Source organism: Schistocerca nitens, chromosome 7 (genome assembly GCF_023898315.1).
Source record: "Schistocerca nitens isolate TAMUIC-IGC-003100 chromosome 7, iqSchNite1.1, whole genome shotgun sequence".
NCBI lineage: Eukaryota > Metazoa > Arthropoda > Insecta > Orthoptera > Acrididae > Schistocerca > Schistocerca nitens.
The window spans coordinates 594,679,945-594,752,033 of NC_064620.1; the positions used below are offsets into that span (position 1 = coordinate 594,679,945).

Consider the following 72,089-nt stretch of genomic DNA (forward strand, 5'->3'; position numbering starts at 1 on the left):
CTACTTCTTTAGAGCGACAAGTCAAATAATCTGATGGTGTGTGTACCGAAGGTCTTACAGTACGCACACCACAGAACCCTAATCAAGTTTCCCCAGATCGTTAATAATTATTTCTTTTAATATTACACTTTCCGATGGATCTGCGCTGTCATCATCGAATCCGATGATGACAATGTAGATCTGTCGAGATAGGCAATTGTTATGAGAAGAATTACTAGCGACCATCGCACACTAGATTCTTCAAGAATAATAGAGCCTATGATGAAAGCGTAGATGTGACCAAAGCGTTAACAGCAATGAAAAGAATTACTAGAGGTCTTGGTAAACTTCATTCTTCAAGAATAAAATAACCTTCAGGTAGTCCACAGCGACTGACTCGGTGTCAAACATATATTACTCATAATACACTGTCTGAACCAAAGTATCCTCGATATCTACTAGTGCTTATTAATATGGAGTATGTACACTCTTCGCCATTTTGACGGCTTGGTTTCTGCTCGGGACATTTTCAGTGAGATATCGGAATGTTCGCTGAGGAACGGCAGGCCATTCTTTCTCCTGAGCCGAAACCAGAGCAGGATAGACGGTGGGAAGTGGAGCATGCTCTAACTGATCCCAAAGATATTCCTTTAGGTTCAGGTCCAGAATTCTTGTTGGAGAGTCCATTTCAGGAGTGTTATTGTACACAACAGGTTGCCTCGCAGATACTGCCTTGTGTCAGACTGCGTTGTCTTGCTGATACTGTCATCGCCTCCGATCTGTTTCTGTACATAATGCTGTAAAATGTGTTCATACCCCTAATAGCCGGCCGCTGTGGCCTAGTGCTTCCAGGCGCTTCAGTCTGGAACCACGACACCGCTACGGTCGCAGGTTCGAATCCTGCCTCATGCTTGGATGTATGTGATGCCCTTAGGTTAGTTAGGTTTAAGTAGTTGTAACTTCTAGGGGACTAATGACCTCAGATGTTAAGTCCCATATTGCTCAGAGCCATTTGAACCATACCCTTCCGAATTTAGCATATCCTGCAGCGCAATAACGAAGGCCAAACCCCAACTACGAAAAGCAATACGATACCCCAAACCACAGCTATTCTGTACTTCACTGTTGGCACTACGCATGATGGAAGGCAATATTCTCCAGGCAATCGCCACATACAAAGACTTTCATCATCATAGGTTAGTGATCCATCGCTCCAAATTACTCATTTACAGTTTTACGGTTATGCATTGTGGCGTTGCTCATTACACCAATGCGAGCGCCAGTTAGCAAGGGTTACATACTGAAAGGTGGCTACACTGAGCCACAGCGCCAGAGATCGCTGGAGAGCATTGTTCCGCCGCCTCCACTGGCAGTGATTATTGAGATGTCGTAGTGGGCAGTGCTTGTCCAGGACTCGTAGTAGTCAGTTCGTGTTCAGATGTGCTAGTAAGGAGTGCTTGCTGAGATGTGATACTGAAAAGTTCTTGTTGAGATGTGGTAATAGCGAGTCGGTGTGGAGATATATTGTAATTATGACAGTGATTTTGGTCAATATATGAAGGTAACGAAACTTGATTTATTTTTCATTATTTCCGTGTTTTAAATAATGCGTCATTACAGGTTCAGTCAACAAAGCATCTGGCTTGTGTTCTTGGATTAGAGTGTAATTCTGGTTTTCTTGAGTAATTATGGTATTTTTATTTCCTTTAATTAATTCAGTATAAGTGATATTTAAAATTTCTTGTGTTGTTGAAGAAGAACCGTGCCAGATGCGTACGTTGAGTCATACTTCCACACACAGAACAGTTACACTTGTGCTTTGGTTTCGTAGGTTTTATAGTTGCTGGGGACTTAATTAATTAATTGTGTTAATGAAAATTTCCATTTCATTCTTTGTTGTTGTTCTATGCAGTCAGATAGCGTAATAATAACAGTCAGGGCCAACCGTTACGAGACTTCGTAATCGGACAGACAGCTACTAAAGCAAAAAAAAAAAATTAAAATTATTTGCATTCAACATTTTAATTAAGCCCCCATGCACGTGGCGACCACTGCTTCGGATCGTCCCTTGGAATTCTTCTGATTGTAGAAATAGTGGACAGTAGCATTGTTGTAGTAATTTTTAGTTTAGTAATTATAGTCTGTTTTGTATGTGTAGATTTGGTAAGTGTCATTCTTATAATGGTATTTTTTCTCTGAATTTGATTTGTTGTCTTGTATACGCGTTTGACGACTTAGTGCAATTATTTCAATTGTTCGTTAATCGTGTTTGAGGGAAACATTTCGAGTGAATGGTATTGTTGGAGATAAAGAGTCATTGTGTGTAATTTCCGTACAGTGACGAGTTTTGTATGCTTTGTAAATGATTACGCGATCGATGAAAAAGGCAAAAAAGATGAATAGTGAGAATAACGAAATTGTTAACATGGCGAACTCGCCAACAGAGGAAAACAGTATGATGGATAATGAAGTGGAAAACAATGTAATAAGTCGGGAAAATAGTCCGGAACCATTTCAAAATTTTTCTCAATCAGGAAATTCACAGAATACGAGATTAACGATAGAAGATTCGGAAATAGTATCGAACACAGATAGCTTTACAGCTATGACGAAGGAAACTGGTTTTGCGGGAAATGTTAGGGGCGGAAGGAGTTTCGAATCAGTTACTATGGAGCAGTTGATGAGTGCTATATTAAAAATGGGAACACGGTTAGACTCACAAGGATCTGAATTAAAAACAGAGATAGGAACAATCAAAACTGAGATGGGAACAATGGAAACACGGTTAGATTCACGAATAGGGACATGTTTCAAAAACATGAAAGATGAATTAAAGAAAGAAATCAGAGAAGAAGTACAACCGATTTTGAATTCTCACAATAATAGATTAATTGCAGTAGAGATTAGACAAAGGGAACAGGATAGAGAACAGGAAGAAAAAGATCGCGTGATAGTACAAAAATTTTCAGAGTTAAATTTACAACGTGCACACGATAAGGAAGAGGCATTTGAGAGAATCGAGGAATCCGTACCAAATGACAGAATAAATAATCTAACACAACAATATGAACAGTTAACTACCAAATGTGACAACACTGAAACCCGAGTCGCGACACTTACGGAAGACGTAGGTAAACAGAAAGAAAAAATAGGTGACTTATCGGAAAGACTTGAGGAGATTTCAGATAAATTGACAAGTCTTAGTTTACATGGGGATAGAGATTCAGATGATACAGCTCCATTACCATTCGCAGAAACCGAAGAGTACCAGAATATAAATAAGCATGTTGAAAATCAGGGAAAATTTAATGAACGCGTTAAAAGGGAAGTTGAGGCATTACGGAAGCAAGTCAAACAAATTGAAGGGGAAATCGTAGGAAAAGACAGTAGAAGAAATTTAGAATCACAGATAGCAGAGGGCTTTGAAGAAGATAATTTGTTTCATTTACGGGATGCAGCAAGGGAGCGCCAGGCGCGCGAACTTGACAATAATCGACATTCAAACTGGGACAGACGCGGTAGGTCTTTGTCGCCACGAGGCGAAAACTTTGACTATAAACACTTTTTGACTGTTCGGAAATTTAAGATCTTCCGTAATTCTAAGAATGACATACATCCATGTGCATGGTTAGATCAATTTATGTATGCACTCCCACCAAATTGGCCACTAAGTCACAAACTGGAATTTATGTGTGGATATTTAGAAAACGAACCGGCGACGCGGATGCGTGCACTCATTAGAGATTGTAATAATCTGAATGATTTTTATCATGCATTTCTATCGGCATATTGGTCCGAAAACACACAAGACAGAGTCAAACACAGTCTTATTATGCAGCGTAATTTCAAACAGTCTGAGTTCCGCACGCCAGCAGAATATTTTGAAGATATGATTCGAAAGAATCAGTTCCTTTGCAACCCTTATAGCCCGACTGAATTAATTCGCATTTGTTTAACTAAGCTGCCACAATCCATAAGACAAATTGCTTTAGCTGGAAGATGTAAAGACGACATTGAGACTTTTAAGACTTTGTTACAAGAACTTGAGTATGACAACGACGACGGGACTTTTTGTAACTTTTTCAGTAACGGTAATTACGATAGATTTTCAGAGAAAAGGGATAGTGATCGGAACGGGCGTTATATGGGTAATTTTGAGAATGACAGACGTAACAGACAGGACAATAGATACCAGCCTTATGACAATAACAGACGTTCCAACAGAAATTACACAGACAATTATAATAACGGTAATTCTTACCGGAATGATCAATCATACGGAAACAGTAATCGGTATCATCAAGACAGAAATTATTCATACAATAATAGAAACTCTTACTACAGAAATAACCAGGGTAGTAGGTCTAACAATAATTTCAGAAGTGACAGTCGAAATTATACAAGAAGTAGTTATGCAGACAGACAGGAAAACAGAAATTTTAATAACAGACACAACCAAGAATTTGCATCTAACAGACAGGAAGGACCTAATTGGCATCCTCCGCGTGACAGAAATTCAGAGAGACAAGTAGAAATAGTAGAAATTGATCCGCGAAATGTCGGGAATAATCAAAGACGTGACGCAGACAATCGACAATGACTAGCAGCTTCGGCTTCTAGCAGCAATATAGACGGTTCAGAAAGTAATGACACTACGACTTTACACTACGTACGCCTGGAAGACATGAGAGACATTTTGCTAGATGAAAAGGAAAATAATGTAGACGCATTTTTACATCCTGTTATTGAAGTATGTGTGGGTAAGAATAAGTTCACTGCAGTTTTAGATTCTGGGAGCCCATTGAACGTCATTAGTGAATCAGTTTTTCGTATATGTGAAAGAACTATTGCCTGTCCTGTGTTACCTATTTCTAAAACTACAATTCGAGGAGCGATTTCTGGAAAAGGTGTGGAAGTTAGACAACAGACCAACCTAAATTTCATTTGTCAAGGATACGAATTGTCTGCTAATTTTATTATTGTTCCATTACTCAGTACACAGATTATATTAGGTATGGAGTTTCTTAACACACATAAGGCAATTTTGAACTTTAAAGAAGGAAGTGTGAATTTGACTGTTGCCGGAATGCCGAAATGTTTGAAATTTTTCGAGTGTTTAGCAAGATCTGAATCAGATACAAAATGTTTAAGGTTTCTTACTTCTGATGCTTTCGTTGAGCATTATGACGACAGTGTGTTTATTCATGACAATGACAATAGATACAGAGACGCGATGGAGGATATAATTAGTAGCGAAGAATTAATTAATGAAAAGGTTAAAAAAGCTGAAGTGCCAGATGACGTTGCAAGAGAAGAGCTGCACCATATTTTGACTTCACATGCTACAGTGTTTAGTCATCACACAGGAACTATACAAGGCTTACAATATTTATTTAAAGTTAAAGAACACACACCATTTCGAGGAAAACGTACGCTATTCCTTTGGCTTACAGAGACAAGGTTAAGAATGAACTTCAATACATGTTAGATCAGGGCATTATTGAGCCAGCAGTCAGCCCTTATACCAGCCCATTACACGTTGTTCTTAAAAAGGATGGGTCAATTCGTTTGGTTCTGGATTCCAGACAGATAAATAATATTATTATTCCTGAAACTGACCGTCCACAAAATTTAGATGAACTTCTTCAACATTTCCATGGAATTAAAGTTTTATCCACGATTGATATGCGCGCAAGTTTTTGGCAAATAGAACTCCACCCTGATTGTAGAAAATATACTGCTTTTTTAGCCTTTGGTAACTGTTACCAGTTTCGGAAATTACCGTTTGGACTTACTGTATCTTCAGCAGCATTCATTCGTAGTTTAAATGAAATTTTACCTGTTTATCTTCGTGACAATATTACTTCTTATGTTGACGACATTCTTATTGCTAAACGTTCTTGGAGTGAGCACAACAAAATTTTGGATTCATTATTACGTATTTTTGCACGAGTTGGCATGACAGTGAACTTGGAAAAATCAGAATTTGGTCGTTCTCAGGTGAAATTTCTCGGTCACATTATTTCTACAGAAGGTATTCTCCCTGATCCAGAGAAACTAGACGCTATTCGTAATTATGCTGTTCCAACCACAAAACGTGATGTTCGTAGTTTCCTTGGTGTCTGTAATTTTCTTAGACGCTTTGTTAGATTGGACAATTTGGCCACACCTCGTTTATGTGAATTATCTGGAAAAAATTCTAATTGGTGTTGGGATGAGGAAGCTCAATCAGAATTTGAACAACTTCGTGATGCTTTAGTTTCTGCTCCACTTCTTTCACATCCGGATTTATCTAAAGATTTTTGTTTGGCGACGGACGCATCATACAAAGGCCTAGGTGCACATTTATTCCAAGAGATAGAAGAAGACGGCGTTGTAGTACAGAAAACTGTTGCCTTTGGAAGCCGTGTTCTCTCTAAATCAGAGAAGAATTATTCGATTACGGAACTTGAAGCTTTGGCTGTTGTATGGGCTTTCACAAAATTTCGCACATTTTTGTTTGGCAGACATACTAAGGTTTACACCGATCATCGAGCTCTGGAATTTCTTATGTCAACAAAATTAACTCACGGCAGATTGTCACGATGGGCGTTGTACCTACAGGAATTTGATTTTAGTATTGTTTACATACAGGGATCTTCAAATATTGTTACTGATGCTTTATCACGTGCACCTATGGGTTTGAAACAAAGTGCTGAAGAGGACTGCAAAGAAAACCATTATTGTTTGATGTACATTCAAGGTGTTGCGTTTGAGAACTTTATTTCGTCTTCGCTCCAGGACATCGCTAAGGAGCAAAATAAGGATCCAATCTGGAAGGACATTAAGGAGAAGTGGAGGAGAAAGGAAAGCGTAGCGATTAGACAGCATTATTTAGTTCGCAATGACATTCTTTTTAAACGGAAATCGGTCGACAACTCTGTTTGGTTAGTTTGTAATCCTGATGAGTGGGTCAATAAATTGATTTGGTACACACATTTTAGTTATGCGCACTTTGGTCCCAGAAAATGCTTTCATAAATTACGAGAAAATTGCTACTTCAGTAATATGGAAAAACGTATTCGATCTGTTCTTGCCAAATGCAAATTATGTCAAAAGGCTAAGCCGCCAACAGTTTCTCACAGAGCACCGTTGTTTCCTATCATTCCAGCGAAATTAAAGGAGATGGCTGCAGTCGATTTGTTCGGTCCAGTGGTTCGTTCTACTAATGGTTTTGCGTACATTTTCGTAGCAGTGGAACTGACATCAAAATATGTGTGTTTTACACCGTTACGCAAAGCAACAGCTCGTTCAGTATCTAACGCTTTCATCAAACATTTTCTTAAAGAAGTTGGTCATGTTGATAAGGTTATATCAGATAATGGATCACAGTTTCGCTCTAAAATTTGGCTTCGTACTCTACGGCATCGGAAGATTAAACCAATTTTCATTTCACTTTTTCACCCTCAATCTAATGCTTCAGAGAGATGGATGAAGGAAATCAATAAATTGTGCCGTCTTTATTGTCATCAGAATCACAGAACTTGGGATCAGTATCTTCATATTTTTCAAAACATTCTGAATGAACTTCCTAATGACTCAACTTCTTTACCGCCTCTATTGATATTAAAAAATAAAGTACCAACAAATCGCATTTCTGAAATCGTTCCTTTTCCGCCTTCACGGAAACTGCGGCATTCTGAAGTTGTCAACCTGGCTCTACAAAATATTGCATCGGCGGCTGCTAGAAGAGAGAAATCAGCTAAGCGTCCTGGTCGTTTAAAAATCTTGTCAGTTGGCCAGAAGGTGTTAATTAAGTCCCACCGTTTATCTCATAAAGGAAAAGGCTTATGTCGCAAATTTTTTCTGCTTTATAACGGTCCGTATAGAGTTCGCAAAATTATTCATGATAACACTGTTGAAGTAGAAACTCTTAAATCTCGGCGCTCTAAGGGAATACATCATATATCGAACGTAAAAATTTTTGTAGAATGACATACTTTAGAGAAACTAACAGCTACGTAAACATGCGGAGAATGCAAGAGTACCGCGCTGTGTTTTGGCGGCGGCACATACTCAAAGCAACAGTCAGTCTGCGCGCCGCACAAGGCAGTCGTTGACCGCAAACAATCACTTCCTACGTCACGCGCCTACAGCTGATCGAGCGCTCAGTGCGAATGCACTGACAGACGTAAATAAATACACAGTTTAATTTCTCCGAATAAATTCTGTATAAAGCTATAAGGACTTCATAAATTATGTTATTAACGTTCAGTATTTTTCAGGATACGGTTGTATAAGGTATTTAAGACCTTCAGGTAAATTCTGTGCGTGTCCGACGTAAGACGACTTGCTTTGGAGAAAATTTTCAGGAAGAAGGTCATTTCGAAGAAGAAAGTAATAAACAAAAAAAGGTAACGGTTAATTGAGTTTATTTTTCAGGTAACATAATTCCACTTAGGTACGTACTTCAGACGTAATTTGCTGCTTGCGATTACGTGATTCATACTTTGTGCTAATTTCATGTTCTATGAATTTACTAGTGAAGCGACGTGCTTACGCATATTAACTGATTTTGACAATGATTAATTAATGAACAGGGTTGTTATTTGTATATATTATGCATCGCTTGGCTGCTATGCTTTTTCACTGATGTCATATTTTTCTATTATGTGCCTGCTGTGCTTATTTATTAAATTATAATTGTCACCTGATTAATTGTGCTGATGTGGTTAGATATGTAAGTTATACTTTGTGATTTATCTGCTTGCGCCTTCATGTTTACTTATTAAGATTACATATAAACATTTATTTGCTTATGCTGATATGATGCTAATGACCTGTTTATTATGATAGATAACATATTTGCTGCCTTGCTTATGGATTGCATATTTACACATTTCTGTTTTGTTGTCATAACTACTCTTCAATTTAGTATATAGAAATGCTGATATACTGTGTACAAACATAGAGACTAGGTTACACTATGGTATTAATTGTAGATTGTTCGCTTGGCAGAGCCTTGTTATAGGGATTGTGCTGCATCCACTTGTTGACATTCTGTTCTCTACTGGTATATTTACTCGCTATTGCATGTTTTGCTTACGCTCAGTGCCTTATATTTTTAAGATAAGAAAATGAACTGCTATAATTCGACGAACGACATTAGTAAAAGAAAGTCATAGAAGTCACATGAGCTGAGGTTTTATGGAAGCTGTATAAATTTATGCTAATAGGAAGGAAGCTAAGGACATGACAGACCAAAACTAGGTTTAGACCATTGACAGTATTACACTGCATTTTCGTGAGCAATTGAAATAGGAAGTGACAATTGACACAAAAAATAGTCCACATGTTTGCTTCTGCTATGATTCTTGAAGTGGTGTACACACTGTGAAATGTTATGATCATTCACACTCCGTAATCGTACTTAATTACTGAGAGTTATTCGAACTAAGGTCTGTTAGAGGTCATGTATGCATTTCTTTTATTTAATGATGGACAAGGAACCAAAATGTATCTTATAATTTATAACGAGTAGAAAATTTGGGTCAGATGGATTACACAGAGGTTGTGTGTGGACACTGTGTCTTCGGATTGTATGGGATGATGAATTGAAGTTGCACTAGGATTTTGTCTGTACTTGTTCGAGGAGACTGACTAGAGGAAAGAGTTGTTATGGAAGTGAAATGATATTGGTGGTGAGGTTTATATGTATCGACGTATTATTGAGGTATTGAGATTAGGTGAAGTAGATGATTATTGGAGTTTTCGTGGACAAAAGGTAAGATAAATGATATTGATGATCGACGTATTGAAAAGGTATTAGTGAAGTATTGAGATTAAGTTGATGATTATTGGAGTTTTGGTGGATAAGAGGTAAAGTAAATGAGGAGCATATTTTTTTTTTGTTGGTCCATATGGAACAAGGAGGATAAAGATGGCAGACTAGAACACTCAAGTAGAAGGAAGATTGTCTACACACACACTTTGTCAAATCACTAAGCAGTATACACTTTTTTTTGAAGAGAGGAAGTATTTGCATATCTTGGCTCACTGACAGTTGTTCAGCAACAGTACAATTTGATCTGGCTTGGCAAACATTGGTCTAGACATGATGACTATGACGTTGACTAACTATTATTGACTGTTATACATTGCTGCCACTACTACTTGATACACATAATGAACATAAAATTTCGACAGAATTGCATTTACACAGTTAACACTATTCAATTACACAGTAGCACTAATGTGGATGAAAGATGAGTGAGTGTGTTTTGTGTGTTTTCCTTTTATAATCCCAGAGAAGTGATCCCAACCTATCTCCTAAATATTATTTCACTTGTTTGTTGTGGCTTGCACTGACACCCATAAATATTATAGGTTAACTGTTATTGTGTACTGTAATAGTTAATGTGACAATTACCTGATATCATTTGTGTGTTTATTATGATTTGTATGTTTAGTGTAAGAGCATTGATAATAATTTGTTAAAGAAATTGTATGTGCATTCAAACTATTGTTCATGACTGAACTGTCTCAGTAGTTATGGTGAATAGTATGGACTGTTACTTGCACTTTTTCTACATGATTGGTGCCACAAGGACATGTTTAATTTCTGCTGATGAACTGTGTGATCAGTGATTGTAAAAAATTATGGACTGTTACTTGTACCTTTTCTACATGATTGGTGCCACTAGGACATGTTTAATTTCTGCTTATAAACTCTGATGAACAGTGTGATCAGTGACAGTGTATTTTATGGAACTGCTTCTGCTGAGAAATGTGACTTGTTGCTGTGTGTACCTGCTCAACATTGCTGGGTACCACTGATGGACTGCTTCTACTGAAATGGTGTTACTTGTTGATGTCTGCACCTGCTCAACATTGCTGGGTGCCACTGATGGACTGTTTCTACTGAAAAGATGTCACCTGTTGCTGTGTGTACCTGCTCAACATTGCTGGGTGCCACTGATGGACTGCTTCTACTGAAAAGATGTCACCTGTTGATGTCTGCACCTACTCAACATTGCTGGGTGCCACTGATGGATTGCTTCTACTGAAATGGAGTCACCTGTTGCTGTGTGCACCTGATCAACATTACTGGGTGCCACTGATGGACTGCTTCTATTGAAAAAATGTTACTTATTGGTATTTGCACCTGTTGACCATTGCTGGGTGCTACTGCTGGAACTGTCAACTTCTTATTCTTGGGCTATGGAAAGCGTTTATGTGAATATTTGTATAAACTGATTTTTGTGTATTACTGTTTGTGAACAGTTATGAGACTCTTACCTGCACATATTCGTCATTGCTGACGCTATTGATTGAACTGTTTAACCACATAATACTTGTATAAACTGTTATGTAAAGTCACATGTATGAAAGAATTTGTATTGCTTACTGTATTCTATATAATAGGTTATTGAAAGGTCAGTGCAAAGCCAAAATTTTATCTAGTTATATGATATTTACGTATGAATATTATCTTTTATTTTTGTCTGTATTTTTTTGACGAATTTGGTGGTATTTTCACCACCAATGCTGGCAAAAATACCATCAAATTCTAGCCGTGGAGGAAGGGCATATGAAAGGTGGCTACACTGAGCCACAGCGCCAGAGATCGCTGGAGAGCATTGTTCCGCCGCCTCCACTGGCAGTGATTATTGAGATGTCGTAGTGGGCAGTGCTTGTCCAGGACTCGTAGTAGTCAGTTCGTGTTCAGATGTGCTAGTAAGGAGTGCTTGCTGAGATGTGATACTGAAAAGTTCTTGTTGAGATGTGGTAATAGCGAGTCGGTGTGGAGATATATTGTAATTATGACAGTGATTTTGGTCAATATATGAAGGTAACGAAACTTGATTTATTTTTCATTATTTCCGTGTTTTAAATAATGCGTCATTACAGGTTCAGTCAACAAAGCATCTGGCTTGTGTTCTTGGATTAGAGTGTAATTCTGGTTTTCTTGAGTAATTATGGTATTTTTATTTCCTTTAATTAATTCAGTATAAGTGATATTTAAAATTTCTTGTGTTGTTGAAGAAGAACCGTGCCAGATGCGTACGTTGAGTCATACTTCCACACACAGAACAGTTACACTTGTGCTTTGGTTTCGTAGGTTTTATAGTTGCTGGGGACTTAATTAATTAATTGTGTTAATGAAAATTTCCATTTCATTCTTTGTTGTTGTTCTATGCAGTCAGATAGCGTAATAATAACAGTCAGGGCCAACCGTTACGAGACTTCGTAATCGGACAGACAGCTACTAAAGCAAAAAAAATTAAAATTATTTGCATTCAACATTTTAATTAAGCCCCCATGCAATACTCTGAAGAACCAAAGAATTGCTACGCCTGCTTCATATCGTGTAAAGCACACGCGAGCATGCAGAAGTGGCGCAACACGACGTGGCATGGACTCAACTAACGTCTAAAGTAATCCTGGAGGGAACTGACCCTATGAATCCTGCAGGGCTGTCCATAAATTCGTAAGAGCACTAGGGGGCAGAGATCTCTTCTGAGCAGCACGTTGCAAGGCATCCCAGATATGCTGAATAATGTTCACGTCTGGGGAGTTTGGTGGCCAGCGGAAATGATTAAACTTTAAAGAGTGTTCCTGGAGCCACTCTGAAGCAATTCTGGACGTGTTGGGTGTCGCATTGTCATGCTGGAATTTCCCAAGTCCGTCGGAATGCACAATGGATATGAATGGACGCAGGTGATCAGACAGGATGCTAACGTACACGTCACCTAATAGACTCGTATCTAGACGTATCTGGTATCCCCTATCACTCTAACTGCACACGCCGCACACTATTACAGGGCCTCCACCAGCTCGAACAGTCCCTTCTCACATGCAGGTTCCATGGATTCACGAGGTTGTCTCGATACCCGTACACACCCATACACTCGATACAATTTGAAACCGGATTTATCCGATCAAGCAACATGTTTCCCGTCATCGACAGTCCAATCTTGGTGTTGATGGGCCCAGGCGAGGCGTAAAGCCTTATATCGTGTAGTCATCAAGGATACACGAATGCGCCTTCGGCTCCGAAAGTCCATATCGATGATGTTTCGTTGAATGGTTGTCACGCTGACACTTCCTGGTGGCCCAGCATTGAACTCTGCAGCAATTTGCGGAAGAGTAGCTCTTCTGTCATGTTGAACGATTCTCTTCAGTCGTCGTTTGTAGCGTTCTTGCGGTATCTTTCTCGGGCCGCAGCGATGTCGGAGATTTTATGCTTTACCGGAGTCCTGATATTCACGATGCAATCGTGAAATGGTCATACGGGAAAATCCCCACTTCATCAGCGACCTCGGAGGTGCTACGTCCCATCGGTAGTGCGCCGACTGTAGCACCACGTTCAAATTCACTCAAATCCTCATTCCTGCTTTTGTGGCAGCAGTAACCGATCTAACAACTGCGCCAGACAGTTGGTGTGTTATATAGGCGTTGGCGACCTTAGCGCCGTATTCTGTCTTATCTCGGTATTTGAATACGCATTCTTATGCGAGTGTCTTTGGGGTTCAGTGTAAATCAAAGTCTTGTGAGGAGGTGCTCAGTCGTTGTACCCCATTACCTTTTGCTCTGCCCACAATGATGGCGTTAGCGCAACTGTTGGTAGCACTTTGCAACTCATAATTGATTCCACCCGCTGATATCAGGCGATTGTTGTACAACCACCCTTCGCAATGTGGACAGCTCGAGACAGTCAGCAAACAACTCCTGCCTAGTGTTCTTTTAGGTGTGATTATTCCTTCGCGTCTCCACTTCACAATCAGATCGCGAACAGACAACTTGGGCAGCTTCAAATGTTGAAATGTCCTTGATGGATTTGTTACTCAGGTAAGATCCAGTGACTGGACCACGTTAGAAGTAAGAGAGTTGTCGGGCTTCTGTTATGTCAGCGCTCCTGCACCGACAACACAGCACTCCCCTCCACATTTCAGTTGCTTGACTGCTGTGGTAACATGTGGTGGTCAATCTCGCCTACCATAGGAGTGTCTGGAAACTTCTGCTGAAACCGTGTATTCTGTAGACTATTTTACTGATGAATTACCGATATAATAGATATACGAAAAACACTGCGAAAGCTTTAACAGCTTTTGACCTCTGTAAGGAATACTGGTGCAGCTCAGGGCGCACGCAAGACTCTCACAATCCCTCACCATAGTCTCGAAAAAAGCAGATATCTATTCTGAGGCGGGAAGCGATACAACAGTACGCTTACAAAATAAAAGTAACTATAACATATTTTTTCAATGATCTGTGTTCTTGCTACATGGTTATTTATGTTTTCAGTGTATAAAAATGGTAATATTATACGAGGCCTATTCGGAAAGTAATGTCCGATTGCTAGCAAAATGGAAACCACTCCGAAAATTTAAAATGTTTATTTGCAAGAGTCAGCTATATAGTCCATTAAATTTCGGGCATGCAGCCGCGCAAATAAAATTTCCTCTATTCATATTTCGTCAGCGTATCGTCCGGCCATCCTCAGAGTGAGTCACAAGACTGACGACAAGATGCCAAGTGCGGCCTTATATCGATACATCGATAAGCGAATCGAATGTCTGTACGCCTTCGCCACAGGCGGCTCATGTGTAATCGTATTTCTTTACCGCCGAACATCATCTGTGACCCGCATGCGTAGTACCGCCAGGGTGGAGCATATAAGACCGCACTTGGCAGCTTGTCGTCAGTCTTGTGACTCACTCTGAGGATGGCCGGACGATACGCGGCCGAAATATCAGTGGAGGAAATTTTGTTTGCGCGCCTGCATGCCCGAAATTTAATGGACTATTCATTACGCCGCGAGTAGTTGCAAATGCACAGTCAGATGTATCTTCCAGCTACTTCTGTACATAGTCACCGCTCTGATTTAGACATTTGTCGTAGCGTTGTACCGACTTTCCAATACCTTCGTCATAGAAGGAAGGTGCCTGTCCTTCCTGTCAAGTGTCTACGCTGGTCTGCAGCTCGTTGTCTGTGCCAGAGCGTTGTCTTCATAGCCAGCGGTTCATGTGGGCAGAGATGAAACTCACTGTTTTTGTTGTGGGTGATCAAACACTTCCCGTCGAAAACGCTGCAGGAGCATCTTCTACATCTACATCTACATCCATCCTCCGCAAGCCACCTGCCGGTGTGTGGCGGAGCTCTAGTCTCTCTGATTTTACCCTCATGGTCTTTCGCGAGATATACGTAGGAGGGAGCAATATACTGCTTGACTCCTCGGTGAAGGTATGTTCTCGAAACTTCAACAAAAGCCCGTACCGAGCTACTGAGCGTCTCTCCTGCAGAGTCTTCCACTGGAGTTTATCTATCATCTCTGTAACGCTTTCGCGATTACTAAATGATCCTTTAACGAAGTGCGCTGCTCTCCGTTGGGTCTTCTCTATCTCCTCTATCAACCCCACCTGGTACGGATCCCACAACGGTGAGCAATATTCAAGCAGTGGGCGAACAAGTGTACTGTAACCTACTTCTTTTGTTTTCGGATTGCATTTCCTTAGGATTCTTCCAATGAATCTCAGTCTGGCATCTACTTCACCCTACGATCAACTCAATATGATCATTCCATTTTAAATCACTCTTAATGCCTACTCGCAGATAATTTACGGAATTAACAGCTTCGAGCTACTGATCTGCTATATTGCAGCTAAATGATAAATGATCTTTCTATGTATTCACTGCACATTACACTTGTCTACATTGAGATTCAATTGCCATTCCCTGCACCATGCATTAATTCGTTGCAGATCCTCCTGCATTTCAGTACAATTTTCCATTGTTACAACCTCTCGATGTACTATAGCATCATCTGCAAAAAGCATCAGTGAACTTCCGATCTCATCCACAAGGTCATTTATGTATATTGTGAATAGCAACGGTCCTACGACACTCCCCTGCGGCACCCCTGATATCATTCTTACTTCGGAAGACTTCTCTCCATTGAGAATGACATGCTGCGTTCTGTTATCTAGGAGCTCTTCAATCCAATCACACAATTGGTCTGATAGTCCATATGCTCTTACTTTGTTCATTAAACGACTGCGGGGAAGTGTATTGAACGCCTTGCGAAAGTCAAGAAACACGGCATATACCGGGGAACCCGTCTCTATGGTCCTCTGAATCTCGCGGACGAATAGCGCGAGCTGGGTTTCACACGATTGTCTTTTTCGAAACCCATGCTGATTCCTACAGAGTAAATTTCTAGTCTCCAGAAAAGTCATTATACTCGAACATAATACGTGTTCCAAAATTCTACAACTGATCGACGTTAGAGATATAGGTCTATAGTTCTGCACATCTGTTCGACGTCCCTTCTTGAAATCGGAGATGGGCGGTGCCCTTTTCCAATCCTTTGGGACGCTACGCTCTTCTAGAGACTTACGGTTGCCCCTTCAAAGTGCAGCCGAGAATTGTTATCCAGAGGGAAACGTATGACGGTTATGTTGGCTGCATGACATCAGGCTAAATCTCACACCAGGCCTGGCGGGAGACGCTATTGTTCCAAGCATCTTGCCGTTCTCACTGTGCGCTCAGAACTGAAAAGAGCGACGTGACGGGATCGACGGGCGTGCTACAGACACTGCACAACACATCTGTGCAAAACTTCATCGGATTGTCACTGTGTCTTCCATTTTCCTTCCTTTCCGAATAGACCTTTTAGTAATTTATGGAACATACTGGTCGCTGCATACTGTCGCCTACATCGGACTCTAACGAGGCGAAAGCCACCGAGGAAGTAGCCGTGCAAATGTGATGGAATAGGAGCGGACACATTAGCTCATCTCCAAGCGCAGAGGTCTGGCTCGAGGTCTTTGCTTCGCCCGCTATCGGCCTTGGCTCAGGGTCCGGAATAAATCACGAGCTGCCCTTCGGAGGGCAGCCATGAATCGCGCCGCGGCAGCACCGGGGTGACTGATGGCTCGCATAAAATACCGGGCCATATGTTTCAATTTGAAATGACGGCCACCGCGCCGCCGAGGCACTTCAGCGGCGCCGGCTTCGACCCACCATGGCACACGTCTTCCCCTGAATTTATCGCGCTTTCCTTGCTCTGCTAAATCACACGATGGCTCCTGCCGCGTGTCAGGACCCGGGCTGCACAATAGGGGTGCCCGCACGCGATATCAATCGAGATGCTGAACAGCGAGGAGGAATGACACTAGGAAATTCAACAACGTATTGAATGTCTTTTCAGCAGCTTGTTTTTTAGGGCAAGCACAGCTTTACCTTCAGAATTTCAACCGGCTATTGAAGCGTTTTCAGTGCTGTGCAGCCATTCTCCGTTTGCTGGTCCGTATCTGACTAAAACAACATGCGAAAGTGGGTTCTCCTCGAAGCAAAGAAAAGAAGGCGTTCGATACAGTTCCGCACTGTTGCCTGATAAACAAAGTAAGAGCCTGCGCAACATCAGACCAGCTGTGTGGCTGGATTGAAGAGTTTTCAGCAAACAGAACACAGCATGTTGTTCTCAATGAAGAGACGTCTATAGGAGTTAAAGTGACCTCTGGTGTGCCACTGGGGAGTATTATGGGACCATTGCTTTTCACAATATGTATAAATGACCTAGTAGATAGTGTCGGAAGTTCCATGCGGCTTTTCGCGGATGATGCTGTTTTATGCAGAGAGGTTGCAACATTAGAAAATTGAAGCGAAATGCAGGAAGGTCTGCAGCGGATAGGCACTTGGTGCAGGACGTGGAAACTGACCCTTAACATAGACAAATGTAATGTATTGCGAATACATAGAAAGAAGGATCCTTTATTGTATGATTATACGATAGCGGAACAAACACTGGTAGCAGTTACTTCTGTAAAATATCTGGGAGTATACGTGCGAGACGATTTGAAGTGGAATGATCATATAAAAGCAATTGCTGGTAAGGCGGGTGCCAGGTTGAGATTCATTGGGAGAGTCCTTAGAAAATGTAGTCCATCAACAAAGGAGGTGGCTTACAAAACACTCGTCCGACCTATACTTAAGTATTGCTTATCAGTGTGGGATCCGTACCAGGTCCGGTTGACAGAGGAGATAGAGAAGATCCAAAGAAGAGCGGCGCGTTTCGTCACAGGGTTATTTGGTAAGCGTGATAGCGTTACGGAGATAATTAGCAAACTCAAGTGGCAGACTGTGTAAGAGAGGCGCTCTGCATCGCGGTGTAGCTTGCTGTCCTGGTTTCGAGAGGGTGCGTTTCTGGATGAGGTATCGAATATATTGCTTCCCCCTACTTATACTTCCCGAGAAGATCGCGAATGTAAAATTAGACAGATTCGAGCGCGCACGGAGGCTTTCCGGCAGTCGTTCTTCCCGCGAACCATACGCGACTGGAACAGGAAAGGGAGGTAATGACAGTGGCACGTTAAGTGCCCTGCGCCACACACCGTTGGGTGGCTTGCGGAGTATAAATGTAGATGTACTTCAAAACGACTGAAACACTGACGTTACTTTGTGGATGTTCTGCATCTGACTACCAAAATCGTTAATAACGTAAAGTATGTGTAAGACCCAACCTCAGCTGCTGGTATGAAACGTGTAGTATACGCTAGCAGTTACGTTAAATGAATAACTTCAAGGAACTGTTACATGACATTTGGGGATTGTTTAGTACCAGTTTCTACGCTAACTTAGCACGTCCACTTCACTTACATGCTGTCACAAAACTTTTTACACTCCTGTTACTCTAAGGCCTTGCTACAAGTCAAGTGGGAACTCTGTAATGTAACAAAAATAATCAGTGTAACTAGAATTCTTCGTTTGTTGGTCCGTATCTGAATAAAACAACATGCGAAAGTGGGTTCACCTCGAATCAAAGAAAAGCGGACATGTAGTCCGACAGCCGGCCGGTGTGGCCGAGCGGTTCTAGGCGCTACAATCTGGAACCGCGCGACCGTTACGGTCGCAGGTTCGAATCCTGCCTCGGGCATGGGTGTGTGTGATGTCCTTAGGTTAGTTAGGTTTAAGTAGTTCTAACTTCTAGGGGACTGATGACCTCAGATGTTAAGTCCCATAGTGCTCAGAGCCATTTGAACCTTTTTTGTAGTCCGACAACAACAACAATAAATCGAACGTTGTACAAGTGGGTCGCCACTAGGCTTTAGTGCCCAGAAAATAACTATTAAGTTCTGCTGCTCTTCATTTGTAACTCAGAGCACTGAATCAATTTTTCTAGCAGCACACATTATCAACTGGATGATACTTTCGTAACGTGAGGCGCTGTAATCATTGATGGACTGTTAGTTTATACAAATTTATTACCACCTACTGATAAAAACGTCTTCTCACTACTGAAAATCGTAAATAAATGACAGCAAACTATCTATAAACCGAAGCCTAGGTACTCATCCATGTGTACTACGTCACTTCCGTAGAATTTTTACTTACTCTCGGCTGCACTCAGCCAGTTCCGTGAACTACCTAGGACTCCTCCTTCCTGTATCAGACTGAGTCAAGTGTGAGGCCCTACAGAGGGCGGATTTAGCGGGCGGTCGTCCGCATCGCAGTAACCTGCCTGATTTTCAACTGACCCAATGTGCGTTGGCCAGTTTCCCCATCACTAATCAGGCTACTGGCCGTTGTTGGAAATTACTAAGGTTTTTTTAATATTCTCACAATATACTCTCCCTTTAATAGGAGCCCTTTTCTTTGAAACTTCTCATTACTTCAAATTGCTCACTGCGCTAATAACACAGATCTCCAAATTTACACACTGGAAAATTCTTTATCTGTTTAGGTGTTCCTTCTGTGAATGGTTTTTATATCGATGGTGTTAACTGAGATAGTCGACAGTCGGGGCATGAAAGTAGACACTTCAATAAAACACATAAGCTTCGTTCGTTTGCCGATCTATGGACTTAATTTTCGAGAGCGCACGCCCATTCTTTAACTTTCCACTGAATTTAAGATCTTTGATAGTAGTTCCGGTAATCGAGTTTGTAGCTCTAATACGAACATTCATTTTATTGGTTGAACTTGAGGCACTGAGAACTTTAACTCTCTTACGTGTGGTGGACTTGTTTAATTTTTTGCAGTGATTATTTAGGCTAATGAACATTAGTTTTACGTCACGATCAAAAGTGAGACACTGTGCTGTCGAACTTCATCTGTTTGCTTTAGAATTTCATAAGTAATAGGCTTTTAAAAGAAAGTTTTTGATATGCGAAGTTCAAAATTGCCAACGGTTTCTTTCTGTCCCGTAGGTTCTTTCCAAAAGGTGATGATGATATTCATACTAATCACATATATTAAAAAATAATTCAGTCAAGAACAGATGTTAAAATAAGCCACTACTAACATTCTAATGAAGTATTATGTTCTTCAGTGCTAGTACAAAAGCATGACTATTGATTCCCCTCAAAAATCCGTTTGGAAATTTTTCTGTCGTGCACTGCCTGTGTGACCGAGCTGTTCTAGGCGCTTCAGTCCGGAACCGCGCGACTGCTACGCTCGCAGGTTCGAATCCTACCTCAGGCATGGATGTGTGTGATGTCCTTAGGTTAGTTAGGTTTAAATAGTTCTAAGTTCTATGGGACTGATGACCACAGATGTTAAGTCCATAGTGCTCAGAGCCGTTTGAACCATTTTCACTGCCTGTATATACTCCTTGGGCGGCATCCAACAACAGTCAGCTATCAGTTTTCATAACTGAAACTACGTCTCAGGCACCTTCATCTAAGTTATAACGAATGAACAGAGACCATTGACTCCCACTTTTTTTTATTCACAATTACAGTTTTTGAGCTGCCTAACAGATTCCCTTCAGATGTGACGTCACGAGATGTAGTCTTTCAACAGTTGCATGAATAACACGCGTCTATCTTATACCTACTGGCGCTAGATTTGAAAGATTTCTCCTTGCCAGATCGGAACCGGTGACGATTAACAAAAGAAACAGAAATCCAGGTGGGGTTTCCTTAAGTCAGCTACCGTAGTGACATTGCTATCAGCTCCGATACTTTGGTTTCATTGCTTTAGTCTCTTAATAAAACCCTTCTCCCTATTTCTCGCTGACAATACCTACCCTTTCTGGGGTATAGCTGACGTACGATTCCAGAATGTGAGGCATAAATTTCACTGAAGCGCCCAATATTTTGAACCTCTACAGCATGTTTCCTACTATATAAACGTAAAAGGGTCTTAGATGTTGCCGAGAAACTCGTTGGTAACTTCTTTAAAGATTGTAGAAGTTGATATTCCGATGTCTTTAATACAGTAAAACATTGTTTATACGTTTTTGAAGGGGGATGCTAACATTATTGTACAAGTTAGATTAACGTTAAAATGAAACTTTATAATATATTTCTATGAAATTCAAATGCATGCAAGCACAAGGTACATGTATTGTATAGCAATAGGTAAAGTAGATATGGACAATTAAACTTATTTAAGTCTAAAGATTGAATATTTTTTTTTCGGAAGCAATACTGCATTAATAAATTAAGTTTTCATTGCAATCACTGTGCACATCTTGTCATCACTAATGTTTTTTGATCTTCTGTAACGGTGTGTTGCTTCCAATGCAGTAAGGGCTTCTGACAGACTGGGAGGGTCCACAGGTTCACCATCCGATTCTTCGGATTGCTCAGAAATATTTATTTCGGTTGATACCAGCACCACTTCTTCAATTACTTCATCCTCATTTTATACAAAACACACGGCAGTGTCAGCATCACAATCAACGAAATCATCAAAATCATTTCCATTGGAAATACGAGCCAGTTATTGTGTTCTGGTACATCGAAATCTACATTAAAATGTTCAACATTTTCAGGGTCAACTTGAGTTTCATCATTCCAAAGCACTTGCATATTGTGTTTGCCTTTAATTCATACCAAGCAGTTCTCACGTACTGCATCGCCTAAATAAGAAAAATAAATTAAAAAGCTACATATACAGTCTGTACTGAACTTAATTTAGTTTATACATCTATTCTAAAAATTTTAGTTAAGTTCAGAGAGAACTGAAAGGGAATTCTGTATGTATGTAATGTATGTCTGAAGACTGTCCTAACCTACAAAGTAATTCTTTGGCTTACCTGCAACACGTCGAATGTAACATCTTTCTTATCTCTGTCGATATGTGCGATGACTGCCACAAGGTCAAAAATAAGTGTCGCCATGTGTACTACCATGCATAGTATAGCGAAGGCCCGAAATGATAAATGTGAATTTGGATGCAGACAGAAAAAAATTAATGATTGGTCACACAACATAAGAAACATTTCGAGACCATTTATTGGTCTTTGTAGTGTGTAAGTGCGACAAAAATGACTGGGGAGGATTAAAAATAATTGCGCAAAAGTGCAAAAACTTATAAATGAAAAAAGTGAAAGTAATGAAATGATAATTAAATGAACACCATAGCTGCAAGCAGGCGTTGATACACTTCGTTGGGGACATGTTGAAAATGTGTGCCCCGACCGGGACTCGAACCCGGGACCTCCTGCTTACATGGCAGACGCTCTATCCATCTGAGCCACCGCGGGCACAGAGGATAGCGCGTCTGCAGGGACTTATCCCTTGCACGCTCCCCGTGAGATCCACATTCCCAACATGTCCACAACACTACTTTCGTAGTGCGCCTATTAGATGTTTGCCCATCATACTCATTACTCGTGGCAGAGTAATCTACCAAGTCCCGTACGAGTTCGGGCATAGCGTGTGCGTTCGCACACAAGAAGGTCAAAGGCTGGGAACCCATATTTATTTTAACTATATATGACCATGCAGCTTTACTAGAATTAAAATGATAATTAAATGAACACCCTAGCTGCAAGCAGGCGTTGATACACTTCGTTGGGGACATGTTGAAAATGTGTGCCCCGACCGGGACTCGAACCCGGGACCTCCTGCTTACATGGCAGACGCTCTATCCATCTGAGCCACCGCGGGCACAGAGGATAGCGCGTCTGCAGGGACTTATCCCTTGCACGCTCCCCGTGAGATCCACATTCCCAACATGTCCACAACACTACTTTCGTAGTGCGCCTATTAGATGTTTGCCCATCATACTCATTACTCGTGGCAGAGTAATCTACCAAGTCCCGTACGAGTTCGGGCATAGCGTGTGCGTTCGCACACAAGAAGGTCAAAGGCTGGGAACCCATATTTATTTTAACTATATATGACCATGCAGCTTTACTAGAATTAAAATGATAATTAAATGAACACCATAGCTGCAAGCAGGCGTTGATACACTTCGTTGGGGACATGTTGAAAATGTGTGCCCCGACCGGGACTCGAACCCGGGACCTCCTGCTTACATGGCAGACGCTCTATCCATCTGAGCCACCGCGGGCACAGAGGATAGCGCGTCTGCAGGGACTTATCCCTTGCACGCTCCCCGTGAGATCCACATTCCCAACATGTCCACAACACTACTTTCGTAGTGCGCCTATTAGATGTTTGCCCATCATACTCATTACTCGTGGCAGAGTAATCTACCAAGTCCCGTACGAGTTCGGGCATAGCGTGTGCGTTCGCACACAAGAAGGTCAAAGGCTGGGAACCCATATTTATTTTAACTATATATGACCATGCAGCTTTACTAGAATTGAAATGATAATTAAATGAACACCCTAGCTGCAAGCAGGCGTTGATACACTTCGTTGGGGACATGTTGAAAATGTGTGCCCCGACCGGGACTCGAACCCGGGACCTCCTGCTTACATGGCAGACGCTCTATCCATCTGAGCCACCGCGGGCACAGAGGATAGCGCGTCTGCAGGGACTTATCCCTTGCACGCTCCCCGTGAGATCCACATTCCCAACATGTCCACAACACTACTTTCGTAGTGCGCCTATTAGATGTTTGCCCATCATACTCATTACTCGTGGCAGAGTAATCTACCAAGTCCCGTACGAGTTCGGGCATAGCGTGTGCGTTCGCACACAAGAAGGTCAAAGGCTGGGAACCCATATTTATTTTAACTATATATGACCATGCAGCTTTACTAGAATTGAAATGATAATTAAATGAACACCCTAGCTGCAAGCAGGCGTTGATACACTTCGTTGGGGACATGCCTGAGACGTAGTTTCAGTTATGAAAACTGATAGCTGACTGTTGTTGGATGCCGCCCAAGGAGTATATACAGGCAGTGAAAATGGTTCAAACGGCTCTGAGCACTATGGACTTAACATCTGTGGTCATCAGTCCCATAGAACTTAGAACTATTTAAACCTAACTAACCTAAGGACATCACACACATCCATGCCTGAGGTAGGATTCGAACCTGCGAAAGTAGTGTTGTGGACATGTTGGGAATGTGGATCTCACGGGGAGCGTGCAAGGGATAAGTCCCTGCAGACGCGCTATCCTCTGTGCCCGCGGTGGCTCAGATGGATAGAGCGTCTGCCATGTAAGCAGGAGGTCCCGGGTTCGAGTCCCGGTCGGGGCACACATTTTCAACATGTCCCCAACGAAGTGTATCAACGCCTGCTTGCAGCTAGGGTGTTCATTTAATTATCATTTCAATTCTAGTAAAGCTGCATGGTCATATATAGTTAAAATAAATATGGGTTCCCAGCCTTTGACCTTCTTGTGTGCGAACGCACACGCTATGCCCGAACTCGTACGGGACTTGGTAGATTACTCTGCCACGAGTAATGAGTATGATGGGCAAACATCTAATAGGCGCACTACGAAAGTAGTGTTATGGACATGTTGGGAATGTGGATCTCACGGGGAGCGTGCAAGGGATAAGTCCCTGCAGACGCGCTATCCTCTGTGCCCGCGGTGGCTCAGATGGATAGAGCGTCTGCCATGTAAGCAGGAGGTCCCGGGTTCGAGTCCCGGTCGGGGCACACATTTTCAACATGTCCCCAACGAAGTGTATCAACGCCTGCTTGCAGCTAGGGTGTTCATTTAATTATCATTTCAATTCTAGTAAAGCTGCATGGTCATATATAGTTAAAATAAATATGGGTTCCCAGCCTTTGACCTTCTTGTGTACGAACGCACACGCTATGCCCGAACTCGTACGGGACTTGGTAGATTACTCTGCCACGAGTAATGAGTATGATGGGCAAACATCTAATAGGCGCACTACGAAAGTAGTGTTGTGGACATGTTGGGAATGTGGATCTCACGGGGAGCGTGCAAGGGATAAGTCCCTGCAGACGCGCTATCCTCTGTGCCCGCGGTGGCTCAGATGGATAGAGCGTCTGCCATGTAAGCAGGAGGTCCCGGGTTCGAGTCCCGGTCGGGGCACACATTTTCAACATGTCCCCGACGAAGTGTATCAACGCCTGCTTGCATCTAGGGTGTTCATTTAATTATCATTTCAATTCTAGTAAAGCTGCATGGTCATATATAGTTAAAACGTGAAAGTGGTGTAACTTCGCATGCAAAATCGAAAAAGTGCACAGTATACAACGTACAAGTGCGAAAGACGTAAAGCTGAGAAACGTATAAACGCGGTTTCACAGTATTACCTTCTACTGTTCCGTCTTTCCGATGAAAACTCCTTCTTGCAACTTGGCTTTTGATAACATTGGAAACCTACTTGGTTTGGTGCCGTGCACCATGTGATCTTGCAGTACGTTTTCCCTCTACATGGTAAGATTTTGAGAGCCCATTGCTAGTCCCTTGTACGACTGTCACATATGGATACACAATGAAATAAAACAACTTTTGTAGAAAATAACACTGCAAAACGTCACAAAACAATAATGGCGTTATTATGATTTTTACATTGATAAATATCGTGTACCTAATTCAGTTTTTCGGCTTGCGCCAACACTGCGTATGACTGAACATGTTAGGTACTTTACCCGAAATCAACACCCAAAAATACACAAGAAAAACCTTTTAGCTTTGAGACAAAAATTTCATCGTTGAGTTTCTAAGACAAAAATTTCATCGTTCACTTCAGGACTCGCTGTTTGATGTAATTGTCTCTTCCCACGGTTTCTCAGTTCATTGTAAACTAACTGCCTCTCGAGGATGAGGGAAAACCTGAAGAGTAGCGCCTGTTCTGTACCGAGTCCTATGAAAGAAAAATAAAGAAAAAACAGACTCATCATAGCAGGAATTTGTCGGTCTGTGGGTGCAGCTTTCTCTAGTCAAACACTCGCCCCCTAAGCCAGGTGCCATGTTGGCCTTGTCCTCTCAAAGCACAGCCCTAGAAAGCAGTTTTCTTGAAAGTGGTTGCCATCTCGTTCAACCACAACATGTATACGAATGCTCTCGAGAAGGCTCTAGAAGACCTCTACATGTTCAGTGATCGTCGCTGGTATTGTACATTCAAGTATGTATTACAGTGAGCTGGCAAAACTTACGGGACCTCTCCCAACATAGTGTCGCCGAACTGCAGCACCTCGACATGGCGTGGACTCAACAAGTCGGAAGTCCCCTGCAGAAATACTGAGCCATGCTGCCGCTATAGCCGCGAACAGAGACGAATAAAGAATCTTTCTATTGACGATATGGCCCTAAAAGAGGAAATTCATTGTCACGAGTAACTACGAAAGAGGACAAATTGCTATTACCTTGGGGATGGTTCAAATGGTTCTGAGCACTGTGGGACTTAACATCTGACGTCATCAGTCCACTAGAACGTAGAGCTAATTAAACCTAACTAACTTAAGGACATCACACACATCCATGTCCGAGGCAGGATTCGAATATGCGACCGTAGCGATCGCGTGGTTCCAGACTGAAGCGCCTAGAACCACTTGGCCACCATGCACTACTGTCGAAGTGCTGCCGGCGCAGGACTTTCTGCACGCACTGACCTCTCGATTATGTCCCAAAAATGTTGGATGGGATTCACGTCGGTCGTTTTGGGTGGCCGAATCATTCGCACGAATTGTTCAAAATGTTCTTCAAAACAGTCACGAAGAACAGTGGCGCAGTGATATGGCTTTATGTTCTACACAAAAATTTCATCTTCGTTCGGGAGCAAAAGTCCATCAGTGGCTGAGAATGGCGACCATTTTCAGTCAATGATCAGTTCAGTTGAACCAGAGGACCCATTTCATTCCATGTAAACAGAACCCATACCATTTTGGAGCCACCACCAGCTTACACAGTGCCTTGTTGACAATTTGGGTCCGTGGCTTTTTGGGGTAATGTCTGAAATTTAGTATTGTGTGCACACACTTGACAGTGTAGATGCCGAAATACTGAATCCCCCCACGATTTTCGAAACGGAAAGTCGTATGCAATTAGCTTCGACTACCTTTCCTCATTGGAAATCTGTTAATTTCCGTCGTTCGACCGTAATTACGCCGGAAACCTTTCCACATGAATCTCCTGAGTAGAAACGGCAGCTCCGTCAGTGCTCTGTCCTTTTATAACTTGTGTACGTAATACTGTCGCCATCTGTATATGCGCATGTCGCTATCCAATGAGTTACGTCACCTCATGGTATAGCAGGTAAGGTATTGTTTTACAGCCTTATGCACTGAGAAAGTATTGTCAAAATATTCTTCAATAAATTTCTGTTTATTCACTGCCTTTATCTTACAGGGTGATTCAAAAAGAATACCACAAATTTAAAAATGTGTATTTAATGAAAGAAACATAATATAACCTTCTGTTATACATCATTACAAAGAGTATTTAAAAAGGTTTTTTTTCACTCAAAAACAAGTTCAGAGATGTTCAATATGGCCCCCTCCAGACACTCGAGCAATATCAACCCGATACTCCAACTCGTTCCACACTCTCTGTAGCATATCAGGCGTAACAGTTTGGATAGCTGCTGTTATTTCTCGTTTCAAATCATCAATGGTGGCTGGGAGAGGTGGCCAAAACACCGTATCCTTAACATACCCCCATAAGAAAAAATCCCAGGGGGTAAGATCAGGGCTTCTTGGAGGCCAGTGATGAAGTGGTCTGTCACGGGCTGCCTGGCGGCCGATCCATCGCCTCGGGTAGTTGACGATAAGGTTTCATAACTAACCTTTTTCGTAGGACTCTCCATACAGTTGATTGTGGAATTTGGAGCTCTCTGCTATCTCTTCGAATCGATTTTCCTGGGCTGCGAACAAATGCTTGCTGGATGCGTGTTACATTTTCATCAGTCGTTCTCGGCCGTCCAGAACTTTTCCCTTTGCACAAACACCCATTCTCTGTAAACTGTTTATACCAACGTTTAATACACCACCTATCAGGAGGCTTAACACCATACTTCGTTCGAAATCCACGCTGAACAACTGTCGTCGATTCACTTCTGCCGTACTCAATAACACAAAAAGCTTTCTGTTGAGCGGTCGCCATCTTAGCATCAACTGACGCTGACGCCTAGTCAACAGCGCCTCAAGCGAACAAATGTACAACTAAATGAAACTTTATAGCTCCCTTAATTCGCTGACAGATAGTGCTTAGCTCTGCCTTTTGTCGTTGCAGAGTTTTAAATTCCTAAAGTTGTGGTATTCTTTTTGAATCACCCTGTATTATGATAGTAATCCCCCCGCGATGTGCGATACATATGTTGTTCATATGTGTGGCTGCCGAATTTTGTCCCATAAATGGAATTCCCACGCCTACAAATGGTTAAGATGACGCTGCCATTGACAGTCTACACCCAAAGATTTCCATAAAACGAAGTACATTGTACTGGTTTTACTTCGTTTCAGTTAAGCATATCAAACCAATGGTTTCTATTCGGATCCTACTAGAATGAATCACAATGTGGATACCGTAAATTATTTATTCACAATAAATGAGTAGAGTACAAAGAATTGAATACGCAGTACACATTATCGGATTCTACCCTACATGTAATTTCGAGATTGGCAGATCATATGTTTGATTTTTTATAGGCCGCCACCCACCCCTCCCCACCCCACCAACCCTCATTATCAGAGGCTGATTGGCGGTGGGAAACAGAAGCCCCTCAGCCCGACAGACACTTTCAAAAGATGCTCAGTGGACAACCAAATGAAACTCAACACATTTACTGCGGGTGTTCCGCTGTCCAAAGAATCAGTGTGTGTACATCACCTATTGAAGTAAGGGCAGCAGTTGCTCTGCACCGATGATTTGCTCACTGAAGCGTTGGCCGCTGTTCAAATGACGTACATGTTGTACCTGCAATACTCTGCCTACACAGTAGACACAAAATGACGTCTCTGAACTCCTAGGTCTGAGAACAAGACACAACATGATTTCTCACATCTCGTTGAATCGGGTGTACTGCCGGTGTTCTGCGCTTTTTTAACACAATATTTCGACGTCGTACCTCGGTGTCTTCATCAGGTGCTTCCTGTTAAGATGGCAAGGTACGTCGTCGAAATATTGTGTTAGAAAAGCGCAGAGCACTGGCAGTCTAAGAAATTACAAAATGATTTCTGTTTGCTCATTAGCGAAGAACAGAAATTCGACTGAAGTGTAAAGAAGCACTTCAATATGTGTCAGACTCCACAGACAACTACATCTACATCTACATCTACATGATTACTCTGCAATTCACATTTAAGTGCTTGGCAGAGGGTTCATCGAACCACAATCATACTATCTCCCTACCATTCCACTCCCCAACAGCGCGCGGGTAAGACGAACACCTAAACCTTTCTCTTCGAGCTCTTATTTTATTTTGATGATCATTCCTACCTATGTAGGTTGGGCTCAACAAAATATTTTCGCATTCGGAAGAGAAAGTTGGTGACTGAAATTTCGTAAATAGATCTCGCCACGACGAAGAACGTCTTTGCATTAATGACTTCCATCCCAAGTCGCGTATCATATCTGCCACACTCTCTCCACTATTACGTGATAATACAAAACGAGCTGCCCTTTTTCGCACCCTTTCGATGTCCTCCGTCGCCGGCCGAAGTGGCCGTGCGGTTAAAGGCGCTGCAGTCTGGAACCGCAAGACCGCTACGGTCGCAGGTTCGAATCCTGCCTCGGGCATGGATGTTTGTGATGTCCTTAGGTTAGTTAGGTTTAACTAGTTCTAAGTTCTAGGGGACTAATGACCTCAGCAGTTGAGTCCCATAGTGCTCATAGCCATTTGAACCATTTTTTGTCCTCCGTCAATCCCACCTGGTAAGGATCTCACACCGCGCAGCAATATTCTAACAGAGGAAGAACGAGTGTAGTGTAAGCTGTCTCTTTAGTGGACCTGTTGCATCTTGTAAGTGTCCTGCCAATGAAACGCAACCTTTGGCTCGCCTTCCCCACAATATTATCCATGTGGTCTTTCCAAATCAAGTAATTCGTAATTTTAACACCCCGGTTCTTAGTTGAATTGACAGCCTTGACAATTGTACTATTTATCGAGTAATCGAATTCCAACGGATTTCTTTTGGAACTCATGTGGATCATCCCACACTTTTCGTTATTTAGCGTCAACTGCCACCTGCCACACCATACAGCAATCTTTTCTAAATTGCTTTGCAACTGATACTGGTCTTCGGATGACCTTACTAGACGGTAAATTACAGCATCATCTGCGAACAACCTAAGAGAACTGCTCAGATTGTCACCCAGGTCATTCATCTAGATCAGGAACAGCGGAGGTCCCAGGACGCTTCCCTGGGGAACACCTGATATCACTTCAGTTTTACTCGATGATTTGCCGTCTATTACTACGAACTGTGACCTTCCTGACAGGAAATCACCAATCCAGTCTCACATCTGAGACGATACCCCATAGGCCCGCAGCTTGATTAGAAGTCGCTTGTGAGGAAAGGTGTCGAAAGCTTTCCGGAAATCTAGAAATAAGGAATCAACTTCCCCTGTCGATAGCGGTCATTACTTCGTGCGAATAAAGAGCTAGCTGCGTTGCACAAGAACGATGTTTTCTGAAACCATGCTGATTACGTATCAATAGATCGTTCCCTTCGAGGTGATTCATAATGTTTGAATACAGTATATGCTATAAAAACCCTACTGCATACCGACGTCAATGATATAGGTCTGTAGTTCCATGGATTACACCTACTACCCTTCTTAAACACTGGTGCGACCTGCGCAATTTTCCAATCTGTAGGTACAGATCTGTCGGTGAGTGAGCGGTTGTATATGATTGATAAGTAGGGAGCTATTGTATCAGCGTAATCTGAAAGGAACCTAATAGGTATACAATCTGGACCTGAAGACTTGCCCGTATCAAGCGATTAGAGTTGCTTCGCAACCCCTAAGGTATCTACTTCTAAGAAACTCATGCTAGCAGCTGTTCGTGTTTCAAATTCTGGAATATTCCATTCGCCTTCCCTGGTGATGGAATTTCAGAAAACTGCGTTCAATAACTCCGTTTTAGCGGCACAGTCTTCGGTAACAGTACCATCGGCACTGCGCAGCGAAGGTGTTGACTGTGTCTTGCCGCTTGTGTACTTTACATACGACCATAATTTCATCGGATTTTCTACCAAATTTAGGGACAATGTTTCGTTGTGGAACCTATTAAAGGCATCTCGCATTGAAGTCGGTGCCAAATTTCGCGCGTCTGAAAATTTTAGCCAATCTTCGGGATTTCGCGTTCTTCTGAACTTCGCATGCTTTTTCCGTTGCCTCTGCAACAGCGTTCGGACCTGTTTTGTGTACCATGGAGGATCAGTTCCATCTCTTACCAATGTATGAGGTATGAATCTCTCAATTGCTGATGCTACTATATCTTTGAATTTGAGCCACATCTCGTCTACATTTGCGTAGTCAGTTCAGAAGGAATGGAGATTGTCTCTTAGGAAGGCTTCTAGTGACACTTTATCCGCTTTTTTAAATAAAATTATTTTGCGATTGTTCTTGGGGGATTTGTAAGAAACGTTATTGAGCCTAGCTACAACGAACTTGTGATCCCTAATCCCTGTATCAGTCATGATGTTCTCTATTAGCTCTGGATTATTTGTGGCTAAGAGGTCAAGTGTGTTTTCGCAACCATTTACAATTAGCGTGGGTTCGTGGACTAACTGCTCGAAATAATTTTCGGAGAAAGCATTTAGGACAATCTCGGAAGATGTTTTCTGCCTACCACCGGGTTTGAACACGTACACTCCAGGATATGGAAAAAAGAACACATTGACACCGGTGTGTCAGACCCACCATACTTGCTCCGGACACTGCGAGAGGGCTGTACAAGCAATGATCACACGCACGGCACAGCGGACACACCAGGAACCGCGGTGTTGGCCGTCGAATGGCGCTAGCTGCGCAGCATTTGTGCACCGTCGCCGTCAGTGTCAGCCAGTTTGCCGTGGCATACGGAGCTCCATCGCAGTCTTTAACACTGGTAGCATGCCGCGACAGCGTGGACGTGAACCGTATGTGCAGTTGACGGACTTTGAGCGAGGGCGTATAGTGGGCATGCGGGAGGCCGGGTGGACGTACCGCCGAATTGCTCAACACGTGGGGCGTGAGGTCTCCACAGTACATCGATGTTGTCGCTAGTGGTCGGCGGAAGGTGCACGTGCCCGTCGACCTGGGACCGGACCGCAGCGACGCACGGATGCACGCCAAGACCGTAGTATCCTACGCAGTGCCGTAGGGGACCGCACCGCCACTTCCCAGCAAATTAGGGACACTGTTGCTCCTGGGGTATCGGCGAGGACCATTCGCAACCGTCTCCATGAAGCTGGGCTACGGTCCCGCACACCGTTAGGCCGTCTTCCGCTCACGCCCCAACATCGTGCAGCCCGCCTCCAGTGGTGTCGCGACAGGCGTGAATGGAGCGACGAATGGAGACGTGTCGTCTTCAGCGATGAGAGTCGCTTCTGCCTTGGTGCCAATGATGGTCGTATGCGTGTTTGGCGCCGTGCAGGTGAGCGCCACAATCAGGACTGCATACGACCGAGGCACACAGGGCCAACACCCGGCATCATGGTGTGGGGAGCGATCTCCTACACTGGTCGTACACCACTGGTGATCGTCGAGGGGACACTGAATAGTGCACGGTACATCCAAACCGTCATCGAACCCATCGTTCTACCATTCCTAGACCGGCAAGGGATCGTGCTGTTCCAACAGGACAATGCACGTCCGCATGTATCCCGTGGCACCCAACGTGCTCTAGAAGGTGTAAGTCAACTACCCTGGCCAGCAAGATCTCCGGATCTGTCCCCCATTGAGCATGTTTGGGACTGGATGAAGCGTCGTCTCACGCGGTCTGCACGTCCAGCACGAACGCTGGTCCAACTGAGACGCCAGGTGGAAATGGCATGGCAAGCCGTTCCACAGGACTACATCCAGCATCTCTACGATCGTCTCCATGGGAGAATAGCAGCCTGCATTGCTGCGAAAGGTGGATATACACTGTACTAGTGCCGACATTGTGCATGCTCTGTTGCCTGTGTCTATGTGCCTGTGGTTCTGTCAGTGTGATCATGTGATGTATCTGACCCCAGGAATGTGTCAATAAAGTTTCCCCTTCCTGGGACAATGAATTCACGGTGTTCTTATTTTAATTTCCAGGAGTGTATTTTTGCCAACGTATCGGGGGAAGTTTGAAGTCACCACCAAATATAACCGTATGAGTGGGGTATTTATTCGTTACGAGACTCAAATTTTCTCTGAACTGTTCAGCAACTATATCATCGGAGTCGGAGGTCGGTAGAAGGAGCCAATTATTAACTTAGTTCGGCTGTTAAGTATAACCTCCACCCATACCAATTCGCACGGAGTATTTACTTCGACTTCACTACAAGATAAACCACTACTGACAGACACAAACATTCCACCACCAATTCTGTCTAATCTATCTTTCCTGAACACCGTCTGAGACTTCGTAAAAATTTCTGCAGAACTTATTTCAGGCTTTAGCCAACTTTCTGTACCTACAACGATTTCAGCTTCTGTGCTTTGGCTCTGAGCACTATGGGACTTAACATCTGAGGTCATCAGTCACCTATAACTTAGAGCTACTTAAACCTAACTAACCTAACGACATCACACACATCCATGCCCGAGGCAGAATTCGAACCTGCGACCGTAGCGGTCGCGCGGTTCCAGACTGAAGCGCCTAGATCCGCTGGGCCACATCGGCCGGCTTTCTGTGCTTTCTATTGTCGCTTGAAGCTCAGGGACTTTCCCAGCACAACTACAACAATTTACAATTCCGACTGTTCCTTGATCCAAGCACGTCCTGTATTTGCCATGCACCCTTTGAGATTGCAGCCCACCCCGTACTTTCCCGAGGCCTTCTAACCTAAAAAACCGCCCAGTCCACGCCACACAGCCTCCGCTACCCGTGTAGCCGCCAGCAGAGTGTAGTGAACTCCTAACCTATTCAGCGGAACCAGAAACTCCAACACCCTATGGTGCAATTCAAGGAATCTGCAGCCAACACGGTCGCAAAACCGCGTGAACCTCCGATTCAGACCCTCCACCCGGCTCTGCACCAAAAGTCTGCAGTCGGTTCTGTCAACGATGCTGCAGATGGTGAGCTCTGCCTTCATCTCGTAAGCAAGACCGGCAGCCTTCACCAAATCAGATAGCCGCTGGAATCCAGAGAGAATTTCCTCAGATCCAAAGCGACACACGTCATTAGTGTCGACATGTGCCACCACCTGCAGCTGGCTGCACCCCGTGCTCTTCATGGCATCCGAAAGGACCCTTTCCACATCAGGAATGACTCCACCCAGAATGCACACGGAGTGCATACTGGATTTCTTCCCCTCCTTAGCTGCCATATCTCTAAGGGGCCCCATTACGCGCCTAACATTGGAGCTGCCAACTACCAATAAGCCCACCCTCTGTGACTGCCCAGACCTTGAAGGGTGAGAATCATCCTCTGAAACAGGGCAGGCAGCTGCATCTGGCTCAGCCAGAGACAGTACCTGAAACCTGTTTGTCAGACGCATCTGGGAGGCTTTCTGATCAGCCTCGGGGGCCGCCTTTCGCTACCTGCCACGCCTTGGAACGACCTCCCAATCAACCACAGGCGAGGGCTCAGCCCCACTGCGGGCAGCAACCGGGGCAACCAAAGCGGCTGACCCATCTGGGGACAGACGGGACGAGGTTGACATCCCTGTGATACCCAAATCCGGCTCCCCACAGTGGTGCCCATTGGCAACAGCCTCAAGCTGCGCGACCGAAGTCAGCGCCGCCTGCAGCTGTGAGCTAAGGGAACTAAAGAATCGTCACTCGAGTAAACGGAATAACTCTGTCTCAGGGAAATGATATCACGTTCTCCCTGTGTCGAAGGCAACACTTCTCGAAATATAACCTCCAGAATTTCCACTGTGGCTCTCGCCAGAGAAGTGTCTAGTTCGATCCACAGAGGGAAATGACTGCTATCGACCCTGGCAGGGATACATACTCAATCAATCCCCGGAGGGAAGTCCTCTGTCACGCCATACCCAGCTCCCTTCCAGACCCTTAGCGTTTACTTTTGCACTCAGACAATGAATACCAGCGGCTGTTTCAAAAACATTACCTCCAACTATAGGGGTCATGAATGTGTCAGCTAATCACCTGAAGCTCTTACTCCTTTCAGAAGATTTTGTGGAAGGTTCAGTTTCCCCTCCTACACCCTTAGCACTCCGCCAGTCAAAAACGCGTCTCTGTTGTTTGGCGGGAAATCTTTCCCGGTAGGTTCCTGTGAGAAAATACCCTGAAGGTGAGCTTGTGACCACCGTTTGCGACCCCACGTATTCCTTTGCACTAAAAGAATGTCCTTTCGCCTTCTTCCACCTCGATACTCGTTCTCCACGTACGCTATTCCGGAATTTTTCCGTCCAACCAGAGAGCAACCGCCCCGCTCTGTCCATGCTGCAGGGGTTCTGCCTCCTCCAGCATCGTTAACCAGCCACGCTCTGCTCTCTCTCCTCTCTCTCTCTCTCTCTCTCTCTCTCTCTCTCTCTCTCTCTGGGTAAATATCTGCTCCTGCAGAATACGACAAGTATCTTCCGGGCTTCTCTTTAGCTGGTAGTGGCTTCTGAGGAACATGTGGGCCACTACACCTTTCCTGACAGTGTTCAGCCCTAATAACTTCCAGACATACTGTACTACACAGATTGTTAGCAAGTGGTCCTAGGCCATTATCAGCCACTGAAATTATTAATAATCCGACAGTGCATTGTGAACAGTGATTTGCTATAAATATAAAGCTGCAAGACTGTTAAATGTATGGTGGCGAAGTCTTGCCGCCTTCCATAATTAAAAAAAGAAAAGGAAAAGATAGAATGGGGAAATTATGGGTACAAAGATGGCTTTCTCTTCATTCTGTGTCATGATTCATCAGTTTCCTAGTATGAGCGTCCACTGCCTAGAAATAATTTCTCAATGCTAAAACCATTTCACCAATCCACCGCAGGCTTTATAAGGGTTGACCTATTTTGCATCAGTAACATACATTACTGGCCAGTTCGCCGTGTGGCCAATTTCAAATCCATTTGCTCTGGTGAGGTCTGTATCATGTCTAAAAACACTGTTCCCAGTTAGCTGCAATTATTTTATACAGGGTGTAACAGGACATAGAGAATGCTCCACTGAACAATTTGAGGTAGGGAACCTGGGGTCAGAGAAGCCCACTTAAGGAGATATGGAAATAAACTTGTCTATCGCATTGTCTAGCATTACTGTTTGCCAGCTTATTTACAACTAACATGCGTACACATTTATGCATACTGTGATGTTTATTTACATGTACATTCTTTATTTCCTGCAAGGAAACAAGGAAGACGAGCCTGATTACTAGGAAGTCAGGATGCAGTAGGCCGTCTAAATGGACACCTGTACTTGAGGTTCGTGCAGACCGTTCTACCTGAGTTGTTACAGAATGTAACTTTGGCTGTTCGTGAGAAGATGTGGCTACAAGATGACGGTGCAACGCTTCACTTCATTGTGGATGTCTGCAACCATGTCAGTGCTGTATTTCCAGGTCGCTGGGTTGGAAGGGGTGGTCCCAATCCATGGCCTGCGAGGCCATCTGAGATGATCTCCTTGATTATTTTGTATGGGGATATCTAAAGATAGTGTGGATACGGGTATGGAATTAGTGGCCAGAATTGTAGCTGCCTGTGATGTGATTCGATGCACACCAGGTATATTTGCTAGGGTGTGTCAGAATCTTGTTCATGGTTGTAATACTTGCACTGGGGTTTATGGCCGCCATTTCAGCACATTCCGTAAGATACAGTACAAATGGTACGTTCTTTGTGTCAGTGAGGGAATTTGCAGTTAACTTCAACTAATGTAAATAAAAAAGTACACACTAATGTGTTTCTATTGCCTTCATCTCCTTAAGGCGGTTTCTCTGAGCCCACGTTCCCTACCTCAAATGTTGTGTTAGATTTTTGCACGTTCTTAAGGAAATTCCCTGTATATGAAACACATTTGACCATCACATCTGAGTTTGAAAAGACACTGGCCAGAATCCCACAGTAGTGTAATGCAATATAGTCTATTATGCAGGTAGCTAAAATTAGCCATAAAAGCCGCATTTTTGAGCGCAATAAAACGTGTGTATAAGAACTAATTGGACTTGCAGTAGAAGCACAATTTATTAAGGACTAATCTAAAATTTGATCTGACTTTTTGTCAAATTCATCACATGCTGGTAACAAATAAATTCATATGTATCACTAGAAAGCACTAGTATTGGGACAAGGGCGGTTCTGCCTCACAGGGTGCCCCAAAATTTCCATCTCAATGACGTCATCCAAGATGGCAGCGATGACATCACCCCCACCCCAGGGGGAACACTACCCCACAGGGTGCCCCAAAAGTTCCATCATGTTGACACAATCCAAGAAGGTTGGGGGAAAATGGTGGGAGCCAGTAAGAGCCCCTTAATCCTGTCATGTGTTAGATTTTAGCCAGTAGGATGGCAGTATCTGGTGACGTCATTGGAGGGGGTGTAGCGGAGGCTCAGCAGTTCTAGTACCTCAGTCTTGGTCAGTCAATCAGCAGCAGCAGAAGAAGAAGAACCATGAAGCATCAACAGCAGTCGCTATCCAACATGGCCATGCATAACAGGAGGAAATGGAAAAGTACGTATCCCATATCACATCTTTCTTTCTGGTTACCATTATTATTATTATCTTTACTTTCTCAGACGTTAAGTCTGGTGAGGAATGGAGTGACGCAGACCTTTATCAAGCGTCACTTCCTTTTTGCTGTACGGTATATGTTATATTGCATTTAGGAACTTTCGGGTAATTGAACATGTATCAATAATTACGGATTTCTGTAATTGTATATATATGTTTGGATGTAGCTGTATTGCATTGATGTATTGGTGGATATTGTGTGGTATGACTCCTGTAGTTGATAGTATAATTGGTATGATGTCAACTTTATCCTGATGCCACATGTCTTTGACTTCCTCAGCCAGTTGGATGTATTTTTCAATTTTTTCTCGTGTTTTCTTTTGTATATTTGTTGTATTGGGTATGGATATTTCGATTAGTTGTGTTAATTTCTTCTTTTTATTGGTGAGTATGATGTCAGGTTTGTTATGTGGCGTTGTTTTATCTGTTATAATGGTTCTGTTCCAGTATAATTTGTATTCATCATTCTCCAGTACATTTTGTGGTGCATACTTGTATGTAGGAACGTGTTGTTTTATAAGTTTATGTTGTAAGGCAAGCTGTTGATGTATTATTTTTGCGACATTGTCATGTCTTCTGGGGTATTCTGTATTTGCTAGTATTGTACATCCACTTGTGATGTGATCTACTGTTTCTATTTGTTGTTTACAAAGTCTGCATTTATCTGTTGTGGTATTGGGATCTTTAATAATATGCTTGCTGAAATACCTGGTGTTTATTGTTTGATCCTGTATTGCAATCATGAATCCTTCTGTCTCACTGTATATATTGCCTTTTCTTAGCCATGTGTTGGATGCGTCTTGATCGATGTGTGGCTGTGTTAGATGATATGGGTGCTTGCCATGAAGTGTTTTCTTTTTCCAATTTGCTTTCTTCGTATCTGTTGATGTTATGTGATCTAAAGGGTTGTAGAAGTGGTTATGAAACTGCAGTGGTGTAGCCGATGTATTTATGTGAGTGATTGCCTTGTGTATTTTGCTAGTTTCTGCTCGTTCTAGAAAGAATTTTCTTAAATTGTCTACCTGTCCATAATGTAGGTTTTTTATGTCGATAAATCCCCTTCCTCCTTCCTTTCTGCTTAATGTGAATCTTTCTGTTGCTGAATGTATGTGATGTATTCTATATTTGTGGCATTGTGATCGTGTAAGTGTATTGAGTGCTTCTAGGTCTGTGTTACTCCATTTCACTACTCCAAATGAGTAGGTCAATATTGGTATGGCATAAGTATTTATAGCTTTTGTCTTGTTTCTTGCTGTCAGTTCTGTTTTCAGTATTTTTGTTAGTCTTTGTCTATATTTTTCTTTTAGTTCTTCTTTAATATTTGTATTATCTATTCCTATTTTTTGCCTGTATCCTAGATATTTATAGGCATCCGTTTTTTCCATCGCTTCTATGCAGTCGCTGTTATCCAATATGTAATCTTCTTGTTTAGTGTGTTTTCCCTTGACTATGCTATTTTTCTTACATTTGTCTGTTCCAAAAGCCATACTTATATCATTGCTGAATCCTTCTGTTATCTTTAGTAATTGGTTGAGTTGTTGATTGGTTGCTGCCAGTAGTTTTAGATCATCCATGTATAGCAAATGTGTGATTTTGTGTGGGTATGTTCCAGTAATATTGTATCCATAATTTGTATTGTTTAGCATGTTGGATAGTGGGTTCAGACCAAGGCAGAACCAGAAAGGACTTAATGAGTCTCCTTGGTATATTCCACGCTTAATCTGTATTGGCTGTGATGTGATATTATTAGAGTTTGTTTGGATATTAAGTGTGGTTTTCCAGTTTTTCATAACTATGTTTAGGAACTGCATCAATTTAGGATCTACTTTGTATATTTCCAATATCTGTAGTAACCATGAGTGGGGTACACTATCAAAAGCTTTTTGGTAATCAATGTATGCGTAGTGTAGTGACCTTTGTTTAGTTTTAGCTTGATATGTCACCTCTGCATCTATTATCAGTTGCTCTTTACATCCTCGTGCTCCTTTGCAACAGCCTTTTTGTTCTTCATTTATAAGTTTGTTCTGTGTTGTATGTGTCATTAATTTCTGTGTAATGACTGAAGTTAATATTTTGTAGATTGTTGGTAGGCATGTTATGGGGCGATATTTAGCTGGGTTTGCTGTGTCTGCTTGATCTTTAGGTTTCAGATGGGTTATTCCATGTGTAAGTGTATCAGGGAATGTGTATGGGTCTGCAATGTAACTGTTAAATAATTTAGTTAGATGTGAATGTGTTGAGGTGAACTTCTTTAGCCAGAAATTTGCTATTTTATCTTTTCCAGGGGCTTTCCAATTGTGCGTAGAATTAATTGCTCGGGTGACTTCATGTTGCAAAATTATCACTTCAGGCATTTGTGGTATCATCTTGTATGAGTCTGTTTCTGCTTGTATCCACCGTGCATGCCTGTTATGTTGTACCGGGTTTGACCATATGTTGCTCCAGAAGTGTTCCATGTCTGTTATGTTTGGTGGATTGTCTATTTTAATGTGTGTGTTATCTATTGTCTGGTAAAATTTCTTTTGGTTTGTGTTGAATGTTTGGTTTTGTTTCCTTCTATTTTCACTTTTTTTGTATCTTCTAAGTCGTTTGGCCAATGCTTGTAACTTCTGCTTCTTTTCATCTAATTGCTCCATTGCTTCTTGTTGTGAGATTTTACCTAACCTTTTTCGTTTTTTGTCTGATATTTCATTTCTTATAAATTGTGTTAGCTGTCCGATGTCTTTTCTCAGTTTTTCTATTCTGATCTGTAGCCTGTGTTGCCATGCTGGTTTTGTGGGTTTCTTCTGTGTGTTGGTTGGTTCTGATCTCTGCCTAGGGTGTATATTTAGTGTAGTGAGTGCTCCTACATAAACCAGTAGTTGTAACTCTTCCATTGTTGTATTTTCATTTATTTTGTTGTGTATGATTGTGTTGATAGTTGTTATTGTTGTTTCGACTTGTGGGTTATTTGGTGGTCTATGCAAGAATGGTCTAATGTCTGTATTTGTGTCTTTGTATTCTATATATGTCAGCTGAAATTTCTCTTCTATATCTAACATGTGTGTCACTTCGTGTTCTATTTGTGCTTGTTCTGGTGGCTGTCTTAAGATGTCGTTTTCCTCTGATTGTTTAATTGATGTGTGTTGTTCTTTGTTTGTTTGCTCTGGGATGTTTGAGTCCATTACTGTATTTTCTTCTTCTTCTTCTTCTGATTGCACATTATTTTGTTCTAGTATTTGTTGTACTTGTTGTTTGATGTTTTCTAATTCTGACTGGGGTATCCTGTTATTTTTGATTATTACACGGATCTGATCAGCTAGTCGTTGTTCTGTTAAAAATTTTAATTCTGGGTATCTGGTAATAAATGTTGTGTGTACTTGTGATCTGTATCCAGTTGTGTTGGTTCCTAGGTTTGTTGCTTGGTAATAACAGAACATGAGGTGTCGATTAACTTCATCTGACCATCTCATCCTCTGTCTTTGTTTTCCTTCTAGGGTGGTTGCAGGAAGCATATCCTGCAAAACACCTCTATTTGGATTTAAATCATTTTCCAGTTGGCTAGCAGTGTCGTTACCATTGTGGGCGGGCATAGGGTTCAAGCGTCGTCCCCGACCATGACGGCGCTTGTCCGAGGCTTCTTTAGTTCTGTCCTGAACCAAGTAATCACACTAAAAGGGGGGTTAGCCCTATTAGTGGTTTGTTCTTTTCGTCGCCTTTTACGACTGGCAGAACATACCGGAGGCCTATTCTTTTCCCGGGCCTCCACGGGGGTTATTATTATTATTATTGTTATTATTATTATTATTATTATTATCATTATTCATTGTTTCCACATATGATCCATGTCTAATGCTTCCTCGTCTTTGGTCCGCAGTAGCCCTCGACACATCCAAGCCAGCAGGGTCGATTACCAACATGCCAATCTCGGCAATGTCCGGACCTGTAGCAACATTGGCTGCCATCTTGTTGTGATCTGCAGCTGCCTCTAGACCTGTGGCGGCAACAACTACCAGCACATCTGAACCAGTAGCAGCCACGTGGGATCCTGTAGCACACGTAGCCCATGTGCTGGAGCAGGACAAGGCGCTGCTCTTGTCCGTCCCACTCATTGATTTGTGTGACGAGGACAAGCGATCTTCCCCTGGCACATTGAACACTGCTGGTGGTACTAAACAACGTCAAGATGGATGACAGTAATGGCCACCAACATATGATCCATCCCAGTAGAACACCCATGTGATAGAGCAACCACAGCCGGCCGGAGTGGCCGTGCAGTTTTAGGCGCTACAGTCTGGAGCCGAGCGACCGCTACGGTCGCAGGTTCGAATCCTGCCTCGGGCACGGATGTGTGTGATGTCCTTAGGTTAGTTAGATTTAATTAGTTCTAAGTTCTAGGCGACTGATGACCTCAGAAGTTAAGTCGCATAGTGCTCATAGCCACTTGAACCATTTTTAGTGCAACCACAGAGTGCAGATGTTGTGGATAAGAAGGGATCGAGTGTACCTATGCTTTTCACCTCCACATACAATTTAACTCCCAATGGAACGAAACGTGTAAATGTTGGTATCAAAGCACATCATGTCTGCGTCTTGCATGTAAGAATGGATATTGCAAATGTATCCAAGTGTGTTGATGTGCCAATTTACGAGTTCGACTGGAACGAAATATGACGTGCAGAGCCTTACATCAATCATCATTGTCCCTCAGACATTTGCCTTACTGGTGTGACACTTTCTATTACAACAGTGTATGATGACTGTGCACTATGTTTGAAATCGGGTGACAGGAGTTTTTATCTAAGGCATGCCTCAGTTATGAAGCTTTACGATCTGGATACTCCGCTATGTCTTACATTGGAGACACTGAACCATTGGTTGCCTAACATAAACTCTCTGTACAATTATGTTGTAAACCCCCTACGTGTGCATAGTATACATGTTGATTTGAAGCAGCACCTTTGTTTTCACATGAACGCTGAACCGAAAGAGGATTAAATGTATGTGTGGAAAACCTGAGTACTGTGAGGCATCTACTAGCTTCAGTGAGATATGCACTGAATGTATTGCGTGTCAGAAAGCTTTATTTGGCAAATACTTACAGGTTCAAAGAAAAAGATACATACAGATTGTAATGATATTCCTGAAATATTGCACCCTATATATGATATTTAAATAAAAAAATAGATAATGTATATATATATACTGGGTGTAAATTTTAAGTTGACAAACCAGAATAACTCGAAAAATAACCTTCACACGAAAAAAATGTGTGGAATCCAAAGTTCATTATTTTCGAGTGGGACATCTGCTGCTGCTAAACTTAGACCGCCACCCACGGCTCTTGGGGGTGGGGTGAAAGGCAACTTTAAAATTTCAAATGGGAACTCCCATTTTTTATTGCAGAATCAGATTCTACAACAAAACTATGTACATTTTGTCTTAAAAATTTTGTTTTGATTCTTGGTAGTTGGCGCTGTAATTCAAGAAACTCCATGTTTCCATTTTTGCGTGGAAAATGGTTATGACTAAATAAAAAATATTTGCAAATAACCAACAATAAAACGAAACCAGTTGTTCCTTTTCAGGACCACCAAATCTTAAACAGGAATAAGTACATCTTTATTTAGCAAATGGGTTAGTCTTTTCCTCAGATAGTCTTTTACTTTGTTTACTCTGTTAGTTAATGAGTTCACTCATCAGTAAGTAGGAAGTTCGGTAAGTTAGTAAGCTAGTCAGATGATTTGTTTGATGATTAAAAGTTGCGTGGCCTCATGACCACGAAACAAACAAAACTTATCCGAATCAGTGGAAAAAATTAATCTTTGGGTCAACATTCGCAAAACTCTAATTCCTCTCTCTCACACTCCACACTATGAGGAGGGAGGGCGAGTTTTGCTTTTAGTGAATCAAAATTTATTAAGTAAATAAGTATTTTTTATTTATCCATAGCCATTTTCCACGTAAAAATGGAAACATGGATTTTCTTTAATTACAGCACCAACTACCAAGAATAAAAACAAATTTGTAAGACAAAATTTACGTAGTTTTTTATGTAGAATCTCATTCTGCAATAAAAAAAGGGGGTTCCAATTTGAAATTTTAAAGTTGCCTACCGCCCCACCCACAGGGGGCTGGGGTGGTGGGCTAAGTTTAGCACCAGCAGAGTCCCCCTCGGAAATAATCAACTTTGGATTCTACACATTTTTTCGTGCCAAGCTTACTTTTCGAGTTACTCTGAGTTTGTCAACTTAAAAATTTACACCCTGTATATAACCCCAAACCGTGTTTGTGTTTTATTTCATACCTCTCTGATTATAGTCAAAGTATTACAACTATCAATATTTTTTTCAATGCTATATCAGTTATTTACATAATGAATGATCAAGTTACTCTTAATGGGTAATATATATATATATATATATATATATATATATATATATATATATATATATATATATATATATATATATATATTCTGCGTGTTGTCAATAAAGCTCAGTCGGCTAAGTGATGGAGCAATAGTGCCTAAACGTACTATTATTAACCTTCCAAGTGTATCTTTCTGTAGGTGTCAATTACTTGTCGGTACCTGGCGTAGTTATTACCATGGCAGTGTGAGTGAAACACCCTCATCACAAGGACCTTGTTGTAAGTGACTGGTCCTGTGAAGATGCAAAAGAAGACCTGAAGAAGAAGAAGAACGGAATTGTCCTTCCTGATAATATACGAGCAATTATATATGACGGTAGTATCTGTTCACGAAAGAACAGTTACCGTTAATGACCATGCAGCTTTGCTAGAAATGAAATGATAATTAAATGGACACCCTAGCTGCAACAGACGTTATATACTACATTGGGGACATGTTGAAAATGAGTGCCCCGATCATGACTCGAACGGATGAGGTGGATACAAGCCACATGGCCGCTGAAGTGGCTGCAGCCAGTCAGCTGCCAATACGAATTCCTTGAAGTCTAGTTACTAGTGCAAAATTTCTCCCACTCATCCCAACCTTCCCGTTTTTAAATATGTCAGATTTTCCACTTGAGGTTGGTGCCAAGAATTTTGTGAAGAGTGTAGTCATATTCAAGTTTACAGTATGTAATCGTTGTCTTACTTTTGACGACTGTTCTGGCTGTTTATAAAATATGTCTTACGTTTTCCCCTTAAGATCGTTGTCTGTTCGCATGGTGTGTCGTCTGCTATGAAATGCCGTCGGCTAGCTCGGTTCTCATTGTTCACCTTTGACATACACTCGTGAACCAAAATACACTCCTGGAAATGGAAAAAAGAACACATTGACACCGGTGTGTCAGACCCACCATACTTGCTCCGGACACTGCGAGAGGGCTGTACAAGCAATGATCACACGCACGGCACAGCGGACACACCAGGAACCGCGGTGTTGGCCGTCGAATGGCGCTAGCTGCGCAGCATTTGTGCACCGCCGCCGTCAGTGTCAGCCAGTTTGCCGTGGCATACGGAGCTCCATCGCAGTCTTTAACACTGGTAGCATGCCGCGACAGCGTGGACGTGAACCGTATGTGCAGTTGACGGACTTTGAGCGAGGGCGTATAGTGGGCATGCGGGAGGCCGGGTGGACGTACCGCCGAATTGCTCAACACGTGGGGCGTGAGGTCTCCACAGTACATCGATGTTGTCGCCAGTGGTCGGCGGAAGGTGCACGTGCCCGTCGACCTGGGACCGGACCGGAGCGACGCACGGATGCACGCCAAGACCGTAGGATCCTACGCAGTGCCGTAGGGGACCGCACCGCCACTTCCCAGCAAATTAGGGACACTGTTGCTCCTGGGGTATCGGCGAGGACCATTCGCAACCGTCTCCATGAAGCTGGGCTACGGTCCCGCACACCGTTAGGCCGTCTTCCGCTCACGCCCCAACATCGTGCAGCCCGCCTCCAGTGGTGTCGCGACAGGCGTGAATGGAGCGACGAATGGAGACGTGTCGTCTTCAGCGATGAGAGTCGCTTCTGCCTTGGTGCCAATGATGGTCGTATGCGTGTTTGGCGCCGTGCAGGTGAGCGCCACAATCAGGACTGCATACGACCGAGGCACACAGGGCCAACACCCGGCATCATGGTGTGGGGAGCGATCTCCTACACTGGCCGTACACCACTGGTGATCGTCGAGGGGACACTGAATAGTGCACGGTACATCCAAACCGTCATCGAACCCATCGTTCTACCATTCCTAGACCGGCAAGGGAACTTGCTGTTCCAACAGGACAATGCACGTCCGCATGTATCCCGTGGCACCCAACGTGCTCTAGAAGGTGTAAGTCAACTACCCTGGCCAGCAAGATCTCCGGATCTGTCCCCCATTGAGCATGTTTGGGACTGGATGAAGCGTCGTCTCACGCGGTCTGCACGTCCAGCACGAACGCTGGTCCAACTGAGGCGCCAGGTGGAAATGGCATGGCAAGCCGTTCCACAGGACTACATCCAGCATCTCTACGGTCGTCTCCATGGGAGAATAGCAGCCTGCATTGCTGCGAAAGGTGGATATACACTGTACTAGTGCCGACATTGTGCATGCTCTGTTGCCTGTGTCTATGTGCCTGTGGTTTTGTCAGTGTGATCATGTGATGTATCTGACCCCAGGAATGTGTCAATAAAGTTTCCCCTTCCTGGGACAATGAATTCACGGTGTTCTTATTTCAATTTCCAGGAGTGTATTATGGCAACGAGCTTAATGGTATGCTGGTCTTCCTTCGCATTGCAATACAGCAGTATCCTAGGTGGAATGCATTCGGTAAGCCCTTGGTCGGTTTCCAGAGGTTTTTGGCAACAAATGTATGCGCACAGGTCACCCAGTTACCGTAAATTACAGGTTGGTTCTAGTGGAGATGGCGCCCGATAGCGTCCCGGATGAATTCTGGTCGGCTCAGATCCCGTACATTTCGTGGTGAAGACATCGTGGTGAGTTCGCTATTACGCTTCTAAGAGCACTGTACCACTCTCCTGCATTTTGCTCACGGACTGTTAGCTGTCGCCATTGGAGAAGACATCAAGCGTAAAGGAATACAAGACGACCGAAAAAAAGGCCACGTGATTTAAGGCCCACGAAGTCCATAGCTATCATAGTGTCTTCGATTACTACTATAAATCCTGTGGAAAGTGAGGCGAATCTTCTCCACATCATAATAGGGCGCTACCGCTCTGTGTTCTTGGCCTTTTGTATGTTTGGAACAGCTGTTCGCCCCGTCACGACCATCAGGCTAGAGTATCAAGTAACGTCATTTGTCCGACCAGGCGACACGCGTACATTGATCCACTATCTCGTCTATATGATCCTGTGCACACTGTAAACGTAGTTGGCCATTCTCTGGATCAACGTAGAAACACGTAGGGTTCGTTTGCCAAAGAACCCAGTGTTCAACGACATCCGCTGAACGGTGACCTCCGAAACACTTGTGCCAGAACCAGCCTGTCAAGCCTACCACACATCGCCGTCTGCCTTGACCTGGACAGCGAGCAAATCTCCACCTTGGCTCTTTCTTGAGTGGGCGTACAAAACATTGTCGTTTAATGGTGATTTCACGGTCTCTCAACCACTTTCCACAGTTGCTCACGACAGCAGCACCCGAACAAACCCGAGCGCCTTCACCATTACGGATATGCTCGTTCCTATCCCCAAAGTCATAGCAACTTATCGTCTTTTGTAGCTACTCGCCGGCCGAAGTGGCCGTGCGGTTAAAGGCGCTGCAGTCTGGAACCGCAAGACCACTACGGTCGCAGGTTCGAATCCTGCCTCGGGCATGGATGTTTGTGATGTCCTTAGGTTAGTTAGGTTTAACTAGTTCTAAGTTCTAGGGGACTAATGACCTCAGCAGTTGAGTCCCATAGTGCTCAGAGCCATTTGAACCATTTTTTGTAGCTACTCGTGACAATGAACTTCCTGAAATTATAATGAAATGAATACCCCTAGCTGCATACAGGCGTTGATATAAGTAAACGGGCACAATTGAAAATATGTGCCCCAGCCCGGACTCGAACCCGAGATGTCCTGCTTTTATGCCAAACGCTCTATCCATTGAGCCACCGAGGCCACAAAAGATAGTGCGACTGCAGGGACTTATCTTTGGCACACCTCTCGTGAGACCCACATTCGCAACTTACTGTCCCGCACTATATGCACAGTGCCCCTGCCCATTATAATCATTACTCGCGACGTTACTGCCGATTCCCGTAAGAGTTTGGTCACTGTTCTTTCGGACATCTTCATATATAACGAATTTTACCTTTTGGGCACCATATCAGCGCTAGAAAGATTCTTTATTCGTCTCTGTTCACCTTATATAAGAACTTCGTTTACCACATCACGTAGCCGCATTCCTACCAGTAGACATTCTCACTCTCTTTAGGGAGTGGTAACAATGTTTCTGCTCGTCAGGGTGTAGTTCTATTTGTAAAGTGAGTTGTCGCTCTGGAGTTCAGTTCTACTTTATTGCGCAAATAAAACGGTAACTGAAAGACAATTGTCGCAAAGTAAGAGATCGTATTCTGTCCATTAAAACCAGTCCCTTTCTATTTACCTAAAAAGGAAGGAAGGAAGATCGGATTGAACGTCCCGTCGACATCGAGGTCATTAGAGACGGAGCACAAGCTCGGACTGAGTCAAGGCAGGGAAAGAAAATCGGCCGTGCCCTTTCAAAGGAACCATCCCAGCATTCGCCTGGAGCGATTTAGGGAAATCATGGGAAACATAAATCTGGATAGCCAGACGTGGGCTTGTACCATCGTCCTCCCGAAGTCGAGTCCAGTGTTTTTATCGTCATGTAGCATACTTAGTGAAATTAGTTAATTTCAAAAAGATTCTTCAGACACTTACAGCGAGCTTCAAAGTACTTGAGGACTGGAGCACAGTGATCGGTATAAAATGTTAAAAATCAATAAAACCAGTGTCAGTCGCGTTTTCAAATTTTTTATTTTTAGGCAACCGGTTTCGGCCCTTTTCTCGGGCCATCTTCAGCCTTACACCGCTGTATTAGTCATAATGCGTATTCAGTATAGGAGGATGAAAATATGGCAAACAGCATCTAAAATATAAACTACAAAGTATGGTGTTATACCCATTATGGCTGCTAGTGGTGGCAGACAGAGTGAGGTTCGTGAAAGTAGGAATGTCACTGCTGAATACGGCAGCTTTGGACGAGATTATATACTGTAAGCTTCTCCCATCGCCTACGGCATTACAGTACTGCTGACAAATCGTGCGTGAGATATACTAAATTATTGGTATAGTCAAATATATAAGAAAAATAGATAAGGAAATAAATATGTAAATTACACACATAATACATTAGGAGTGCATCCTGTCGTAATTGATTTAAATAAAAGAAACAAAATGACAGGCATGCTGTAATCGATATTGCGTGTTGACTGTCCCCTGTGGGCATTTGTATGTTCTCGCTGCAGCAGAGGCAGCTGTATTTCGCTGCTATGGCAATGGCTTGCCAGTATCGATAGTCGCACTGCAACGAGATCCACCGCAGGTACCATGGCAGAGGGCGGAACGCTGAGGAAGCAGCGGATGTGTGGTGGCTCGGAAGTCGATCTTCGGGCTTCACTTTTTCTCGACGGCAGCAGCGCAGACTGACTGCCACAATGTGGCCTCCAGTGGTCACATAAACCGATTAAGCGGTCGTTTCCATGGATTGTTCATTACTGTCAAAGATCCTGGTTATAAACTTGGACGATATTGTCTTCAAAATCTCTATATATTTTTTAGTATTAAGGAAATATTCTTATAATAAAAGAGTACATTGGTGTTATAAATAAATCTGAAGCGAAAATGAAGCTCTCTAAAAATATATGAATGAAATAAACGTTGTCACCACAGCAACTCGCGACAGAACCGTGTAAATAAAGAAGCACGTTTAGTATCTGAAAAATACGTGTCGATTACATCAGTAACCTAGCAAATAACGTTGCAGAAAACAGTTGGTGACAATCTGTAGTATATATCAAAATTATTAAAATACTTAGTATTTCTTTAAGAATAAAAAGATTGGGGTGGCCATCTATGGGTATAACTGTGCTACGATAGTATAGACAGTCATAACCATCTTAGCTAGTGTTGCTGCCAATGTTGATTATCAGTAAACATAGCTCTTGATTTCCTTATTATAAAAGTATAACGAAAAGGCTGTGGCTGTTCTAAAGCAAATAGTCAAAAAGTTAGAAAAATTATCTTTCTCTAAAATCAAACTGTTCGTTCAACAGCGATAATAGTTTATTTTTAATATATGCATAAATCTCCTTTCCCTCAAGGGATTGATTAGTAATCCGTTAGGCGCGTTATGTAGCATTCTTGAGCTATTATCAATGGAATCTTCTGAAATCTTACTCTGCGACAAATGCTGACCAAACAGTGTTTTGCTGCGAGAGGTACTTACTGTATGTTCTTTAAACGGCAACGCAAAATTTCTTCCATTCTGGCCAATTCAAAGACTATCAGTTTCCGTTAAGCAACCGTATTCTAACCTCGGAATGCTATTACAAGAAACTAAAGGTACCTTGGCGTCTGATACGTAATAGGTTTCAGGCGAGCAAAGTATTACTCGTGCATAGTTCAAGGTTCTACGGTGATCACACAGACTAATATTCGTATACTGTATATGAGTAGGCATGATGCACATGCATAAAATCACTGCCATTTTGTAAACCGTGGCGGAAAATAGGTATCACGAATGATTTGTCTACGACATAAATGGGATGATCGATTCTTGTTATCATATTTATGCTGCTGCCAACCAGAAATTTAGTAGAAATGTTTTTCTTTTCTTTTTTTTTTTTTTAATACTTTCCTTCTGCAGCAATAATTGTGCAGAGTCCTGAATCGAATTCTGTGACGAATTGCTGACGATCATCATTTTCGACAGCACGGATCTTTCTGGAAGTTGCAGTACCAAGGCTCTGGCGTGTTGCAGGTGCGTCTACGAAGACTCTGTCCCTCACATAATCCACAAAGAAATAATAATATGGGTTTACATTGGGACTGTAAGACAACGATTCCACACCATGCCGGATTCATAGTTTTCCAGTGGAGACAGTTCTGTTCGTTGACGTCCCCTTGGGGATAGGAGCGTACCTCGTCTGTAAATATTGCCCCTAACGGCTGTTTCATTTTCAAATGCCCCAGTCGTCGCATTTTCAAAAGAATTCGCTGTTTCATATCACTGTGCTTCAAAGGTCGGTGCAGATGAATTTCGTAAGAGCCCGGACAGGAGACACCATGATTTGCTGTTCTGAATGTCTTTCGGATGTAGTCCGCTCCACACTGAACCGGGTTCGCAGTCGTTCCACGTTCTACAGGGTTTCAGCTGGGGCTGGTCGTCATGAGTGTCTATTCCTTGGATCACGCAGGCATCCAAATTTTTCAAAATGTTCCATCAACCCGTAAAAAAAAGACAGTGAAAAACCCAAAATCCCTATCAAATGATGCTTAAATTTTTTCAACATTGTTGGAGTTCCTTTAAATATTGTAATCTCACGAAGAAGTAGTCATTCCGGACGGGGCTGTTGAATGCGCGTCTCCCCATAACAACACACCCAGAATTTTTCTAAAATCTCCTTACGATAGACCAACACTGTTCCAGTATTCGTGCTTTCGCTATGGAAAGCAAACTGAGGTATTTTTAGCGCGGTATAGAATTTTCAGAGCTACAATACATCACAAGGAAACTCCTTTATGGAACACGATTGAATAACAGTAGACAGACACTTTCTAACACCTATTCTGCGCCAGCCTGTAGTAGAGAAAATTCTACATGATTCTGGCTGTCCTGTTGCAATTTATTTTTAATTATTCAACAGCAGGAAGCGAGACAAAGATGTTTACTCATATTTTTGAATCGGTGCACTCGCCGATTGTTGATTACTATCATTCCATTAAGTCCCGGTTTGCTTCGGATTTTGCATACAACATATAGAACTGAAAATTTTGAATTACTTTCAGAATCCGATTTTGAACAATAATTCTACATTTTCTTAACTCCTTTGTCTATTAACTTCAGAAATTGTGTAACCGTACAGATGCAGTTTACTTGCTCTGCCACAGTTTCAAGCACCGTTTTGCATGGCTGAACCGTGTGACCGCTGTTGCAATCCAGATCAAAGGCGTAGCTTCCATACGAAGATATGGACATACGATTTTAGTTACTTGAGTAATAATAATAGATTTTAGTTTATATCTTCTCTGTTATACATATATTAAAATAAATTTGATTTATAGTAACACGTTTTATAAAATTAAATAATTATTTCGAAATATTTTAATGAGAAAAATTAAATGAATAATTATTAAAACCTGATTCTGCATGTCACAGGATCACATAGATAGTTCATCGTTGTCGTACAATTTTACTTCAAAAACAAATCTATGGTTTTTTTCTTAGCTTTGTGTACGAAAACAGTATACTGAACTTATCGGTACCGCGCGGCAACAAGAATTGAAGAGAAAGATATACCAACTGATATGAACTACCATACCTTTAGTATGTTACAGTAAACTCGATCCTTCAAGGTATTTGTGCCTGTCGGAGTGGCCGAGCGGATCTAGGCGCTACAGTCTGGAACCGCGCGACAGCTACGGTCGCAGTTTCAAATCCTGCCGTGGGCATGAATGTGTGTGATGTAATTAGTTAGGTTTAAGTAGTTCTAATTTCTAGGGGACTGATGACCTCAGAATTTAAGTTCCATAGCGCTCAGAATCATTTTTTTCAAGTATTTTTGCTGTAGAATCTTTGCACACAGTATCCTTGAAGTGTTAGTACACAAGAAAGCCACACATGTTTGTCTGTTTCATTTTTCTCTGGCAGTGGCAAGAATGGTGACTCGAAAGGGTAGTTACCGCGACCATGAATACACTGACAGATAACGACGTCGGCGTCTGCATAGGAGTTCAGGGAGAAGTGGGGAGGGAGTTGGGGAAATGATCGGGGTGCAGAACTCGACTTTTGTCGCAGTACTAGCACAAAATTATTCCTATTCTTTTTTCTAGAGTAAAGTTGTCCCGCCGCGCGAGATTAGCCGAGCGGTCTAGGGGGCGCTGCAGTCATGGACTGTGCGGCTGGTCCCGGCGGAGGTTCGAGTCCTCCCTCGGGTATGGGTGTGTGTGTATGTCATTAGGATAATTGGGACTGATGATGGTTCAAATGGCTCTGAGCACTATGGGACTTAACAGCTATGGTCATCAGTCCCCTAGAACTTAGAACTACTTAAACCTAACTAACCTAAGGACAGCACACAACACCCAGCCATCACGAGGCAGAGAAAATCCCTGACCCCGCCGGGAATCGAACCCGGGAACCCGGGCGCGGGAAGCGAGAACGCTACCGCACGACCAGGAGATGCGGGCAGGGACTGATGACCTTAGCAGTTAAGTCCCATAAGATTTCACACACATTTGAACATTTTTTAAAGTTATCCCGCAGAACTTACAGAGTAACTGGAGATTTCCGCGAAACAGTTCCCCGGCAAAGCCCTCCACTTTATCGGGTCTTCCCCACGCTGGTGAACACGGTCACTGGTTAGAGTCATTGACCGCACCACGAATGCAGCGATGCGCAAACGAACAAAAACACCTGAGGGCAGGGTGGGAAACGCCGGATGAGTTGACCCGACGAGCCGTCGCTAACATCCCGTAGGATGGGGTGTTAGGGCACGGGAAGGGAGGGGGGGGGGGGGGAGGGGATGGCGTCGGTACAGTAGCGCGCATAAATATTCAATTAGCTGTGTCCCAGCCCGGGCGAGAGTAGCGTTAATGTGACTAACTGCTCTCCTGGCGCCTCAATCGCTTCCCTTCCCTCCGAGCGCCTCCCCCCCCCCCTGTCCTCTCCACCTCCCCCCACCCCGGACGTCCCTCGGGCTCGGTGCCCATTTAATTATTCCAATCAGATGTGAGTGTCCGGGTCGCGTTTGGTTTCGCCGAATTACGGCAGCGCCGGCGGGCGGAAGCCGACCGCCCATTGAACTGCCGTGCCGGTGAGTGAGCGCTGCAAATCAACAACACGGCGCACACGGCACGCCGGGAGGCTGGGAGGCGGCGCCACTAAAGCGCACCTCGCGGGGCAAAATTCGCATTCAGCACGGGGGCGCCCCGCGGTGGCCGCTGCCAACATTCCCGCTCCGATGAATAAAGGACCTGCAGCGCTTGTTGATTATACAGCGGGGCGAAAACGCTTTTAATTCCCTGGTTTGAACTCATCAGTTTTGATTCTTTTTCTCACTCATCTTTAGGGAGACGGCGGATAATACCGGACATGCGAGCTATTTGCAAAGTATATGTTTCTCTGAAGTTTTTTAGATCAAAGTAATTAAAATTATGATACATAAGTTAATACTATTTTGTCATCAAAATACACCCTTTGATCAACAGTAAGCTGCTACCTCTTAGTGGAAATTAGTATGGTGATAATCCATCCTTTGGCTTTACAACTACTTCGACTCTGCTGCTGACAATTTCAGAGAGGTGCCGCTATTTCTGCAGAGAAATGGTAGCACATTCTCCCTCAAAATCCGAAACCAGAGAATCTAATGAGATTTATACTTTATTTATTTGTGTGCTGCCATTTACAAAGAACCAGCCACCTAGTTACTAAGACCAGTCGAATTTTCACAATATGAAATTTCACACGTACAGAACATGAGACTTACTTGATATGTATTATTTCTAATAGCGATTAATAAATTGCATCCTCAAACACTTATAGACTTAAAAATAATCAATTAAGAAACTGTGATTCTTGAGTTTCTCCCGGCGTATTTGATAATCAAAATATCCACGGGTGGGCTGCCGGTCTATACTGTCCAACGGGCACAATATTTCGGCGATCATACATGTCGCCATCATCAGGTGAACTGACGGACTGAGCTCCTGTGAACGTGGCGGCACGGAGATCCGTACGCTATGGCTACTCAGAGGGAACTGGGTTAGGTCGCGACGGCGGCCGATTTAAATACCCTCCACCGTCCGCGCCCCGCGCCACGGTCGCGCGGTGGAACAGATTGCGACGGCGTCTGAGATGACGTCGGTGTGATGGCTCTGTCCGCCGTGGTCGTCACAACTATACCTTTGCTCGATTTACTCTTGATTAACCCGATCGCTGGTTCCCAAGCCTTGCTAAGATTATAGCCACAGTCACGGTTTATGAGGTCGTCATTGGTGCGAATTTCGATGGCCTCTCTAACAACCCTGTCCCAGTATCTCGACGTCTGTACCAGAATCCTCGTGCGGTCATACTCCATGGCGTGATTTTCCGACAAACAATGTTCAGCGACCGCCGACTTGCTCGGATACATCAGTCGAGTGTGCCTCTGGTGTTCACGGCATCGATCCTCGACGATACGCATCGTCTGACCAATATACGACTTGCCACATTGACACGGAATCTGGTACACGCCGGCCTTCCTCAAACCGAGGTCATCTTTGGCGCTCCCCACCAGTACACGAGTTTTATTTGGAGGACAAAACACAGTTCCGACCCGGTGTTTCTTCAGAATGCGGGCGATTTTCCCCGAGAGTGCGCCTGTGTATGGAAAAAATGCAGTGCCTACCTCTTCCCTCGTGACTTCATCCATCTCAACAGGTTGTGCTGCAGTTGTTGGGCGGAGAGCACGTTGAATCTGCCACTCTGAGTACCCATTTTTTCGAAATACAGTTCTCAGACACTATAGACCGGCAGCACACCCGTGGATATTTTGATAATTAAGAAACTGATTTTTTAAAAGTATTTTTTCCGTCCTTTGTAGTTCTATCGCATGATTTCTGGTGGGGCGGCGGAAGGGCAGTTAACTGACATGAAATTCTAACGTCTGAAATGTCATTTGTGTTACAGAAAATGTTTTAAAACATTTCTTTTTTCTTCTTCTAGAGGTAATAGGTGGGTACTGAGCCTTCCTGGCAACTCTCGGCCGACGTGCCGTATTTAGGCAAGAAACGAAGCACGAAGCTCCTAGGCTGAAATGGTCGGCCACTAGTAGCTTGACATATATTATGTGTAGCGATGGTTGTGGGGAAGGATCTACCAGAATCACTATTAACTGTCGTGTGATCCTACAGATAACGTAGTGTGTCGCCGCACCAACAAGCATGCCCCAGAAATCTTGGAGGTAGAAAAGCAATGCGTCACAATTTCTTCATGATGAAAGGATATGTGAAAAGATGAGAGCAGGCTTCATAAAATAAATTCATTTCACTTTGTAAACGGAAGAAGAAATAACAATGACAGAACTTCTGTGCGCTGAAGCGGCTTCATTGGCGTAAACAGCACATTATTCGTCAGCTTACCAACAGAAATGCGGAATAGTGCCTTATAGTCTCCTTCCTTCTGTACCAAAAGAAGAGCCAACCAACATCTTGCTGCGTTCTTCCAAACAGTGCTCCTCTGTCGAGATTCAGGAATTCTTAGGATAGTCGCATCGTTGTTTGCGGGGCGAAGAGCATGCTCAAGGGGAAGGGAGCTATTTCGAAATTTGAAACTATTTTAAATTATCGTCACACTTCCAACAGCATAGGTACTGTACACGAAATGCTGTAGAATCGTGGAACAGTGTTATACTCAATCTACCCTGAGCGGGAGCTACAAGAATAGACTGTTGAGTATTGCGATTAGATAACATCGGAGAATTTGAGTTTCAACCCTACACCACATTGGCAGACGGAGCGTAACAATCTCGCAAGAAATGCAGCATTGTTACGAGAGAAACTGTGTAAAATTCTGTTATCAACCTTTTTGGCGTTAACGTGCCCCAACTACCGAGAATTTTATTAGCCACTCTGCGTACGGAAGGCGACTCCACAACGCTATAAGTAAGTCCATGTTATATTATTCGACATCTGTATAGAGAACACTCGAGCTCCACCTTTGCACGAAAAGTGTGCAGAACAGTGATAGAGGATAAAATTTCAATATTACAATAACATGCAATGTCTTGGTTATGGGCGTATGATAATAGTATTTTTATTTTCCTATAATGTTCATGTGAAGTGAGGACTAACGTCTTAGGTGCGTTTATGGACGTTTCTTATTAACTTGTCTGGAAGTTACGTTTCCAAAACTTTGCCGATAGCTCTTGTCTTGAAGAATATTTCCTATTTTACAATGTAACTGACACACAGAGTTTAGCAGGAACACTGAATATTTAATCATCTACATGAAAAATTAAAATAGTAATTAATTATAAACACTGGGTGACAATTATTGAATTATGTAAAAAAGACGTTAGTTACAAACTACAGCTTTCACACAGTTTATTCAGCATGTAAACGTCACTACAGGTTTTCGGATTTAGATGACGGCATGTTCGATATGCCTGTCGTCGTTGGAGATGATGTGGCGCACACGAATAACGAAATTCTGCGTGATCCGCTGAAGTGTCGGAACATTGTGATCTCCTGAATGGGCCGGCCAGGGTGGCCGAGCGGTTCTAGGCACTACAGTCTGGAACCGCGCGACCGCTACGGTCGCAGGTTCGAATCGTGCCTCGGGCATGGATGTATGTGATGTCCTTAGGTTAATTAGGTTTGAGTAGTTTTAAGTTCTAGGGGACAGGTGACCTCAGAAGTTAAGTCCCATAGTGCTCAGAGCCATTTGAACCATTTGAACCTCCTGAATGGCTGTTTTCAGCTCAGCAGTGGGTTTTGGGTTATTGATGTACACCGTGTCTCTAATATAGGCCCACAAGAAGGAGTCGCATGCTTTCGGATCCACAGAACATGACACAGCCAATCGAGGCCAATGCCAGTGGCCTTTGGGCACACTAGAGCCAGGATGCGGTCCCCAAAGTGCTCCTCCAGGACATCACTCTCCTGCTTCGATGGGGGTCGAGCTCCGTCTTGCACGAAGCCCATCTTGTCAAAATCAGTGTCACTTTGGATAATGGGGATGAAACCATCTTCCAAAACCTTCATGTGCCGTTCGGTACTCACCGTGTCAAGCCGTACCGCATCGACTATTCGGTTACTGGGCATTGAATACCTCGCATTCACGCGTTGAGGGTGAAGAGGCTTCTCGATGGCGAAATATGGATTCTCAGTCCTCCAAATGCGTTAGTTTTGCTTACTGACGAACCTATCCAAATCAATGTAGGCTTCGTCGCTAAACCAAACCATACATGCGCGTACTAATTCCCATCATGCCCCGCGGCCAACCGTCCAGTTTCACCATCCCAACGGAAACCGTTCAGAAGCTATGACGATTTTATTTCATAGAGTTCAATAATTTTCAGACTGTACCTTTTATCTTGACTGAAACCGGTACTATGAAGGTAACATTAGCCTATAATGAGTAACTCACTTACGAAATAATACTGATAAATGACACAGTTACGAAGTTATGCACATTCTATTTATTAGGAACACAAGGTGCATCCAAACTACAGTCTAGCGAAAAAAAAGTATTTTAGTAATTAGAGTGCTCTATCATTATGAGAAAGACATCGCAGAGGATAGTGAAGGAAATCTGTAATAGGCATTTCTTCATATTAACGAGACAGCAATGCATTTGATTTGACCACTTCTATCTCAGAGAGAAAGACACCGGTGTTTAAGTGGGGTCGTTGATGAAATTGACCAAAAATGGCAACTTTCGATTTATTTTTTATTTGTTAGTACAACTCATGAACAATAAGTTTACAAAATTTCAATGTTGAAGTCGCATCCTAAGTGCCTGAAAATTAATTAAAAGCGTGACGCGGCCTCCCTGCCACGCCCACGTTTTGAAGCAGCGCTTCAACACCAGCTCAGTGAACAACGATTCTGTATATTACTTTCAACCAAACGTGTGCGGGATACATCTAGAAGGCCTTGATACATACTCTTTGGTTTTATAGATCATCTTTGGCCGATGTTGCACTTCTCAAAATGTGTGTTCCTGGCAAAACCCAAAATCCAAATGAGTCTCTAAATTCACTCATATGGAAACGATGCACTAAGATTGCTACAGTTGTCAGAATTGCAACTTATGATGCCGTTATTGTATTTAGAGATGGGAACGCCGGGAGGATGAAGGTATTAGAAAGAATGTGCTTCAAGATAGGAGATTTTACTCAAGACATCCTGAGAAAAATAGATTTACAGCGCGTCTCTGCCTCTGAAAAGTCAGTTGAAGACCTGGTATAGGAAAGAAGACAGACAACAAGAAACCAGAAGAGAAGCCTTGAAGGGAAAGTCGACCCATAGTACAAATGTTGTGCCTTCTGAGGAAGTGACACAAGGAAAAAAGATAGGTTGAACTTTAAATTGCGTTTCCTGAAAAGTTTTTTATTTAAGTTTATGTAACTTTTCCTCAGATTCTATGAATGGTAGAATTGTGAAATTTTGTACACATATTTCTGTAAACCTAATAAATGTTGTCCTAAAAGAAAATTTTGAAATTCTGATTGCAAGTTGGAATATGGGACAAAGTGCTTGGAATTTTACATGAATTTAAAATTGTACTTGAGGAAGTATAATTAAAATATTATGAAAATAGTCCTATTTGACCTATTCCAAAAACCTCATGAGAGAAGCTTACAACATATGAAGAGATGAAGCAGAGAAATTTTTGTAGAAATCTATTGAATACTTTCTGGGTGAAAGGAACATACATTATTTTTTTAAATTAAAAAAGGTGAATATATATAATCAAAGGATATTATATGTAAAAGTGTTACTTTAATGCAAAGCGTGGTACAAAATTTCATTGCCATATCTCCAAAACTGCGCATTGCGCATTTTTGAAATAGTGTGTGTTTTTCATCGACGTCCCCCCTTAAGGGGCTCCGGAACGCTCTATACTTGCAATGTTAAAATAACGCTTATAAATTACATCTTTCCTCACAAAGTATTTGAGGTAGGAAGTTGAACTTTTTACAGATTATTTATTGGAATATGGGCTACAACTTAACACAGGGATTTTATAAAATTTTAGTTCAGTTATTAAAGATGATTTTTTTTCAATTGTAATGAAAATTCACAACATTTTTTGCAATTTTTTATTTATATATTCAAAAATATACAGTTTTTTGGAAAAAGGCTGTGTTAAATTATGCAGAAGGTACTGTGTAACATTTACTGAAAGTTTGAAACAAATATGTTTCGAAGATCCTTAGAAAACATGTAATTAGTATGAGAAAATAAAAGTTTTGGGAATCGAGCGACAAAGATTGGATTAACTTTTTAGTGCATTCCAGGTCCATAGGATGGATTATCTTCATCCTCTGCAAACTCCTCCTCCAGCTTCCTCTTGTTCCTCCTCCTGTTTACTCTTGCTTGTATTTCTAGACTCTTTACAGCCCTGTCTGCAGCCCGAAGGCGTTTCTTGTCTGAAGCAAGCATTGCTCGTACCATGTTAGAACCTATCTTCATTCCCATATTTCTAAATACCTTGCACCTTACAATGTTGCCATCATTGAAAGTCGCAACAGCATCATACACACCAAAGTGAAGTGTTTCTATTCCAACAAATACAGTCTTGGGGATTCTCGACCATATAACACTATTTACACTTTCATTGGGGTTTTGAGTTTTTCCGTGAATACACTTTTGCAACAGTTCAGGTGCTGCCCCTCTTCCACAGCGTTCTTCATAGATTCTATACAGACATCTTCTACTTTAGACCCTATTAATTTATTATAGGTCGTAAACTTGGTTGGGGGATTTGGAAGATTCATGATGCCACAGAAAATTGCACCTGCAGTAGCACCCTTACCAACTGAACGCAAGGAATAAACAAATCTAATGTTGTGTTCGTAGATTTTGCTACCATTTTCTTCAGTTGCAGTTACTGCAACACTGTTCCAAAAGGTGGTCATGTATGAACACTTATCACATTTCAGTTGTATTTCACTAGCAAGTCCTACGTGCTTTATTATGGAGAGTTCCAGACCAACTTCACTACAATGAATACATTTTACACAGTTTGAAAAAATTCCTTTGAGAACCGACATATCAAATATTTCATTCACATCCGATTCGCCCATAAAACATTCATAGTTTTCACTCACTGAACCAAGCTTCTTCTGTGAAGTATTTTCTTTCCCACTTTGAGTGCTATGGGCAGGTGTACTTGAGAGGTTAGGTTCACTCACTTGGTTATCGTCTTTATTGTTTACGGTAATAACACATACCTTTGGCTTTCCAACATTTCTCCTTTTCTTAAAAGCCTTCAGAGGATTTCTAATAACTTTACTTTTACTCATTATTATACTTCAACAAAACAGAGACTCAAGAAACAGAATTAATTACGAATATTTTCGAGATAACGACAGAGTAAATAAACATGAAACAATCGACAATCACACCAGCGATATATATTGAACCATCACAGGTTAGCCACAACACATACTTTATCTCACATCACTAAAATGTACCTGATGAACACGGACGTTAATAATAAGACCATTTGACAGCAGTTTAACAGCGCCACAGTGGGTCACGCCCATGTAGAACACATTTCAAAAAAAATTAAAAAATAGTTGTAGTCTTCGGAATTGAATAAATTATATATCTATTAAAAGGTAATAGTCTGCAGATTCAGAAAACGCAAAAAAGTAAAAATTGAACTTTTCGTGATTTTGAGCCTTTCCGGAGCCCCTTAATGGAAAACGCCATGCAAGAGAAAAAATACACAAATCAGAAGTAGCTAGACACTTCTGCAAAATCCAGAATCATGTCTCGATATCACTTGAGGGGGACGCAACATAATAGGAGCCGGCAGGTAATTTTCTGTGGTCAGCAGAGCAGCAGTAACAGAAGAATGGTTCAGTCACCAGAGCTCAGTAACTTCGACAGTTGGCTAACCATTGGATGTCTCCGGAGTAACAAATCCATCAGGGACACTTCAGTCCTGCTAAAGCTGACAAAGTCGACTGAAGCTGAGGTGACTGCGATGTCGAAACGAGAAGGAACAACCAGGGCCAAATCAACACCAGGCAGCCCTGGTGTACTGACTGACGGGAACCGTCGAGATTTGCGGAGGATGGTGGTAAGAAATCGTGGGAGGAGTCACTCGTGAATGCCGAAGTGCTACCAGCAGTCCAGCTAGCGCCATGATTGTGCGTAGGGAGCAAAGAATAAAAGGGCCGAATGGTCAAACAGATCCTGACAACGGTCACATTCCTGTCGTCAGTGCTACTCGGCATTTCAGGTGGTGTAAAGAGAAGCGTCACTGGACATTGGACGACTGGAAAGAAGTGATTTGGATTGAAGAATCACGCTGCACCCTGTGGCAAGCCGATAGAACGATTTAGGTTTGGCAGATGCCCGGAGAATTTTACCTGGCAGGATGTGTAGCGCCAGTGGCAAACTACAGATGGTTAGTAGGTGGTCCCCTTGTTGTGCTTAAGAAAATACTATATGCGGAAGTACAAGCACAGATTTTACACAGTTGTGTGCAGTAGACATATTGTGTACTGCACACAATACAAGAACATTTCGGAAACAATGGTTGTTTGTGTCAGAACGTCAATGTACCCTATATGACACAGTTAGTGTGAGGTCATGTTTTGTGGACCACAGCATTCCTAAAATGGACTAGCCTGCTCAGAGTCCCGATCTGTTGTTGTGATCTTCAGTCCTGAGGCTGGTTTGATGCAGCTCTCGATTCTACACTATCCTGTGCAAGCTTCTTCATCTTCCAGTACCTACTGCAACCTACATCCTTCTGAATCTCCGTAGCGTATTCATCTTTTGGTCTCCCTCTACGATTTTTATCCTCCACGCTGCCCTCCAATACTAAATTGGTGATCCCTCTATGTCTCAGAACATGTCCTACCAAGCGATCCCTTCTTCTAGTCAAGTTGTGCCACAAGCTCCTCTTCTCCCCAATTCTATTCAATACCTCCTCCTTAGTTATGTGATCTACCCATCTAATCTTCAGCATTCTGCTGTAGTACCACATTTCTAAAGCTTCTATTCTCTTCTTGTCCAAACTATTTGTCGTCCATGTTTCACTTCCATACATGGGTACACTCTATAAAAATACTTTCAGAAACGACTTCCTGACACTTAAATCTACACTCAATGTTAACAAATTTCTCTTGTTCAGAAACGCTTTCCTTGCCATTGCCAGTCTACATTTTATATCCTCTCTACGTCGACCATCATCAATTATTTTGCTCCCTAAATAGCAAAATTCATTTACTACTTTAAGTGTCTCATTTCCTAATCTAGTTCCCTCAGCGTCATCCGACTTAATTCGACTACATTCCATTACCCTCATTTTGCTTTTGCTGATGTTCATCTTATACCCTCCTTTCAAGACACTGTCCATTCCGTTCAACTGCTCTTCCGATCTAAGGCAAAGGAAATCCTTTGTGATTTACATCGTCGACATCACTATAGATCCCTTCATCTGTCATCACTTCCTTCCCCGGTAGGAAGAACAACTTAGTGCCAGAAACTTCATTGTAACTGCCCGTATCGTAGTGCAGATTGTCGAAGGGCGAAGTATGACTCACCCCTCCATATTAATGTACTCTAATAGGCATGCAGACACTTTTGATCAGGTAGTGTATACGAAATGTATTATAATTAGTGACGTTGTTAAATGCAGAGGAGAGAACGGATAAGTGGAGAGAGTACATTGAGAGCCTCTATGAGAGGGAGGACTGAAAGAGGACAAGTCACTCACTTCTTTGCATTTTCAAGGCTACTCTTTGGTGTTGTTTCTACACCATACACATCACTTTTGTGAGACGACAGGAAGTATTCAACATGGGCAGGGATTGATGGCATCATGTACCTTGTTAGTGTAGCTTTCCTTCGAATGGTATTTTCTGGAGCTGACAACAAGCAGGCGTTTTCTTTATTTAACAGTAAATCTTGCAGTGGACATTTGGGGCTTGGAAGCCACTTGTAGCTATTAAGGAGAGAAACATCTCGAAGTATTTGCAGAACGCTAATCTCAAGAATTTCTCTCACCAGTGTGCAGACAATACTTTCACCCAAAGAGGCGAAAAAGTACCTATCTGTCAGACACTCCTGGCCACGTCAGGGATAGGGCCACAGGAGAGAAGTTTTTCGTTCGGCCAAGGCGTTTCCACAATATCGCAAATGCCCATTGTGTAAAGGGATGGCTGCCATAAATTTCCACGAGTTTCCAGGTTCACCTTGGAATGGATGCTATCAGTGGAGGCATTAGGCGATGTTGTCCCTCTGCCTGCTGAGTTTTTTGGGAATCTTCAGGCCTTCGTAGGATTTTTTGGATGGAATGCGTCATTTATTGCGGCTCTGAAATGGTCTATGTTGGATCACAAAAGCACTTCTCTTAAACCTGGGCCCCTGTTCGGATAAGCTGTAACATTCGTCCTGTCCCGAAAACAATCTCTATGATAAATATGTTGTTCACTTTAGACCTAAAGGAAACTCAAAGCATGCTGCCTAAAGTGGTTATGGGAATAACAAGTCAAGAGCTGTAACGTATTCTCCTCTCTGTCTGGGATTTATGAGTCAGAGATTGGCTGCTTTTCCAGCAGAGGAAAGAATATTATTAACTTTGGTTAAGATTGTGTATGGAAGCAGCCAACTCACGCCATATAGAATTCATATGCTTTCCATTGTGTGCCAGCGTAGTCCGTTCTAACTAGCTAAGACATCACGAATGTTGTGCAATACCTTAAAAGTAAAGTAAATGATCTGAAAATTTAATAGCATGTCAGGAGTTATGCTAAAATAATATTGTGTTAAGTTTCAGTTTAGTAACTTAAGCAGTTTTCGAATTTTGGATCTTTTACGTAAAAATCATCGGCGCAACAGGAAGGAGCTAGAAACTTCAGAATTTATATTCGGATTTCTGTTTCATTGTAACTCAATGGAAACAGCATGTTGGATCTCACAAAGTAAAATTTGTGTTGAAATTCATGATTTTCTGTTTATGTGTGCTAAAAGTACAGAAGCGAGATAGATTAAGTAAGTGATTAGATAAAGCTAGGATGTTTAAATTAGGGTAGAATGGAGATACGCTATAATAACAAATATGTGAGAAGTTTCAAAAAAAGTAGCTATAAACAATAGCTGTAGCGAACCCCAAAGGGCAAGTTCACTGAGCAGTCAACCAAAACAATTCTCTTGCCAAAGGTACTTAACCTAGCCACATCATAATTTTATTACAAATACTTACCTGTATGCTGATAGCACAATTAAATTGAGAGCTTCATTGGCCTTCAGTGAATAAAGTAATTAATTATTTAACAACTTGAAGTGGTGTTCTGCTAGCCCCAGCGGCTAGTCAGGAAGGCAAATATTTTCAACGGCGCCTTTGGCGGTCCGCACCGCTGATATATAAATAAGAGCGCTGCGAGCTAGAATCAAGGCCCCAGTTCTCTTCTAGACTCGTATCAGCACGCATTCCATGTCGGAAGCCACATCACGTCTGTGCAGTTGCTAGGAACAGCCTTGGATGCCGTATTATGTAACTCGGTATGCACGTAACAATGAGTTCGCATTGAGGTAAAGTGTTAATTGCGGAACGACTTCAGTGATTTATTCTCAGTTTGCGTATGTCGTATATTCACGTCTCGCCGCATGACGGATCTTCCACCATTACTAGTGTGGCATTTGATGAGTAATAACATCAAATTTTGGCGAGCATTCACTTTGAAGATTTACATCGATAACGATTACTGAACAGTTTCGTTATCTGGGGATAATAGGATCCACGCAATAGAGTCTGAACAGCTCTGATAGTGCAGTAGCTGATAGTAGCATTGCTTGGGTAAACATTTTGTCTGATACTTTACGCTTTACCGTTTTCAGAATGTAGCGAACATTTTTATAGTAAACTACATTTTCTGCGAATCCCAGACAGCATCCTAAATCCTCAGCGTAATGAACTTCAATGATCAATGACTTTATTTCTCCATCAGTGTGGTCACAGTGAACTTTAATTACAGGCATCACGGTTTAGCTAATCACTTTCTGGTTGCCGACATTTTAGTTGGAGAACCTGTGTTGAGAACTGGAACAATAGAAATATTTTCGACCCGCCGCCCCACAACTGGCCAGAGGGTACAGGAGATGAGCGAGATGGAAGACATGGCGATCATGGAGTCTTGTGGCTGGCGCAAAACCGTTGTGGGGATGGTTGAGTGCTTTTTTTTCGAGTTTACCGAAGTTTGATGGAAAGGGAGGAGAGGATAAATGCAGCCTTCAGATTCAGAGTCTGGTCTGGGAAGGAGATTCTGATGAGTGGGTTGCTCTTCGGTCACTAGATTTAAGTTTGACTTCACACTAGCTTTGGTCTGACATGGGAGTCTGTGGTGAAGTCTTAGGTATACCAACAGTTTAGATCTCACTCATCTCCGACAACTTACTGTGCTGACATTCTTATTATTATCACGTCTGCCGCACTGACGTTTCATCTCCTTGTGTACACTGCCAAATGAGTGAATCAAATTGGTCCATGGTATGAAAGGCGAACGGGAGGGTGACCCGCTGGAATCTATCGAGATTTCAGGGTTCCACACAGAGTAACTGCGATCCATCCAACAGATCGCCAGCTGCCACTTCGCATATTTCGTGCCCGCAATAACGAATTACAGGCGCCGTACGACACTACTGCGCAGGCGCCTGCATCACGACTGTCACCTGAGACAGCGCTACACGTCGAGAAGGCGGTACAGAGTAGCTGCTCCGGCTTGTTAGGGAAAGCAGAATCATAGTCTCGCTAATTGTTCCCAGCTGCAACGACACAGTATCACTTATGTTTAGTCCGCTCACCCCCCCCCCTCCCCCGCCTCCCCGGTAGCTGAGTGGTCATCGTGACAGAATGTCAATCCTAAGGGCCCGGGTTCGATTCCCGGCTGGGTCGAAGGACTTCTCCACTGAGGGACTGGGTGTTTTGTTGTCCTAATCATCATCATTTCATCCCCATTGCCGCGCAAGTAGCCTAAGTGGCGTCAAATGGAAGAACTTGCACCTGGCGAACGGTCTACCCGAAGGGAGGCCCTAGTCACATGAGATTTTACTTATGTGTATAATAAATCCATCGAAGTCTATTCAGCTTTAGGTAATTTCAGACTGCGTCATACATGTTTTGAGACAGAGTAAACAGATTAAACACATTAACTTTAGTCTTTGCTAACCAAATACCATCAAGTGGAGTGTTTATAATTTGTGTTGCCAACAGTTCATGATTTATTTGTCATTTCTCTTAACTTGTGTTGTTTGTTGTATTTTGTGATCAAGAACTTTTTCCATAACTTTATACAAAAGATTAATCCCCATCAATTATTGACTAAAAAACGACAGGGTCACCATTTCAGTAAATTATTTCAACATTCACGTTTTATTTAGCAGTCTGATAAAAGTGATAACCTCCCACGTAGACTAGCAATAACAAACACTGTCTGAGAGCAGTATCAATTTAGCAGATACATGACCAGGTATAGAAGCAGAAGGCTTACAATTCAGAGCTACTGTTGTCATGGTGTAAACTTACAGTCGCCAATAGCCTTTCAAATCAGACCGCAAGATCAGTGTAATCTTACAGGACGTGTCTGATGACATGACAGAAGAAGGAAGAGATATCGGTAGCGAATAAGGATATTAGAATCAGAATTTAGAGGAGTTTTGGAAGACTTAAGATAAGGCAGAGGTGATAGGAAACATTCCATCGGAATTTCTAAATTTATCGGGGAAATTAGTAAGGAAATGATTACTCATGTTGGTTCAAAATGGCTCTGAACACTATGGGACTTAACTTCTGAGGTCATCAGTCCCCTAGAACTTAGAACTACTTAAACCTAACTAACCTAAGGACATCACACACATCCATGCCCAAGGCCGGATCCGAACCTGCGACTGTAGCGGTCGCGCGGTTCCAGACTGTAGCGCCTAGAACCGCTCGGCCACCACGGCCGGCTGTTCACGTTGGTGTCAAGAATATAGAGACTGGCGACATACCATCAAAGTTTTGGAACATCATCATCCGCACAAATCTGAAGGTTGAAAGAGCCGACAAGTGCGAGAATTATAGCATAATCTGCTTAACAGCTCATGCATGCAAGTTGCTGTCAAGAATGATAGACAAGAAATTAGAGGCTGTGTTAAGTGGCGACCAGTTTGGCTTTAGGAAAGGTAAAGGCACCCAGGACACAGTTCTGACATTCCGGCTGATAATGGAAGCAAGACTAAAAAAAATTCAGGACGCTTTCATGGTATTTGCCTACCTGGAAAAAGCGTTCGAAGGTGTAAAAAGATGTAAGACTTTCGACATTTTGAGAGAAATAGTGATAAGCTTTAGAGGAAGACGGGTAATACACAATAAGTACAAGAACCAAGGGGGAACCTTAAGAGTGGGATCTAGAACCAAGTTTTCGGACTGAAAAGGGCGCAAGATAGGGATATAGCCTTTCGCCCCCTACTTTTCAATCTACACACAGAAGAAACAAATAAAAGAAACGTTCAAGAGTGGAACTAAAATTCAAGGTGATGATATTGCTAGCCTCAGTCAAAGTGAAGAATTACATGGTTTGCGGAATGGAATGAGCAGTCTAATAAGTACAAATATAGACTGAGAGTAAATCGAAGAAAGACGAAAGTAAAGAAAAATGTCAGAAATGAAAACAGCGAGAAACAGGTCAGAATTCCTGATCACGAAGTAGGTGAAGTTAAAAATTCTGCTGCCTAGGAAGCAAAATAACCTATGACGGACGGAGCAAGAAGATCGTAAAGAGCACACTACTACTGGCGAAAGAGGCATTCCTGACCAAGAGAAGTGTACTAGTGTCGGACGTATGTGTTAATTTGAGGAAGAAATTTCTCAGAATGTATGTTTGGAGCACATCACTGTATGGCAGTGAGACATAGACTATTGGAAACCCGGAGCAAAGGAGAACAGAAGCATTTGTGGTGTGGTGCTATGGAGGATTGATGATAGTTAAGTGCACTGATAGCGTAAATAATGAGGAGGTTCTGCGCAGAATAAAGCAGGAAAGGAATATATGGAAATCACTGACAAGGAAAAGGGACAGGATGTGCGTACTTGAATAGCCATGGACACTAAGTCATCTTCGATAACGTGAAACGAATCTCTTCTACTGTATGCACTTTCCTTTCCTAATTTTGAGCAATGACACAGCGGACCAAAATAAGAAGAAAATGTGCGGTTCATATGTGTTCTGAAGTTCCTTTCTTAAGAGCTATGGACACTTGTTCATCCTCACTACTGTGACACACATCTCTTTTACTGAATTAGTGTGCATAGCTTTTAAGGTGCGCGTCACAGAGCCCATGTTTACTGGACGTTTTTGTTTCTAGTGTCGTGTACTTTCAACTGTATGCGTCTGCATCATTAATTATGATGCAGCCTGTGTTTTAACCTTACGAGTATTGAACGAGTAAAACGTTTTAAATATTTTTGATGTCGTGGTATAGCAAATGAGGAAAATAAAACAAATTAAGAAATTCGTACGGATAAATTCACGAAAGCCACGTAGTTGAGATATTGAAATAGTGTTAACTGCCTCACTGTATTACAGAAATCGTACCAAGTTGTTAGAACAGGCTAAAGATCGCAAGTTGTCATATACCAATTACTTATCAAGATGCATTTCTTTCGATAATTTCGGAATACATACAGGCACTCGGTATACCAGTAGGCTGTTGGCACACGGTTTATTCAAGTTCGGCTGTTCCACGTGTCAAGTTTTCTATTATTTGTACTCCAATCAAGCGCGGAAGAGAAATGATATCCTTCAGTAGATTTTATGTCAGTTTAGTCTTCACAGTACAAGATAACGTTGTCTTCTTATTTCCTAAAGACACTATTATTTGCTTTTGGACTAAAAGAATCTTCACAATGCTTTCCACAGATAAACAAAACAGTATCTATGCAAACGCTAAGTATCATGACTTTGGCACCGGCAGTTTCAGTACACTGGTTGCACATTTAAGGGGGAATCCACAGGTCACCATGATTCTCGTTCAAGAGGTTTAACGTACTCAAAAATATTTTAGACGTAATTCGAAGGTCCCTACTAATTGTGCCTGCCACAGAAAAGGCATGCGTAATGTGTCCGTCCGGTGTCTTTTGCAGGGTCATCCGTGTTTCAAACTGTGCACAACGATTTCCTACTAGTCTATAATGCGCTGATAAATAATATCGTGTAGAATTTTATGAAATCCTTTTGGGCTTGATGTAACCAATGGATGCAGATTAATGCTTGTAAAAGATATATGCTCTTGTCAAATGGCAAAATGGAATGTCTCTTTTAAAATAAGTCTTTGTAGGCTTACGCGTAAGTTGAAGTATTTATTTTCTTTCATTAACCAAATTTTCAGTACTTTTCCGTAACTGCACATTTCTAAGATTTTTTCCCAACTTATCTGAATTGATTATCTTTCATTTTACTTCCATCCGATGCTACTCTCCAGACATATACCTTCATTAAAGTGTAATTAAGATTTAAATTGACATTGAATGTTAAATTTTTCTCTTTTGAGAAACAATTTTCTTGAAATAGTCAGTCTGCCTTTCATATCTCTTCTACTTCGGCCATTGTCAGTAATTTTGATGATTCTGTGAAGACTTGGACGACCTGTTGGCTTAGTGGCAGGTATATCTTCAGGTTAGTGTAGGTAGTGTGGTCGTATCCACAAAAGTCTTTGTTCCTGATGTATCGCCCAGAGCTGCGTTGGACAGAGGTGCTCCAGTTATGTACACATTGAGCCAAATCTTTATGACCACCTTTGGACTCGGATTCTGCGAGCCACGGAGACGACAACTCCTTGGTAGGTTTCCCGAGGTATGTTGCACCGGACGTCTGCACACAGCTCATGCAATTCGCGTAAATTATTTTCTGCTGAATTATGGTGGCTGCTTGCGTCCTAAGTCTCCCCGATGGTTTCTATTGGGTTCATATCATGCGAATTTTATGACTGTGCCATCATCTTGAGCTCGCTATCGTGCTCCTCAGACCACTGTAGCGCTATTACATTGTGAATCGGACAGGTCTCATGCTGGAAGATGCCATCGCAGTTGAGGAAGACGTCGGCCTTTTTCACTGGCTTAGAAGCTGTCACGTGCCTTCGACTATACGCGTCCGTTGCGCAGTGCTTTTTTTTTTTTTTTTTTTTTTTTTTCATGCAGACACTCCTCTGGATCACGGTACCATTAGCTCATCATGGAAACAGGTAAGGGTAAGTAACTACGGGACAGCATGCTCAACAATGAGGGCTGAACGGTCTGCTCCGAAATGTACCTGTACACAGTGGTGTGATCTACCAGTGGTTGCCAAGTATCCTGCTTTATAGAGCAGGCAAGGCTCCGACCTCCAAGTTGTGTGATGAGGCTTGGACGTTCAACACCTTGTAGCCTAATCGTGGTTTCACTGTCCTTCAACGACTTTCCACAGATACTTACGACAGTAGAACGAGGAAAGCAGACCAACATTGCCTTTCGCGATCATCTCGTTATCGAAAGCCTTCACATGTCATTGTGCCCAGTTGCCATAATCACACATGTTAGTAGATTTCACAACTGTCTGCCCACACAGGGTTTGGCTGAAAAACAAACGGACTAGTTTTTTAACAGTGCCTCAAGCTCAAACCACATCATGTGACATCTCCCCTCCGCATTCCCACTACCTAATCACATGACGACACTCACTGGAGCGTGGCCTTCGTTTGTGTTAGGCAGTGTAAACGCAGCGTGCTGTAAAGGTGGCTAGTGTTTTGAGAGAACAACAAATTAATGCGAAAATTGTGGTTACGGTACTCACCAATCCACAGGATACCGCACTACAATCTAAAAGCCGCTCCCAAACGCTCGTAGCGCGGCAGCTGCATTAATTGGCGATAAAAACTACACTGAAGAGCCAATGAAACTCATGCACCTGATTAACATCGTGTAGGGCCCTCGCCAGCACGCAGAAGTGCCGCAACACGATGTGGCATCGACTCGACAAATGGCTGAAGTAGTGGTGGAGGGAAGTGTCAGCATGAATCCTGCAGGGCTGTCCGTAAATCCGTAAGAGTGCGAGGGGCTGGAGATCTCTTCTGAACAGCACGTTGCAAGGTATCCCAGATATGCTCAATAATGTTCATGTCTGGGGAGTTTAGTGGTCAGCGGAAGTGTTCAAACCCAGAAGAGTGTTCCTGGGGCCACTCTCTAGCAATTCTGAACGTGTGGGGTGTGGCATTGTCCTGCTGGAGACGCGCGGGGTAGCCGCGCGGTCTATGGCGCCTTGTCACGGTTTGC

General features: G+C 42.7%; 7 non-coding genes across 7 annotated transcripts; 3 read left to right on the plus strand and 4 right to left on the minus strand.

Annotated features, from left to right (window-relative positions):
- Nucleotides 1–22,379: 22,379 nt before the first annotated feature.
- Nucleotides 22,380–22,454, minus strand: Trnat-ugu (transfer RNA threonine (anticodon UGU)). The gene has a single exon. It is a non-coding gene; the product is annotated as a tRNA-Thr (tRNA).
- Nucleotides 22,455–22,785: 331 nt separating this feature from the next.
- Nucleotides 22,786–22,860, minus strand: Trnat-ugu (transfer RNA threonine (anticodon UGU)). The gene has a single exon. It is a non-coding gene; the product is annotated as a tRNA-Thr (tRNA).
- Nucleotides 22,861–23,191: 331 nt separating this feature from the next.
- On the minus strand, nt 23,192–23,266 carry Trnat-ugu (transfer RNA threonine (anticodon UGU)). The gene has a single exon. It is a non-coding gene; the product is annotated as a tRNA-Thr (tRNA).
- Nucleotides 23,267–23,597: 331 nt separating this feature from the next.
- On the minus strand, nt 23,598–23,672 carry Trnat-ugu (transfer RNA threonine (anticodon UGU)). Its single transcript has one exon. It is a non-coding gene; the product is annotated as a tRNA-Thr (tRNA).
- A 620-nt stretch (nt 23,673–24,292) lies between these two features.
- Nucleotides 24,293–24,367, plus strand: Trnat-ugu (transfer RNA threonine (anticodon UGU)). The gene has a single exon. It is a non-coding gene; the product is annotated as a tRNA-Thr (tRNA).
- Nucleotides 24,368–24,698: 331 nt separating this feature from the next.
- Nucleotides 24,699–24,773, plus strand: Trnat-ugu (transfer RNA threonine (anticodon UGU)). The gene has a single exon. It is a non-coding gene; the product is annotated as a tRNA-Thr (tRNA).
- A 331-nt stretch (nt 24,774–25,104) lies between these two features.
- On the plus strand, nt 25,105–25,179 carry Trnat-ugu (transfer RNA threonine (anticodon UGU)). The gene has a single exon. It is a non-coding gene; the product is annotated as a tRNA-Thr (tRNA).
- The last annotated feature ends 46,910 nt before the right edge of the window (nt 25,180–72,089 follow it).